Source organism: Cannabis sativa, chromosome 3 (genome assembly GCF_029168945.1).
Source record: "Cannabis sativa cultivar Pink pepper isolate KNU-18-1 chromosome 3, ASM2916894v1, whole genome shotgun sequence".
NCBI classification, from domain to species: domain Eukaryota; kingdom Viridiplantae; phylum Streptophyta; class Magnoliopsida; order Rosales; family Cannabaceae; genus Cannabis; species Cannabis sativa.
In genome coordinates, this window is record NC_083603.1 from 34,511,849 (window position 1) to 34,583,937 (window position 72,089).

General features: G+C 34.4%; 2 protein-coding genes across 2 annotated transcripts; one reads left to right on the forward strand and one right to left on the reverse strand.

Annotated features, from left to right (window-relative positions):
- Positions 1 to 9,661: 9,661 nt before the first annotated feature.
- Positions 9,662 to 28,966, reverse strand: LOC115708928 (zinc finger protein BRUTUS). Its single transcript, XM_030636955.2, has 14 exons — positions 28,444 to 28,966; positions 27,454 to 27,663; positions 25,557 to 25,751; positions 25,121 to 25,473; positions 24,393 to 24,621; positions 23,880 to 24,048; positions 22,532 to 23,767; positions 12,796 to 12,967; positions 12,476 to 12,700; positions 12,262 to 12,399; positions 10,781 to 11,015; positions 10,574 to 10,633; positions 10,383 to 10,454; positions 9,662 to 10,081 (listed from the first exon to the last, which is right to left on the reverse strand). Exons 1-14 carry the CDS (start codon positions 28,741 to 28,743, stop codon positions 9,941 to 9,943), a joined length of 3,735 nt encoding a protein of 1,244 aa, XP_030492815.2. The 5' UTR covers positions 28,744 to 28,966; the 3' UTR covers positions 9,662 to 9,940.
- A 35,749-nt stretch (positions 28,967 to 64,715) lies between these two features.
- On the forward strand, positions 64,716 to 66,931 carry LOC133036031 (uncharacterized). Its single transcript, XM_061112502.1, has 6 exons — positions 64,716 to 64,967; positions 65,232 to 65,415; positions 65,527 to 65,926; positions 66,023 to 66,113; positions 66,189 to 66,282; positions 66,540 to 66,931. Exons 1-6 carry the CDS (start codon positions 64,716 to 64,718, stop codon positions 66,929 to 66,931), a joined length of 1,413 nt encoding a protein of 470 aa, XP_060968485.1.
- Positions 66,932 to 72,089: the final 5,158 nt, after the last annotated feature.

Below are 72,089 nucleotides of genomic sequence, written 5' to 3' on the forward strand. Positions count from 1 at the left end.
TTTAGCTTGTAAGTGCTTGAACCGATTTCGTCCTCAATTTCATATGGTCCTTCCCAATTTGGCCCAAGTACCCCCACTCCGGGTTCTTGGGAGGCTGGGAAGACTCTTCTTAAGACCATATCCCCAATAGCAAATTTTCTGTTTTTAACTTTGGAGTTAAAATATTTGGTCACCTTCTTTTGATAAGCTGCCATCCATATTTGAGACTCGTCCCGGAGTTCTTCAACTTGATCCAGAGCTTCTTGAAGTAAAGCTTGATTCGTGGCTGGATCGTAAGTCGTTCTCCTGTGGGACGGGAATAACGTTTCTACCAGGACCATCGCTTCACAACCGTACGCCATTGAAAAAGGCGATTGGCCAGTCGTGGTTCTGGGGGTCGTCCGGTAGGCCCATAACACTCTTGGCAACTCTTCAAGCCAGTTGTTTTTGCAGGCCAACAGCTTTTTCTTTAGGGTGACCTTTAAGATTTTATTGACTACTTCTGCTTGTCCGTTTGTTTGCGGCCTTGCCACCGCGGAGAAGCTTTTTACTACTCCGTGTTGGTTGCAGAAGTCAGTAAACTCTTCGCAATCAAATTGCTTTCCATTGTTAGAGACTATTTTGTGAGGCAGGCCATATCGACACACTATGTTTTTGATAACAAAGTCTGGTGCTTTCTTAGCAGTTATAGTCTTCATAGACTCAGCCTCCGTCCATTTGGTGAAGTAGTCTACTGCTACTATTGCATACTTTACTCCTCCCTTTCCTGTTGGCAGGGACCCAATAAGATCTATTCCCCAAACCGCGAAGGGCAAGGGACTAGTCATCAGGGTAATATCATTGGGAGGAGCTCTCGGTATGTTCGCGAACTTTTGGCACGAATCACACTTTTGGACGTAGTCTATATAATCTTTTTTCATTGTTGGCCAGAAGTATCCCTGTCTCAATATTTTCTTTGAGAGATTGGGTCCTCCTGTATGATCTCCACAGAACCCTTCGTGGACCTCTAGCATGATTTGTCTAGCTTCAGGGTCCGATACACACCTTAAATAAGGCATGCTGAGTCCTCTTCGGTAGAGAATTTGATCCATCATTACATAACGATGAGCCTGATACTGAATCTTTCGAGACAGTGCCCTTTCTTGGGGCAACTCACCTTTTGTTATGTATTCTATGACGGGGACCATCCAGCTGGGTTCTTGCCCAACCGTTGTTATGGCCTCTTTTACTTTGATGCTTGGCTCTGACAAGCGTTCCACTAGTACTACCCCCAGCCCTTCGATTTCACTATCTGAAGCTAACTTAGCCAGACAGTCCGCGTGAGCGTTCTTTTCCCGGGGGATTCTTTCTACTTTGTAGTCCGTGAACTCGTGGAGCAGCTCCCGGACTATTGTTACATACGCGGCCATTCGCTCGCCGCGTGTTTGGTACTCTCCCGATATTTGATTTACCACTAACTGGGAGTCACTGTAGACTTCCACTCTTTTGGCCCCTACGGCTTTCGCTCGCCTCAGCCCTGCTATCAAGGCCTCGTATTCGGCCTCGTTGTTTGAAGCTGAGAAGTCGAACCGTAGAACTGCCTGGAGTCGCAGTCCGGTCGGGGATATCATTGCCACCCCCGCTCCGGATCCATTTTCATTGGAGGCTCCGTCCACAAATACTCTTCATGTGGGGACCGATGGTGTTGGCACATTTGCGGTTGCCTCGGCTTCATTCCATTCGGTAATGAAGTCTGCCAAGGCTTGGCCTTTTATGGAGATTCGGGGAACGTAGTGTAAGTTGAACTGACTTAACTCCATTGCCCACTTGAGGAGCCTACCGGATGCTTCTGGTTTTTGTAGGACTTGCCGGAGTGGGTGGTTGGTCAGTACCTTGATCGGATGTGCCTGGAAATATGGCCTTAATTTTCTTGAGGCCATCAGGAGGCAGAAAACCATCTTCTCAATGATGGGGTACCTTGTCTCCGCTCCTATCATGCGCTTGCTAACATAGTACACGGGATGTTGAGTTTTCTCTTCTTCCCGGACTAGGGCAGCACTGACCGCGTGCTCGGAGACGGCCAAATATAGGAATAGGTCCTCTCCGAGGATGGGTTTTGATAGGATAGGAGGCTTGGCCATATGTTCTTTCAACTTTTTGAATGCCTCCTTGCACTTGTCCGACCACTCAAACTTTTGACACTTCTTCAGTGTGTTGAAGAAGGGGATGCACTTGTCTATAGACCGGGAGATAAAACGGCTTAGGGCAGCAACCTTTCCGGTTAGACTCTGCACGTCTTTATGCTTTTTGGGGGATGGCATGCTCAGGAGAGCTTGGATTTTCTTCGGGTTTGCCTCAATCCCCCTCTTGCTGATGATGAAGCCTAGGAACTTCCCTGATTTGACCCCAAAGGTGCATTTTTTTTGGATTGAGCTTCATGTCGTATCTCCGGACTACCTCAAAACACTCTTCTGAGTCATCTGCATGGCTATTGCATACTTTAGACTTGATGAGCATGTCGTCCACGTATACCTCCATGTTTCGCCCCAAGAGGCCTTTGAACATCCGGTTGACCATTCTTTGGTAGGTTGCTCCAGCGTTCTTCAGTCCGAAAGGCATGACCAGGTAGCAGTATACCCCCTTATCGGTCCTGAAGCTAGTGCACTCTTGGTCCACCGTGTGCATCTTTATTTGTTTATACCCGGCGTAGGCGTCCATGAAGGATAGTAATTTGAATCTGGAAGTGGCATCTACCATCTGGTCGATCCTGGGCAGCGGGAAGCAGTCCTTCGGACAAGCTTTGTTTAGATCGGTGAAATCTATACAAACTCGCCAAGTTCTGTTCGGCTTGGGCACTAGGACCGGATTGGCTAGCCATTCTGGGTAGTATACGTCGCGGATCATGCTGTTCGTCAGAAGCTTGTCCACCTCTTTCTCTAGGGCCTCGGCCTTTACCGAGTCGAGAGGGCGTCGCTTTTGTTGGACTGGTGGCATGTCCGGGTTGACGTTGAGGACGTGGGTGATGACATGGGGACTTATGCCAGTCATGTCCTCTTGGCGCCATGCAAAAATGTCGATGGCGCCCTTCAGTGTTTTTATTATTTTTTCTTTTTCCTCCAGATCTAGGCTTTTTCCTAGCCGGAGTACCTTGGTGGAGTCGAGGTCTCACACTGATATTTCCTCGACATCCTCCATTGGTTCCACAATTTTTTTTGACCCCACTCGGGGATCCAACTCATCTTCTTCAGCCATTTCTGGCTCAATGGTTTCCCGAACCATCAGTAGGGGTAGGTGGGTTGCAACATTGTAACATTGCCTTGCCTCCCCCTGATTTCCTCTCACCGTCCCTATTCCAGCTTCCTGGGTAGGGAATTTTAAGCACAGGTGCCGAATGGATGTGACTGCGCCAAAGTCTACCAGGGCCGGTCGGCCGAGGATCGCGTTGTAAGCGATCGGGCAATCCACCACCACAAAAGTGCAGTACTTGAATGTGCTCTGGGGTGTGTCCGGCCACAAGGTGACTGGAAGTCTCACTTTTCCCATTGGGATAAGCGTCGTTCCATTAAACCCCGTGAGTTGGGAACCACTGGGTGAGAGGTCTCGGTCCGTTAGGCCTATTGCATTGAAGGCCTCCTTAAAGAGTAGATTCACGGAGCTTCCATTGTCAATCAAGACTCTGGCCACCACTTTATTAGCGATGGGGGTCTCGATGACCAACGGATCATGGTGAGGAAAGCGCACCGTCTTGGCGTCTTCTTCCGTGAACGTGATGGGTTGATCCATCGGTCGGGTCCTTTGAGCTGGGAGTTGAGTAACCTCCCAAACCTCATTGTGCTTTACGGCCCCCGCATACCGCTTTAGTTCTTTGCGGGTGGTTCCTCCAATATGGGGTCCTCCGGAGATCATGGCTACCCTCCCGTTAGGTCTGGGTGGCAGACCGGGGATGTGCTGGGCATCGCCCGCGGGAGCAACTGGAGCCAATACTCCTGATGCACCCCTCGGTATTCCCTGTGGCACAACCCCTGTCGCCTGGCCCGGATTGAGGTGAGGCAGCCGATTCTTGATCCACTCATAGAGGTGGCCCAATCGGATCAGGTTTTCAATCTCGTCTTTGAGATTCTTGCATTCGTTGGTGCTATGACCAATGTCGTTGTAGTACTTGCATCTTTTGTTTGGATCCCTCCGGGAGCTATCCTTGTATAAAGGAGGTGGTCTCCGGTAGTGCGTATTTTTCCTAGTAGCAAAGTACACACGCTCTTGGGAGTCCGTCAGTTCCGTGTACTGGGTGTACTGGGGAGTGTACCCCCTCTTTTGGCGTTTCTCCTCCGTCCGGGTGCTGCCTTTAGAGGATCGTTTACTCCTCGAGCCCTAGGAAGGGCCGACCAGGCTAGCGGTTGGAGCGAAGTGCGAGGGAGCTTGTCCATTTATCCCTGAGGGGTTTCCAAAATGGGAAGATGCGGGTGCTAAGGCCTGGCCCTGGCTATATCTGGGAGTAGCCGAGAACTGTATGCCGCTCATCGGTGGAGCCGCAGTCGGGACAGTACCCGAGGGTGGTGCTCCGGGCATGTACTCTGCTATCTCGGTGGGATAGTATCCTCCATAGGCCACTATTTGGGCCTCTTCAAGGTTGATATATTTTTGGACTCGCTTCTGGAAGTCCTGAAGGCTAGCAGCCCCCTCTTGTTGTAGTTCATTCCAGAAGGGGGTCCCTATACGGATGCCTGCCTAGAGAAGGGCAAGTTGTTGTCCGTCATCAACCTTCTTGGTCTTCGAGGCTTCCTCTCGGAACCTCTTCATGTAGTTTTTCAAGGTCTCGGTGGGCAGTTGCTTGATGTTAGTCAAGGCACTGACCTCCAGGTTGACCTTTCGTGTGGCGACAAATTTTCTCCGGAAGTTGGTCTGTAACTTGTTCCAACAGCCCACGGATCCTGGTTCTAGCTTCTTGAACCATTCCTCCGCGGACCCGCTTAGAGTAAGCGGGAAGCACAGACATTTCGCGTCATTGCTGACTCTCATGACCGTCATGACACGGTTAAACCGCGACAAGTGGTCGCTTGGATCGGAGTTCCCGGTATAAGCTGCCATTTCGGGCATCTTAAAATTCTTGGGGAGCTCTGGTTCCTTGCCGAGTCCAGCAGTCATTGCCTTGGGATGCACGTCGATGCCAGCCGCCTCCATGGCTTTCTGCATGGCCAGCATCGCCTCTTGCATTTTTTGGTTTTGTGCTTTTTGGGCTTCGATCTCAGCTTCATGATCGATAGGTTTTTGCCTTAGAAGCACCAACTCTGAGTAGCTACCTTCATCGTAGGCATACTCATCGAGGTTTCCCTCGTAGTCATCGTCAGGAATTCCTTCTTCTTCCTCAGAGCCCTCAGCTGCTCTTGAGGCTACGTCTTCCTCATTTGGATCTTGAGCATCCTCTAGAGGGCGAGGTTGACGATTACTTCTAGTCTCCACCATTTTTGTAACGTGAAGTGTATTTTTGTAGAAGCTTTCTTCAGCTCTCAATGAAAGCACCAAAATATTGACCGAGGTTTTCGGTAACCAATAAAATATTATAAGATTAGAGAGCTTTAAGAAAATTAGAGAAGGATTTTTACGTGGTTGGGGCGTTAATGAGCCTTAGTCCACGAGTCTATATTATTTATGGATGTATTTAATACAGAGAATATATTTGGTGAGTGTTTACTCTTATAAATACAGAGAATGTTCTTGGTGAGTATTTACTCTTCGTGCTCTTATGCAACCCAAGATTCTCGACCCCATTTAATGAGCTTTGAGGGGGTATTTATAGTGTTTTTGGTGGGGTGATCCCTAGAATTATTGTACATGTGTATCTGTAAGTATCCATAAAGTCGGGCATTCCCAATGAATATACCGTGAGTAATGCATGGTCAAATCCCTAAGTGTTGTAGGGCTTTTATGTGGAATGTCCTTATTGTCTTTTGACTGATGTGACTCTTCACAGTGTAGCCGTCAATAGACTTAAATGATCATTACTTCGTAGCTGCAGATTGGGGGTTGTGCCGTCAGGCTTTATTGCGTGTAGCAGTCCTAACACGTTTCCTCCCATGCGGCATTAAATGCGACTTGATTGCTCAGGGGAAGCCTGACACCTCGCGGAGATGCCTTAGTATTACTTGGGCTTCCAGGAGCGTATGGGGCTCCCTATGTCTTCTCCGGGAGGCATGTCCCGGATGCTGCCTTATTACATAAAGACTTAGCAAATAATTCAAATGTTAAGCTGTTTGATCCACATGTCCTTGTCCGGTTGGTCCACGTATATTGGGCAAAATCAGGAGCAACAATTTCATTTGACTCTTAGTAAAAATATTTTTCTTTTGCAAAAATTCTAGAATGAATAATTATTAACTTGATTTTACCAATTAGTTATAATTTTATTTATTTATTTTGAAGCATATAAAATTTATTTTATTATCTAATATAGCTATATATAATTTTAAAAAGTGGACTAATATTATTTTTAATAGTATATTTATATTATTATTTAGTAATTTATTAATTTTTAACATTTGTTTTGTCACGATTTTTAATATTTGTTCCAAAATAACAATTTTTTTTATATATTTTAAAACTAAAAAATATGTTTTCAATTATAATATTATTAGTTAGTTTATAATACACACATTCAAATATTATACTTCAGATTATATCACTCAAGGAGTACAAATATATATATAAAGATTACAAAAATTGGACAACACCGCGCTTCGCGCGGCTTAGTTCTCTAGTTTATATATATGATCTTAAAAATAAAAAAGAGTTAGTATACGTTCTTAATTAATTGTTTAACTTGATTATTTATGATTAAATAGTAGAGTTTGTTTTACTTATACTTATACGACGAAAGTATAATTTTTTAAAAAAAAAAAAATTATATGAAAAATATAGGGTATACTACTGAACTCAACCAATAAAAATTTCTTATTTTTTTATTATAATTTAGAGATTTTTTTTATTAGAAAATTTGATAAATATCTTTAAAAAAAAAATGATAAATAGGTTAGACTAATGACCAGAAATAAATACATAATAAAATTAGAAAATTCAATATTGTTAATGCTAATAAAAAAAAATAAAAAAACATGTTCTTTGGTTAACTTTTTGATTATATATAAAACATGCTTTTGATAAGCGTGAGTACATTTTTTTTTTCTGTACTCCCTAATCTCAAGACCATGTGAAGTAATGCAATATATATTTATATGAAATACGGGTATTACCTATTAATGGCTAATAAACAAGTTTAATTACATATTAAAATTAAATATTAATTTTAAAAATATTAAGGAATAATTACACAATGCACTATTTTTTGTAAAATACTTACATTTTAACGTTCAAAGAATATTTTTTTACATTTTTACAGTTTTCCAAGAAATAACACGAAAACAATATAAAATAAACAAGAAAACTACATAAAACTAACATTAAAATAACATCAAAATAACAACAAAAAATAACATACATATTAGGGGTGTTCGCGGTGCGGGTGGTGCAGTTTTTAACCATTTTTTCAAACCAAACCGCACCCGCACCGCGATACTAAAAAATCGCAAAAACTGCACCGCAAAAAATGATGCGGTGCGGTGCGGTTTTTGCGGTTTATGCGGTTTGAACTATCACAATTTCTTTTTTGAAATCATCATAAAATAATTAAACTATCATTAATATAATTATTCCATAAAACTTAAGAAAATACAACAAACTTGAGACTAATAAAAGTTATAACAACAATAAGTCAATAATTTTTTTTAAAGTTTCAACAACACACCTAAATCAAAATAACAAACTTAAAACTAATTAAATTCCAAGAACAATATAAATGTACAACTAACATACTTTCAGCAATAGATTAAAAATAAAACAAACACAAACTTCCAACTCCAAATTTCAATAAAGATGTATGGGCTTGGGTTTGTTGCTAAGAAGAGAGGGTTTGAGAAGAGTTATGGATTTTGTCCAAAGATTAATGGGCTTGGGTTGGGCTCATATGTATGGGCTTAATTAAATAAATATAAAAATTGAAATTTTAAAACATGCGGTGCGGTGCGGTTTGAATCACGGTTTAATAATTCAAAACCGCAAACCACGCCGCACCGCGCGGTTTGGAAAAAATTCAAACCGCAACCGCACCGCGAAGAATTTCAAACCGCATTTTTTTCGCGGTGCGGGCAATTTAAGCAGTTTGATGTACACCCCTAATACATATAACAAAAACTCAATAACAAATTAACAAGATTACAACATAAAAAGACCGTATTTTCTGTAAATAAAATCAAAAAAATCGTAAAAATGTTTAAAATTCCATGAACTTTATTTTTGTAATTTTTTTGTTGTTTTTATGTTTTTGTAAAATAATCCCAAATATTAAACCATTAAATTTTGGTCCGATAGCGACTAATAAAAGAGAAATTTAAATTTCTATGCTTAAGTTTAGCTACTTAATTAAAGAAAATATAAAAAAAATACCTCTTTTTACACTATATCAAAAATATATTTATATGAAAAAATATTTAAGTCGAATTCAATTTTTTTTATCACTTTTTTGTCGATTTTTTTTTTATTATTATTTTTTTTTTTTCAGTTGATGGACCAATCTCATCCCATATAATGTAAAAATGAAAAAAATTTATAATTAAATAAAAAAATTACTCATAAAAACTCAAAATTTTTTAATATTACCCATTTATGAATAATACTCACTAAGAACACACCCAAATATATATATATATATACTAGGTGATTGTTACGTGCCAAGCCACGTAGTGTTAGTTTTATTTAATATTTTAGTTTTTTATTTTAATTAATAATTAAAATAATATAATTATTTAAACGATTTATTTTATAAAAATAAAATATGTGTCAGTATATTTAGTAAGTAAAACATAGTTGTGTTATAATAATGTATGTTATTAATAGTAAAATGTACATTAATCTTCTAATTGAAAAAAGTTCTATTATCTCATTTCATATTTAATAATAGCTACACAACTATATATTTATAGACTTTCACATTCTTTGCAAATTACTAATAAGCACCAATAATATTTTCATATTCTAATATTTTTCAACCTTCTCCTCTTGGTGGTAAAATTAAAAATAAAACTAAAAATAAGCACAATCATATAAGGTAAATACTAATTACAGCCCATTTCATCTTTTTTTTTTTAAGCCCAAGCCCAAAAATCTCTAAGCCAACACAATCAATCTTCTTTTATATTATCTTTTCTAGATATTTTATCTATATTTTCTTTTTTAAAAAATAAATAAAAAAATTATTAATATTCTCCCAAGAGATAAGTTTGTTAGAGAGATATGTGGCTAAGATGATTTTTTTAATTTAAAAAGAGATTATTAATATTTAAAAGATTGTTTATTTAAAAGATTGTTTAATTTTTTGAGTTTAATTATTGGGTTTATTTTTTAACGGGAGATCAAACCTAATCGTTAAATTTAATAGAATATTCTTTTATTTTTAAGTATATTCTGTTAAACCAAGAATGTTAAACCAAGAAATGCCGTTAGATAGGCACTTTTAATATATAAAGATATATATACATACATAAATTATCACTAAAAAATAATACAACCGCACGCAAATAACAGTTTATTTTCTAGTTATCCTAATAAACAAATAAATAAACAATTGTGTGATGATAATCTCATTTAAGAGATCAGCTAATAAATAAAATTAAATTAAATTAAATTATGCACTATAAAAACTGGTAGTAGTATACTGTACATGACCGCATTTCAGTGATTTTTACTCTCTCCTGTATCATATTTCTAAATACTTGAGAACTATCAAGAACATCTATAAAATTTGATGTATCTGAGCTTTGCAAACATAGCAAATAAAAGACAAACTTCAGTGTCATTGACTGATTTCCTGGCAAAGAAAACTGAATGGCCTATACAAGTATCTACAAAATATTTTATCTTCATCTTTTTACGAAGTCTAATGTGACGAAGAGCAGTCAGGAATCGCTGAGTCAGTCTTGATCACTCGGGTGTTGTAAGAACCACAACTCCCACACTTGTGATATAGCCAGTGAAATCGTGTGCTGCCCTTTCGATCACAGTCGTTACACAGAATATCCTGATGAAATAATGCAGCATAAACTTAAACACTAGTTAGTAGTTACTAGACAAGTGAAGCAATGAATTTATCAATGTAGAGGAGAAAGTTTGTTCCATTGGAATTTATATAACATATATTTCAATCAAACCAATAAAATAAACAAATAACAAATCTTTATGCATGCCAAACACACCAGATAAAGCCAAGGCTGTAAGGCTTTATTATTATTATACAAACAAAATACATCGGTTATCATATATGCAAAGGACTATCAATTATCAGAAAGAACTATCGAAATCAAACAATTATCAGCATGTACCTGACAACGGTTCCTGTATTCCTCTGGAAGTTCCTCAGCAGCCAGCAAAGCATCAAGCATGCCAAAATACACCTGAAGACATGGGAAGAAAAATGAGAAATTGACTGCGTCGTCAACTTTCATGCAGCAGATAAAATAGTTATTAGGGTTGCTAACAGAAATTAAGAGATGAAGGGAGATAATTCTCTTACAGCCATATCTCCTAAAGATTTACTGCAAATTGGACAGGTATAGTGACTGCAAGTGTACGCCTGACAGATATTGAGAAAATATGAGATCAAAATCTCAATGTAAAAGAGGTTATAAAGAACACTGTATCTTTCTTTCATATATTTTCTTAAAAGTTTAGAAATTTAAAAAGGATGACAAAAAATAAACAGTACAAAAGTTGTATGAACCTGAAAGCAAGCAGAATGCATATAATGGCCACAAGGTAGAGCTCTAACTGCTGCACTTGATGTGAAAAGAAAATCACAACAGATGGGGCAGTTTGTTTCCAAACTTTTCTCAAGGCATTTGTGATTCACTAACTTAATGCCAAGGCAACAGTTGCATGTCATGCAATGAAAATAATCGATGCCAAGACCCTTCCCGACGCGGCATAGATTGCAATATGGGCAATGATAGACAGTCCTGAAGCAAACAAAAAAGAACAAACAACTTACTGAGTGCAAAATTGTAAGGCTGTAGAGAAGAAGTAAACCATACCATGCATCTTAGCTCTGTTTTCTACTAGAGCTATAATTACAAAGTAAAAGAGGTTCGATGTGCTAAGTCACAATAAATTTAATTTTCCTGTATTACATAAATAATAGTGTCACTCCCTGTTTGTCTTATTCATATATATTTTCAAGCCTACATTTATATTAATTTTGAGGCATGGAAACAAGTTATTTCGTTGGATGAGGAATAAGAGACCTGTGCGCATACTTGTTGGAAAGTTTAGGCAACAAAATTTAAACACAAAGGAAGTGTGCAACATGAAATTTGATGGACACACAAGAACAGCATTATGCAGTACCACAAATTGAAGCTGAAATTATGATTCTATACAGACATATTGTCCAAACAAACACAACAAACAGCACATACCTATTAAAAACAAAAGAAATAAAAAAAACGGTGACTAAAAGTAAGGTTTTCTTGTATCTTCATCACCCGATTACATCTTCGACTAAAAGTAAGGTTTTCTTATATCTTCATCACACGATTACATCTGTGACTAAAAGTAAGGTTTCCTTATATCTTCATTAAACGATTACATCTCTGCTCAGCTCTAGTGAAAAATAATAATAATAATCTATTTAAAACATAACCTTAGAATTTCCAGTGGAGTTTTTTATTTATTTATTTATTTTTTGTATGGCAGCAAAACTCTACCTAATCTCCTTCCTCCGACCTTACTTCAAACTCTTTACCTTACCTGCTTTTTCCAATACTTGATTAGGCATGAAATATACTAAACTTAGGGCGAGATTTTCACCAATTAAATTTTGACTTCTTGTAAAGAGTGGCAATACAATTCACAAAATGCAAGCATCCCACATAAGAACATAAAATGTCGTATTCAAGTTATCATATCTATAAGACTTCTTATCATCCTTTTTTCAAACATTAAATTGATCCTCAGTAGGTCCTACTCTTTAACCTTTAAGATAACCAATGTAGTTTCAAGCCAAGTAGGGTAGTTTCACAGGCCACAAATATAATTTTTTGAGTCAAGTAAAACAAGTTGTCACAACTTGCAAGATGGTAATAAGTAATTTATATATATACAATTATATATACACATAGTATTATATGTACACATAGTATTAGAATTAGCTGAACAACTAATTCTAATTATTGATAACTCCCAAATAAAAGTAGACTCCCCTACCTTTCATCATCAAAAAATTTGCAAATGGTACAGTAATATTTTGCCATAGAGAGCCCATTGCAAGAGGGTGTTGTACATGTAGGTCCAACCGGTTGAATCTTCAGGCAGCCCATGCACATCATTTCTGTCGTCAATTTCCTAAATTGTTTGAGAAAAAAAAAAAGTCAGAATATAATGGCTCACATAAAATGAAAGCACTTGTACTAAAAATTACCTATCCATAGAGTGATCGCTCACGTTGTCATGGCAAAATCTACAAGTGAATAACTTGCCACAGCAAGCAGAACGAAGCTTGCAGTTTCTTTTGTAGTGCTCACACCCAAACTCTTTTTTCTCTGGATCTCCTCGAAATGAGGGTGAGCGTCCAGCAACATCTTCACAACTTGAAGTTTCTCCTGCTACGGTTTTGGGTAACTTCTGCTGAGCTGCTATCCAGCGGCTAAACAAAAGCAGTAAGTATTGGTTTAGGAGTTGTGACTTGCAGATGAAACCATTGTCATATCAAAGCTTGAAAAATCTACCCTGTATACTAACCTAGTCATAAGATTCTGTACAAGATACGCTTTTCTCCTTGGATCAAGAGTCAAATCACGATAAACCTTCCTAATCTCTGCCTCGAGCTCATTTTGATTCATTCGGAAAATATCTTTCCAACCAGGCTTGAACATTTGATCACTCTGGTCCAAGCTTTCCTGATATTCCAAACCTAGCGAGAAAAGAGTGAATTTGGAATAAGCTCAAAATTGTTTCAAATATCATATCCACAAACAAATTACAAAAATCTTTACCACATGAAGAAGAATAATAATAAATTATCAAATCATAGTATGCTTGCATTTTGTATGGGAATTGCAGTACAATACAAAGGGTACTGTAGAAATAATAGATAGCACATGTTTTATTGTAAATACCTAAAGTGGGTTGTACAGCTACGTTTAGGTAGTAAAATTTTTTTTTGATCAAGAAGGAACAACTTCATTAATCAACAAGCAATTACAAACAATGCCCAGCTGAGGAGGAAAAAACCAGCTACAAACTCAACTATTTTTTACAAAATAAATGCTCTATGAAGTTCCTCTTATGTCTATTCAGGCTCCCTCTCTAAGCTATTGTTAATCTATAAAACATGATTTTTTTAATATCCTGTACAATGCTTGTGATTGTGCTCGAGTAACCATTGAAAACACAATTATTTCTGTTTAACCACAGCCTGTAAATCGTGGCTGCCATGACAGCAGTAAAAATTCTGGAATTCTTGCTTTTGCTGCTGATCACCAACCAGTTTTTCCAAGCCTGAAACTCCTTCGGCCAGCCCCCAACTCCCAGCCACTTTTACACCTGATCTGCCACCTAATGGGAGAGTTTACACTCAAAGAAAAGATGCTGATTTGATTCAGCAACTTCAGCACAAACCGGGCACTCTATGTTGTCCAGCAAGACCCGAAATTGAAGCATTTTATTCCTTGTTAACAGCTGATCATTTACAGCTTGCCACAAGATAAACCGATGCTTCGGGACATTAATCGAACTCCAAACACTCTTGCTGTAAATGAACGGAACCTGGGACAATTTACTGTTGTACAAAAGTTGTGGTTTGAACTTACCCGATGCCCCTGCAATTTGTATGTCCATGCTGTCAAAATTGTCTCTCACATGGCAAAGCTTCCGCCAATACCAACTCGAGTCAAGCTTTAAAACATAGGTCCATATAGAAGAGTTCTTTAGATATATATTGTTGATCCATTTCACCCAAAGAGAATCCCTTTTGTTTGAAATGGCCCAAATATATTTCGCAAGAACCGCTTGATTCCATTTGGCACCATCCTTGAACCCCAAACCACCCAAGTTCTTCGGAAGACAAACCTTTTCCCAACTAGCCACATGAAGCTTACTCCTATTTCCATCCCAACCCCAAAGAAAACCTCTGCAAAGTTTTTCAATCTCCTTAGTTATACTTTGAGGGAGAATAAAGATGCTCATCCAGTAGTTACGGAGTCTAAGTAAAACAGAATGAATACGTTGCGATCTTCCTGCAAAGGACAGATGTCTACTCGCCCAACTATGGAGTCTTTGCTTGATTTTCTTTAGGATCACATCACAGTCTTCCACTTTCCATTTTGTTGGTCTCAACGGGATTCCCAAGTATTTTAATGGAAATTTGCCTTCAAAAAGGTTTATCTCTCTCAGGATTTCATGTTTGGCCTTACTTTCAACCCCTCCCAAGTAAATTTGGGACTTGTTGGTGTTGATAGCTAGGCCTGATGTGGCATAAAATTCATTCATGATATCCTTGAGAATATGAATCGACTAAATATTACCCTTACTAAACAAGATCAAGTCATCAGCATAGCAGAGATTTACAATTTTGAGACTTTTGCATAAGGGGTGATACCTGAAACTGGTCTTACTGGCTGCCATGGAGAATCTCCTGGTTAGATACTCCATTATCAAAACAAAGAGGAGGGGAGAGAGGGGGTCCCCTTGCCTTAGACCCTTTTTGCCTTGGAAGTTGTCTTGCACTCTTCCATTCATAAGAATAGAATAAGAAGTGGCTCTCAAACAAGTCATTATCCAGCTTATGAATCTGGCTGGCATCCTAAATGCATTGAGTAAAGCCTCTAAAAGATCCCAATTCACTGCATCATAGGCTTTACTAATGTCAACTTTGATGATGCACCTTTGGGAGATGTTTTTCCTGTTGTAATTCTTCAAAAGGTCTTGAAGAATCATAATGTTGTGAGCTATTGATCTCCCTTGAATGAACGCTCCTTGATTTTCATTCACTATGGTTGGAAGGACTTGGGCTAATCTTGAACAAAGAAGCTTCGAAATACACTTATAGATTGTTGAACAACAAGCAATCGGCCTGTAGTCTATAGCTTTTGAGGGGGAGTCAACCTTCGGGATAAGCGTTAGCATTGTGGCATGAAGATCCCTTGGCATACTTCCTGTTTGGAAGAAGCTTTCCACTGCTTTAGTAAAATCTTCTCCCAATTCTGGCCACATTTTCTTGAAAAATCCTGCTCCAAAACCATCCGGGCCTGGCGATTTTGAATCAGGAATGCTGAAGAAAGCCTTCTTTATCTCCTTGCTTGTGAACAGCTTTATCATTCTTATTTGTTGCTCTATATTGAGACAATTCCCCTGATTCATACAGTCTAGCCTGAGAGTCATTGTTGGCCTTTCACTAGTCCCCATGTAGCTACGAAAGTGATTACAAAGTGGTTGACCACTTCAGGAAACTTGTCAATGACTTCCCCTTGCTCATTTGCATAAGCAACTATGCTGTTCTCCATTTTCCTTTTTTTCAAGAAGGCATGGAAAAAAGCATTGTTCTCATCCCCCTTACAAAGCCAATCAACCTTGCTTCTTTGCCTCAAAAAGCTATGATACATTTTCTCATGCTTATTGAAGTTGACAGCCGCCTCTTTCTCTTTCTTTTGCAACAACTAATCATGCGGGTTAACTTGGGTGTCCATTCTGGCTTCCATGTACCTATCTTTAGCTTCCTGACAAGTCTTTCCAATATCTCCTATGACCTCCTAATTGAACTTTTTTAGCTTGTGTTTCAGTCGCATGAGCTTCAAAAAAAGACCTTTCATACCAACTGCTTGAACTGGCCGAGTCCAATCTTCTATCACAACTTTCTTAAACTCTGGATGATCTGCCCAGAAATTAAAGAACTGGAAAGGTTTCCTACCTATATTCTCATCCACCCTCATCGATATAACACACACAATGATCATAAACTACTTCCCAGCGATAGTGAGCTTTTGTCATTAGAAAACTGTCTACCCAATCTTCATTTACAAAGGAATGATCAATCTTCGAGTAGATCCGCTTGTTCCCTTATTGATTATTCGTCCAAGTGAACCTAGAACCTGTTTTAATAAGAGGCACAAGATGACTTCTAGCAAGCCAGTTAGTAGCATCTTCAATATCTCCCAAAGTTACCAAATTACCTCCCTTCCTATCATCTAACTCGAAAAAAGCATTGAAGTCTCCTGTAACGAGCCAAGAATTAGCGGGAAGATGCACCCCCATAAGATCAGCCCATAAACTCTTCCTATCCTCTGCTGTATTATACCCATAGACAAAGCTTATACTCATAGCACTACTTTGGCCTGCCATTTTGACATAACAATAAACATATTGAGGATCTTCTTTAATGACAATAACTCGAGCATAGTTTTTCCTCCACATTATTAGAATACGATTCTCAATTGTAGGACTAGTAAAATATCCCCAATTAGAAAATTTCCTATCTATCATTTCCTTTATTCTGTCATCCTTTAACTTTGTTTCAAGCAAACCACAAACTCCTATTTTATTCAGTTGACAAAACTCATACGCAGCATCTTGTTTCTCTTTTTTATTGATGCCTCTCACATTCCAACAAGCTATGTTTGTATTATCCATGAGCAAACAAGGTCTGGTTTGAGTTACTTACCCCCACCTCTTCCATCTGCTCCTCTCTAGGGACTGCCAACTCCTCCTTTTGCTCATCCTCCAAGTCACATCCCTGCTCGTTTAAAATCGTAAATGAGTTGCTGGTGATTTCTACAGCCTCAGCCCCCTTATCTTCTTGCAAATTCAGAGATCTCATGGCAGCTTTTTTCATTGGGATAACCCAATTCTGTTGTTCGAACTTGCCTTGAACCTCCCCCACCGTTTTCTGGTCTTGCTGCTTTTTGTGCGCTTGCTGGTTTTTCCCATCTTTCCTTTCCTTTCTCAATTCATAGCTTGTGTGTCCAAACTTTAAGCAACTAGCACATTTTGCAGGCAGCCATTCATACTCAATGGATTGATCTTGTAATTGTCCAAACTCATCTATGTAAGGGGTGAATTTTGGAGGAGCATCCGTGATCTCCATTTCCACCAAAACTCGAGCAAATTGGATACGAGTTCGATCCTTTGTATGTTGGTCCACTATAATTGGTTTTCCAATTGTGCTAACAAGAGCACTCAAGCTTTTGTTCCCCTAATATTGAAGACCTAGATCATGTAATCTTATCCAAATAGGAACCGAATGAACAAGATTTAAAGATTTCAGATCAACAGACCAGGGTCGAATTATTACCGGTTTCCTGTCGAATTGGATCACTCCTGCCTCCACTGCTTGGTCTCGAGTTGCCTCATCGTTAAACCTCACCAAGATAAGTCCCATGTTCATCTTTGCCACTTGCTGGATGCCCAAATGGCCCCAAACTCTTTTAATGTAACCTTCAAAAACTGTTACCAGTGGATTAGCACCCAAAACTTTACATACAATTGCTGATTTCCAGTTCTCCTCCTGCTCTTGTACTTCCTCCAAATCCACTTGAGCTATCTTAATCCCATCTCTAATTTGAGGTTCTGTAAATAGCAGTTTTTGATCCCTAGTGATCTTCTAGTCCCGAATGAAAGATTCCCAATTCTTCTTAGCTGAATTTCGATATGTCTCCGCCAATTGTTCCTGCTTTGCTTCGACTTCCTCCCCCCAACTCTTGCCTTGTCTTCCAGTTGTGAAATCGTGTGTCTCTGCACTGTCTTCCCCTGTAACAATTGTCTCATGATCTACAATTAGGTCGTGCGCCACCATATCTGCTATGAGATTCAGACCTTCATTTTATTCCGATGCCTGAACTTCTTCATTTTCCTCGTCAACCTCCACTTCCTCAACCACCGGAGCCCTAATGACTGGCTTGCGCCCCACTTTTTTCCTCTTCGCCATGGGAGAGAGAAAGCAAGGGAACGAAGCTTCTCTTGGTGAGTAGGTATTTAATTAATACTATACATATTTAGGTTGTAAAATTTATTTCCTATTTCATTTTCAGTTTTCTAATCATTTGTATTCAGCATATATATATAGGTCGTTCTCTTCATCAATAAAATTAGATTAGAAGTATTGTTCACCAAAAAAAATAAAAAATTACATAAAGTTGTAGTAGTCTAAAAATTGGAAAATTTTCCAATTAATTTCTGCCCTTCTAAAAAAAATAGGATTTTGCACTCACTCAACCTTAGAAAATCATTTTTAAGGTGATCTTCTACTCTCACCTCCTACACAGGAAGCCTGCTACACCCCGTTCTCCGGCCAATCTCCCACGCATGTGGCGCGTGTACGCATGTGGCGCGTGTACGCACGTGCAACACCCCGACAACGAGTGAGATTTTTCAGTGATGTCCTCCTCGACACTCCCTACTTCATCTATGATTTTATTTTTTGAAAAAGAGAAAGGGACTTCTTGTCTTAGACAGGACCCTCACAATTATGTATTGAAAGTCCTCACTTGTGGCGGAGGAATACCTTAGTTACAAAAACGCTCAGAAACAAAAGTTAGCACTCAGCAATGCTTAAAAAAATTGCTAGTCAACCAAAATACTGGTAATACATTACTAATCTCCATTCTCTACAGAAATCTACATAGGAAAAATCCTAGAAAAGTTTGGTCTTAAAAACCCAAATAGCTGTCCAAAACTTAACTTTCTCCCACACAGCCGCTTCTAGCTTGCCACCCCATCAGGTGCAGAGGATGTGACAAGATATACCAACAAATCATCATCCTCCCCCTGACGCGTAGGAGTAGGTGAAAATGACAAATAAGGTATGTGTTCCACAAAGGTAACATTAATACAAACAAAATATTTGTTGAGATCACGACAATAACACCTATACCTTTTTTGAAGATGAGAATAACCAAGAAAGACACTTTAATATCTTAGGGTCTAATTTGGTGACATGTGGACAGACATCGCGACCAAAACAAACACTATTAAATACCCGAGGAGCAACTGAAAACAATAACTTACTAGGAAAAAGAATCTTAAATGGGGTCTCACCTTTAAGTACAGAGGATGACATGCGATTAATAAAAAAAACATGTTGTAGAAACTGCATCGACCCAAAAAGGTTTATGAACTTTCATTTGAAACAAGAGGGCACGTGCAGTTTCAAGATGTCTGTTTTTATGTTCTGCTACAACATTTTGAGGTGCAGTATCAACATAAGAAGTTTCATGAAGCATGCCATTAGAGGTCATGAAAGATTAAAATTGAACAGAGGTGTACTCTTTGGCATCATCACTTTGCAAAGTACGAACAGACAAATTAAATTGATTTTGAATCTCAGCACAAAATATTAAAACAACTCAGAACGATTTTTCATTAAATATAACCAAGTTACACAAAAATAATTATCTACAAAAGTAACAAAATACCTAAATCCAAGTTGAGACAAAATAGAAGAAGAACCCCAAACATCTAAATGAACAAACTCAAAAGGAACACTAGCATGTTTATTGACTCAAGGACTCAAACTAACACGATGATGTTTGGCAAAACTGACATGACTCACAATCTAATGAAGATATCTTACTATACTGGGGATAGAGTTTCTTAAGCAGAGAAAGGGATGGATGGCCCAAACAATAATGAGCCTCAAAAGCGAAAGCAACACTCAAACAAGCAATAGAGGCTAGTAGAAGTGGATCAAGAACATGCAGACCGCCAGATTCATGTCCTTTACCAATAATCTTCTTCGTCATAAGATCTTGAAACAAACAATGGTCGGGAAAGAATGAGATTGAAAAATTTAGATTACAAGTGAGTTGACTAACAAAAAGCAAATTAAAGGACAAATTAGGTAAATGTAAGATTAATGACAAAGTGAGCAAAGGTGTGGGGAGCAATAGTGCCAAATCCAAGATTAGAAGATAGTGATCCATCAGCTAAAGTAACAATAGAAGTGGGACTATGAGACTCAAAAGTTAAAAAAGAGACTTAAATTGCCTGTCATATGGAGAAGGCATGCATTATAATTACCTGAATTACCTATCGCAATATTAGAAGGAGATGAAGACTTAAGTGATTCTTGATACCTCAAGAACTTGGCAAATTCATCAGTAGAAATAAAGACCAATTCTTCAGATGCATCACTAGTGTTTACAATATTAGTTGAGTGTTTTTGTTGATTTTTGAACTGTAACTTCCTACACTCAAACTTGGTGTGACTTGGTTTCTTACAATAGTTGCACATGATGCTCCTAGAATCTGGTGTTCGATTATCAGGTCCTTGTGAATTACTTCCTTTGTATCCACTTGGAGTAGAGTTTTTTCCTAGAGCAAAATTGTTATGACTCATTAAGGTGCTATTAGAGGAGCTGAAGAGGTAGTTTCTGTGCAAAGAATACGAGTAAACACATCTTGTAAAGAGGAGACAGTAGAACTAGAGAGAACTTGTGACTTTGCAGAGTCAAATTCAGATGAGAGTCCTACAAGAAAACTCAAAATAGTCATCTGCTATCGTTGGCGCTGTTGAACCTTCACATCAGGACTAAATGGCAATAACATATTAAGCTCGTCATATGTTTTTTTATATGCCATAAAGTAACTCATAAGAGACTGATCTTGTTTCTCCACACGATAAAAGGTTTCACAAATATCATAAATGCGAGATATGTTGTCTTTGCCAGAATACAAAAACTCCAAGTAATCCACTAGTTCTTTAACCATTCATAATGATTAATCAAACTAATTACCACATTATCGATAGAATTTTGAATTTGAAGGAACAAGCGAGTATCCTCACGGAGCTATATTTCCCTTGAATCGTCTTTTCTTTAGGAGAATCGTCAATCAAGTGATCATCTTTGTCAATACTCCTTAGATACAGTCGAATCATCTTACTCCATTCCAAATGATTCGAACCAATAAATGTATGGTCCGTGATTTTAGACATCACGAGAACCACATCAAAAACAACCACTACTTTCGAATCTAATTTGATCTCTCCCATAATCTTAAAAGCAAAAACAATTAAAAGAGAAAAAGAAAAAAGCGAACACCAAAGAATAAACACCCAAACACAAAGAAGGCAAAAAAAAAATACCAAATTACAACTTAAGATAGATGCGAGTAGGCTTAGAAGAACCAAAAAAAGAACGTCGTCAAAGACACCGTCACACGTGCCTCCAGTGACGGATCCAGAATTTTTGATCTGTGGGGCCTTAATTGTTATAAAAATATTTATTATTTACTTTACATTAAAATTATAACTATTTTGTAGGGGCTTTTTACTATTTTGTTGTATAATTATTTAACTAAATAGAAGATATTTAATTTTTTTTTCACACTAACTTTTTTTTACTGAGGGCTATAGCCCCCACACTCTTATTACTGTGTCCATCTCTGCGTGCCTCCAAGTGTCGGTGCATGGGGATGTGCACAAAAACTTCAGGCGGCACGTGAGCCCCACGCGCAGAGATTCCAGTGACTAGTCTTTGGGGTTTTTGAGATCAGCGGCTGGGTAAAAGTGGGCAGTGAGAATTGAAAAGTACTCCGAAGGGGTTTTTCGAAAAATAACTCCTTAAGAAAAGAAAAACTCCAACTATAAATCCTAATTCTTGTTTTCGAATCTAAAGTGGCTCTGATTCCATGTAAACAATGGTGAAGAGAATTGTACATTTTATTCCATAGAATAATATATATTTATATACAAAGCTAGGAGACTAAATGGGAAACTACTAAATACAAGTTACCTTAATTTTTACAACTAATATACAGCTAATATTCTAACAAGAATAAATAGGAAAGGTCATAATTTTCTTTCTCTAACAATAATAGAATTTGAACTCGTGGACTGAATACAAGTATGATTAGCATGCACATTTATTTAGTAAACTATTATTTTCTATTTGATGCTTAAAATAATATGATGAAACAAATTAACATCGCAAACATAGGAGATACCAATAACAGAATTTAAACTCGTGGACTGAATACAAGTATAATTAGCATGAACATTTATGTAGTAAACTATTATTTTTTATTTGATGCTTAAAATAATATGATGAAACACAAATTAACATTGCAAACATCGGAGATACCATGGTGTGGTATTGCAAGACTGCAATACACTATAGAAAATCCTTCTGGTGATGGCAACAGAAAATATTTACAATTAACAAGACAAGGCCTTTTGCGTCTACTAGAATCATATTCTTTATCTCATAGTCAACTGTTATTGAGATCTAAGCCTATTCTTTCATGTACTAAAGCTGGATTTCTTTCTATTTTTAATTGATAAATGACGTGTAAAGAGGGACTTTTCAAATATCAAACCCAATACTCAATACCACATAAATTCAGAGAATGAACAAGGCCTACACCAAGTAAAAAGTAATGAAAAATCCCAAAACCAAGTCTTAAACATATCTCCTAAACCCATCTCCGGTTAAGAGCATGCAAAAAAATCTCTCCTACATGGAAAATTACTAAGCAATATACAGACCTTTCTGAGGAATGCTAACTTCTGATGAATCAGTGTGTGGAGGTGATTCTGGGCTTCCTTTCCAGCATTCATTGAGCCACTCACTGAACATTGTATTTTTAGTTGCCTGCTTCCAGGTGTCCATCATCTTATTCTGCTCATCTTGAGTAAGTGCGGAAGTGACCCAGGGTAACATTGACTGGAGCACTTCAGCACCTGTAGTCCCAATTATACGACCAACAAGTTTGTCTTGCTCATCCACAGAGAAGTGCTTACCAAATAATGGCCACAGCTCAAGTTCTTCCCTAAATATATGGTGATCCAGTGTCACCTTAATAGATTTGCACATCCCTTGCAACTTAGTAGATAGCTCATTATACTTTCTAGTATAGTCAAGTTTGTTGACTGCAGAATACTCGGTGCTACTTTCACTAGAATCCCCGTTTAATTTTTCCTTCTGCAAGTTTTCATGAAGTTGCGAAAGTTCAGAAAGAACACATGAAATATCTTCAAATAGCTTTTCTTCTTGCTTATGATCTAGTGTGTACGAATGACTGACGTTATGAAGGGCCTCTTTTGATTCCAATGCAGGAAACACTATATCATCCTCAGCATTGCTATGAGCTCTGTATAAACCCCAAAGTAGACGAAACCTCCCAATAAACTGACGTAGGAACGTATCATTACAATCATTAAGCTTTCCAGATTCAACATCCAAATACTCCAAATCTTTGCGTATGGCTTTATGAAACTTAAAAATAGTATCAATTGGTCGTTCACCACGGCCAAAATCAATAGAGCTATTATCAGTTTCCCATACAAAAAGACTGGAATCAAGAGATGGGGCAGAACAACTAAAAGACAAGGAACGCAAAGACTTAGCCACAAACAGAGAATTTAAACCCAGATTATTGCTATTTACTCCCAATCCTGGGACACGACAAGATTGATCGCTACAACACTGTTTATGGTCATTTACAGCCTCTGAAGTGTTTGTGGATTCACTATTTTTCCTTGATTTAGTTGCATTTCTTTTGACTGGCCTTTTATCGACATTTTGAGCAGAATTCAAGAAATCTTTAGCAGTCAATGTAGATGCACATGGGCAAACTGATGGAGTAAGATCCTCTTCAATATCACTTAGCCTTGTTACTGGACAACAACCAATGGCTCTTGAAGACAAGCATAGACCTTGGTTACGAGCCTTACAAGCCCAGCCAGAGAAAAGTGTTACCAAAGCAGAATCTGCAGCTGGAGCTGGAGCACAGAACCATATATTGTCACAAACAAAAAAAATAAATAAATGACAGAAAATTCCACAAATAGTAATAGTCTTTCAGCAAGTGACGAAATAAAGCATATAATATACCTGCCAATTGAATGTTCCTAAGAAAGTTTTGTATGTCCTCCTCAGTCAATGATTCTACCAGCCATGGCAATACGCGCTCAATTAATTTTAACGGCATCATGCATAGACTTTGATACAAAAGCTGGCGTTGCTTCTTCAAGCTGAAGTGCTTTCTTGCAAGTGGAAGAACCTAGATAAGCTAAACAGTTAGCAGATTCTTTTTCAGAAATAAAAATAAATAAACATTAGTTGTAGTAACTAAAAATAGAGATAGTGCAGCTTTAATATTAATTCAAGTAAAATGGTAAGATAATAATGTCATTTATATTAATTCAAGTAAAATGGTAAGATAATAATGTCATTTATAACTTCCACGTTACATGATATTCTTCTAATATTCCACCCACACACACACAGAAGAAAACAATAAGCTCTCTCTGCACAGCACTACATCTCTCCCCTCACCCTTAACTCTTTCTTTAAGTTCTCTGTCATGAATAGTATTATTGTAGAGAATGACTAATGAAAGGTCACCTGCACTTCTTCATTACTGAAATGTCTTTGTATGGTTTCCATTATTTGATCAGCATGTGAGCACAATTTTGCATAAAATTGAGCTTCCGAAGTAGAGACTGCCCCTGCATTTTGAATAGTTTCAATTAAACATCTGAACTCATTAAACTGACTTTCTTCTTCAGCATGCTCCTGGAAGAAAGAAAATTCTCCGTCTACTGCTGGAAATATGACCTTGTCCTCAGCTATACTGTGACCAGAAAAGAATAAATACTCGAATTAAGAAAAGAGATGGAAAAATAGTTATCTAATATTGATCTGAACAAAAATAAGATATTTTTATAATAGGGAATAAGATTAAATATTTTTCTGCAGTGACAAGACCTATTAGGGGAAACAGATAAGGGTTATGGAACCAAAAATAAAATAAACACTAAAGTTGGAGCCAAAACCCAATGCATTATTATTACTTTTTGAATGGACATGACATAATTCATGATATTGATTGTGTACAGAAGAATGAGCACAGACAACACCACCACGTAGTAGCTTGAAGACTGAATAAGGAAAAGCTAAAACAATTCCATATGTGGAGTGTATTCAGATGACACCAAATTCAAATAATCCACCCAACAAAAACATTAACATTGATTGAAAATAAATAAATAAATAAATAAACTAAGCTGTTAAGAGAAATGAATTTTGTATAAGAAATGGAAGTCTATCATGATGATTGCAATACAGGGTACCTGTGAAAGATGCAAACTTCGGCAATGAATTGCAGTCTATCATTGAAAGCTGATAAATTGGTAAAGTTTCCAGAACATTGTATCTTCCTTGCCTCCTTGGCTATCTCATTCAACTCCCTCTTAATAGCCTTATGCCAGAGCAATATTTCATTTATTGGATGCATCCCACTGGTATCAGAAACATCCATGCTTTTCCTTTTTCCAGTCCTGCACACACATGCACAGTCCACTTCATCTATTCTATCACCGAACTTTTTAGAACCAGAATCACTACAACATTGAATTTGAGAATCATCAAGATGTTTATTAATCATGCTATTGCTGGTTCGCCCTTCCATCCAGGTAAAAATGACCTTCATGAAGCAAGAAGTTCAGTTAGATATGTACTGGGAAAAACTTGTGCCGAAAGAGTTACAACAATTAGACCAAAACTAACCTGTTGCAGAAGCTTTTCCTCTGGTACTATCTCTTTTAAACATTTCTGCAGGTCCTCATATTCGTCAGGGGAAATAGATGATGAAAGCCAAGGAAGGAATTCAGCCATCATATTTACAGGAATACTGCACAAAAATTGCCAGACTAAAGATGCCTGCTCTTCCAGTGAAAACTTTTCAATAAGCAAAGGAAAGACCTGGATATTCAAAGAAATGAATTTAAGGTACCTTTGAAGAAAGTAATTTGCAAACTTAACAGGTCAGTGCTATGTGTAATATAATGAAATAGAACATACCCAAATAATTTAATCTAAACGTTCGAAATGTCTATCTATATTTAACACTAACAAACACTTCCTCCTCAATCCACACCTCCAACTAAAACCTCCATTTGCTTCCACACCAAAAGTAATTCTATTAAGAAAGCGGGCTACAGTAGCAATAGCAAAGAATAAATAAATCACACTAGGTAACATTACGGTTTAACTAAATCAAAAAATCAGCTAAGTAAAGCTGGACCAAAGAGCACATGAAGTAAAAAAAAACCCTATCACACATAAAACGTAAATGTGTAATATAGTCATTACATCATCTTTGGAATATTTTATTTAGCTGCAATTAAAAATAATATATTATAAGGTGCTTTTATAATGCACCTCCTTAAAAGGAATGCACCGATGCACTGTTATCTGTTTTGGTATTTGAAATAATTTTTTTTTCATGATCACATCCTTATAGTTATTTAAGATATTCAATAATTTTTTGATAAATTTAGAATAATTTACAATATAGAAAGCAGTGTTCGAACAATCTATTTCACATGCGTATAAAATAAAATAGTCATATGTGCAACACACTGTTTGAACTCCGTTTAAATTTTTGCAGGATGTCTTAAATAATTATAACGTACATAACTATAAAAAAAAAATTGACTAAAAAATTATTTCAGATACCAAAACAGATAGGAATGCATCAGTACATCCCTTTTAAGGGGGTGCATTGTTGAATTTTCCTATCTTATATATCTCTAAAGAAAATATAGGGGGTGCTTCTACAATGAACCCTTAAAAGGGTTCAGTAATGCACCCCCTATCTATTTCGGCATTCAGGAGAATTTTTTTCATAATCGTCTACGTAGTAGTTATTTAAAATATTTTGCAAAATTTTAAAAAATTCAGAAAAATTTAACATGCCGAAAACAGGGTCTAAAATTTCACGAGTGATTCTTTTATTTTATACAGGTGTGAAATAGACTATTTGAACCCTATTTTCAACGTATTAAACTTTTTCGAATTTCTCAAATTTTTACAGAATGTCGTAAATAACTATAACATAGACAATCATGAAAAACAGTTAGACTACAACATGCCGAAACAGAAAAGGGTGCATCGGTGCACTCCTTTTAGGGGTGCATTGTAGAATTTTTCAAAAAAATATATTATATATATATATATACACACATAAAAGAAAATTCTACAATGCACACTCGTAAAAGGGTACATTAATGCACCTCTATCTGTTTTATTCAGAAAATTTTTAGTCAATGTTTTTTATTGTTATATACATTACACTTATTTAAGCTATCCTGCAAAATTTTCAGAAATTCAAAATAATTTTGTGTACGTTAGACAATTTTTTAGTTGATATTTTTTTCATGGTTGTAAATTATTCAAAATTTTCTAAAATTTTGCTTGATGTCTTAAATAATTATAACATACACGAATATGAAAAGAAATAAACTAAAAAATTCTTCAGGAATATTGAAACAGATATAGATTTTAGTGAATTTAATAGTTCGTATTCTATATTTAACATAAAGTCCAATATGATTTATGAGTTTCTCAACAGGCCTTCTGAATAAGTAGATGAGAAGAAAAATATTTAGAGCTAAAGAAGCACCTGCTCCTCTTCCTTAGCCATGTGCTGGCTAACTGATGTTTGTAGGGCTCCTGTACAAGATGCTAACTCCCTTGGGAAATTTTCATCATTTTTCCTTGTTGAACTTAGAAGCTCAAATAGGTTATCAAAAAGATTTGTTTCACCCTTATGTTCAAGGGAGTATGTCTGTGCTACATTCTTCACACGATTATCGAGAGCCGGAAAAATTACCTGCAGTAGGAAACTTTATTCTGTTAGTGTCATTATCTCTGAAATGCCATAAAAATATGGACAACCAAAAGCATCACATCGAATAGCTACTATGAGGGAAGATTTACATGCAACATTGATAGATAAAGAGGGAAAGTAATGCGTGTTTTTCTGTTCTTTCTTCTGCTAAACCCTAAAATCGTAAGGAACTCTTTTTTGTCCAAAAGAGTTGCTGCTACAACAAAACTTCTTAGCATGGCACTTAGATTCACATCTAAATTCCATAGAACATTTCATAGTCATCCACAGACCAAGATCCTTGGAAAACCTCATCTTGGGGATTTCCTTCATGCTTTCACCTTATAAAAGAATTTCCTATTTCGATTGTAGCATGTAAGTGTTCGTGATATTTCGAAATTAATTCCACAAATAGACGCAATAAGAGGCAGAAATGAAAATGGCTAAATTTGGAAGATACTGAAATACAATGATCAACGTTTATTTCATTACATTCCCTATACTATCGATTTCATCTCAGCTCGGAGAATAGATAAACGAAATAAAATTTCCATAAAATCTCTCAAGAGACTAAAATGAGAGTATAATCTTATGCAACGAACGCGCACAGGCACAAACTTCCAATTCTTTGTTGCATTAACCAAAAATAAAAAGTTCAAAAGGCTAATTAAAATTCCTTTCGCCAAATTCTCAAGAAAACCAAACGCACCACAATATGGAAACTAACCAAAGTTTGAGAAAATATTCAAAAATATATGTAAGGATATATAAATATAATGAGACCTCATCTTCAGCATTGGAGTGGTGCTTGTAAATCGACCTAAGGAAATGGTAGCGCTCGAGCAAGGGACCAATATCAGTGCGGGTTCCGGTAGCAAAAGCCATGGCCAATCGGTGAAGCCCATCGAGCTCTTTACGAATTGCTTTGTGAAACAGCAAGAAAATCAAGAGGGGAGACTTGTGTTCCTCTGAGTTCTTTAAACAAGAATTAATGGAAGATTCAACCTTGCTTAGTGAATTTGAAAGCACCGCAACACCTCCTCCTCCATCCCTGTGCTGCAGCCCAGTTAACGGCGTAGCCATATTTCTATGTCTCTTTCCAGGACTTTCTTTAATTATCCCAGAAAATATCTCCGTAGCTCTATCTCTCTTCGCTGTTGTGTTGGCTTGGCTATATGTTTCTCTCTCTAAATCAAAAAAATTACATGTAAAGAAGAAAAAAAAAAAAATTGTATCTCTCTCTTCAGTTTGGGATTATTCAACGGAGAAGAAGGTGTGAGAGGTTTGGTAAATTACAGTGCGGTCGATAAGGATGCGGCAGAGAAGTACTATATACTTGCCCTCCTGCCACGTGGTAGATGTGCCATGCTGGATACTAACGTCATCAACGGCCAGTCACGTGAGAGGTAGAGGTAGGCACGTGGATCTGTTCCATTGTTGAAAATGAAAACAAATCCTTGCATGCACGACAAAAAAAAAATGGTAAAAACTATTTTCGACGTAAAAGTTACTAATTGAAATTTTTGTTTTGTTAAATGACAAAATAGATTCTATATTTTTTAAAATAGTACAAATAGGACCCTGAATTAATTTTCTATCAAAATAAAACTTAATATTAATCTGATTTAGAGATATTATGACAAAACTTGTAATATTTTCTGTATCTGTTCGTGTTGAAAATTATCTTCAAATTAGTTATATTAAAAAATAAAATTATCGAAAATTGAATTCAAGGTTATATTTTTACTATTTTAGAAAATATATGGTCCATTTTGTCATTTAACAAAATAGAGAGTCCAATTTGTAACTGTTGACCTCAGAATTTGGTCAACCTCGTATTTAATACTGATGCTTACCATGTGTTACGCAATAAGAATAATAAAGTAAATGAGACACAGGATTTTATAGAGGTTCGACCCCCTTGGTTAGCGGATAATGATCTACTCCTATTTTGGTTGTATTGATATCAGTGATAATACTACTGAGATCACAAGTGTTCTGGAATCTGTAGTAGCTCTCTTAAGATTACAATTTATGAATCAATAGGCAAATCTCTAATGAGAAAGAGAGAGCTTTGGAGGCATGTGAGAGTGAGGGAGAGAGCCCTTGGAGTGTGTAGAAGGGAGGAGAAGAGAGAGTTAGGGTTTTTAGACTTAGAGTTGAGAGTGTAGGGAGCTTAGAGGCTTAATGACTTAGGATTTTAGAGTTAGGCTAATATTTTGAATATAGTAGAGCTTACATACCTAATATCCTTAGAAATAGGTAAATAAAGTCATTATTCACATAATAAATTAACAAAATACAAATGACTAAATTGTCCCTTGAAAATAGATATTTTCCCTCTATTTTCGTGGGCTTTCAAGGCCCAAACCATTGCTTGACTTGCTATCCACGAATGAAGGATGCACATCAAAGGCCTGCCAGGCAAAAGCTGGTCGGCCATACACTTGCAAGATGCAGGCTAGCCAACCATATAATGTCTGCAGGTTGAGGTCTAGTCGGCCATACTCCTACCAAGATCTTACGGGTCATGTTCCTGCTAGCGATGGCAAGTGTTGTTGGGTTTTATGCCCTAAATAAAACTCAATTTCAATGTAATCCGTATTATTCAATATCAATAAAGAAACAGAAGTGTTTTTCATTTATTTGTGTATGTTTTGGTTCACCTTATCAATTATTTGTCTATTTGATTTATAAATTCATCCAAACCCTTTTCACATACTTGATCCTGTTTATTGTGTTGTCAGCACAGTGGAAAGTAAACTTTACTATGTGATTAAAGATTCCTAGATTTATCAGAACACTGGGGTTTTACTGATATGATAATCTACAACAGAGTTTACTTGCATTTGGAGAAATGCTATGTTCTTTCCAAAGCATTGGTTAAAGTAAAGCTTGGGTTGGATGCATGGACTATGCATCGGAATGGACTGATATTGAACTTTGACATAGATTTATTAAACTTACCGTAATATCTATTCAATTCAATATCACCTAGTTGATCCTAGATCAAATTATCTTAATCCTGATACGATTAGGTTCAATCTCAAGAGTGTTATTCGTGTTCTTTGATTTGTTAGTTAAGCCTACTTTTGGGTCAGGGTGATACGTACATTTTGGGAACACGGTAGTGCAATTGAGTGGGAGTGCTAACATAAATATGGAATCTATAGCTTCTATCTGGCAAATAGAAAGTAACGGATGATTTCCTTCGAGCTTAACCAAACGAAAATAAATGGTGGAGTACTCATTTCACTTAGCTGAAATATCATTTATACGGGGTTAAGTGTTTTAAGGATAAAATACATTGTAGGGTGTTACGGTAATTTAATCCCTAATATAGTGTTGGAAATTATTTTACCAGGATCTTAGATCTACTTACAAGTATGTTGATTAACACCCTAAATATGAACTTCTAAAACGATTATAAATAAACACATATAAAGTATGAGAAACCTTACATTGGGTGCAGCGGAATAATATGTCTCCTTCCACTCAAATCTCTAACCCTTGTATCCTTTCTGTCGCAGAGTATTATCAAGATCTGAGCCCGAATGTCCTTCTTGTTGAATGTCTTTCTTCACGATCTTCCTCACTATGATTGAGGTACTACTTGTTGTGTGTGGGCAATACTCTATCACTAATAGGGTTCAAAATATTCAATGAAGAAGAAGAAAGGAGAGTGGCGGCTAGGTTAGAGTGAAGGCTCAAGTTTTTCTCTAAAGGAAACAAGATGCAAAAGTCACTTTTTCCTGAAGCCATCACTATCTATTTATAGCATGCCACATAGGGTTAGGTTTGAATTATTTGGCATTAAAATAATGAAAATATTAAGTGATAAAACCTATAAAGGTGGCCGGCCATGGCTTAGTGGACTTGGGCCTCACTTTTGCAATTTTCTCAAAAACGCCAATTTTTAAATACAACCATTTAAATGTCAATTTCAACTATTTAATAACTATAAATAATTATTAAATAATATTGTCATTTATCATATTTATTAATTAGACCAAACAAAGTATCTTAATTAACAAATATGTCCCTAAAAACTCTTTCTTTACTATTTCGCCCTTGCTTAGTGAAAAATTCACAAATAGACATAGTCTAATTTGAGAATTATAATTGATTAATCAAAACCAATTAAATGAGTCTTACAAGTAATATTGTCTCAACTAGTGGGGGGACCATGGGTCTATATATCCGAGCTTCCAATAAGCAGATCAAGAATTTACATCCTAAATTCACTGACTTATTAATTCTTCATTGAATCCACGCATAGAACTTAGAATTGCACTCTCAGTATATAGAACGCTCTATATGTTCCACCATATAGACACGTCATTAGTTATTCATTGTTATCATCCCCATTTTATCAATGATCCTCTATATAGATGATCTACACTGTAAAGGGATTAGATTACCGTAACACCCTACAATGTATTTTATCCTTAAAACACTTCACCCAGTATAAATGATATTTCAGCTAAGTGAAATGAGTACTCCACCTTTTATTTTTGTTTGGTCAAGCTCGAAGGAAATCATCCTTTACTTTCTATTTGCCAGATAGAAGCTATAGATTCCGTATTTATGTTAGCGCTCCCACTCAATTGCACTACCGTGTTCCCAAAATGTACGTATCACCCTGACCCAAAAGTAGGCTTAACTAACAAATCAAAGAACACGAATAACACTCTTGAGATTGAACCTAATCATATCAGGATTAAGATCATTTGATCTAGGATCAACTAGGCGATATTGACTTGAATAGAAATTACGGTAAGTTTAATAAATCTATGTCAAAGTTCAATATCGGTCCCTTCCGATGCATACTCCATGCATCCAACCCAAGCTTACTTTAACCAATGCTCTGGAAAGAACATAGCATTTCTCCAAATGCAAGTAAACTCTATTGTAGATTGTCATATCAGTAAAACCCCAGTGTTCTGATAAATCTAGGAATCTTTATTCACATAGTAATGTTTACTTTCCAATGTGTTGACAACACAATAAACGGGATCAAGTATGTGAAAAGGGTTTGGATGAATTTATAAATCAAATAGACAAGCAATTGATAAGATGAACCAAAACATACAAATGAATGAAAAATACTTCTGTTTCTTTATTGATATTGAATAAAATGGATTACATTGAAATGGAGTTTTATTTATGGCATAAAACCCAACATGTAGATCATCTATATAGAGGATCATTGATCAAATTAGGATTATAACAATGGATAATTAATAGCGTGTCTATATGGTGGAACATATAGAGCGTTCTATATAGCTGAGAGCGCAATTCTAAGTTCTATGCATGGATTCAACGAAGAATTAATAAGTCAGTGAATTTAAGAGGTAAATTCTTGATCTGCTTATTTGAAGCTCGGATATATAGGCCCATGGTCCCCACACTAGTTGAGACAATACTACTTGTAAGACTCATTTAGTTAGTTTTAATTAATCAATTATAATTCTGAAGTTAGACTATGTCTATTTGTGAATTTATCACTTATTAAGGGCGAAACTGTAAAGAAAGGGTTTATAGGGTATATTTGTTAATTAAGAGACTTTGGTTAGTCTAATTAATAAATATAATAAATGACAATATTATTTAATAATTAATTATAGTTATTAAATAGTTGAAATTGATATTTAAATGGTTGAATTTGAAAATTGGCATTTTTTGAGAAAATGGGATGTAGAAATGATAAAATAGCAAAATTGCAAAAGTGAGGCCCATATCCACAAGCCATGGCCGGCCACATGCATAGGGTTTTATCATTTAATATTTTCATTATTTTAAAGCCAAGTAATTCAACCATAACCCTATGTGGTATTCTATAAATAGAAAGTAATGGTTTCAGGAAACAACACATTGCATCTCATTCCTTTCAGAGAAAAACCTGAGCCATCTCTCTAAACCTAGCCGCCACCTCTCTTTCTTCTTCTTCTTTGATTGTTTCGAAATCCCCAAGTGATAGAGTAGTGCCCACACACAGCAAGCAGTACCTCAATCATAGTGTGGAAGATTGTGAAGAATCCAGATTCAACAAAGAAGGACATTCGGGCTCAGATCTTGATAATACTCTGCTGCATAAAGGATACAAGGGTTAGAGATCTGAGTGGAAGGAGACATATTATTCCGCTGCACCCAATGTAAGGTTTCTCATACTTTATATGTGTTTACTTATAATCGTTTTAGAAGTTCATATTTAGGGTGTTAATCAACATACTTGTGAGTAGATCTAAGATCCTGGTAAAATAATTCCAACAACTCGCTTCAGAGCCATGGTAATTGATTTGCTTGCAAGAAATTTGGACTTAAAACGATTTGTTTGTGATTTGGATGGTATCATGTTGTTTTGTGTGTTATATTGATGATTGATTGATGTTTGTGAAATTCTGGGAAAAATAATTGAATTTTCGTTTCTGAAATTATTTTTATTGGATAGTTTGGAAAAAATTAAGCAATTTCCTTTTTTACAGAAATCAATTTCGATTTTATTTGAATTAGTTATGATTTTTTGAAGATTTGAAAAAAATTAGGGGTGGTGACACACCCTCACGCGCGCGGAATAGGCTGCTTGCAGCCTCCAGCGCCGAGGATGCTCGACCCATCCTCCCCTTGAGCGCGCGCGGATGGTATGTTGTGCATACCATCCGTACAGCTCGCAATTTTTTTTTTTTTCGTTTTCTTCGTTTTTCATGCTATTTCATGGAATTAACTTCTAATTTTTGTGTAGTTTTGTATTTTGATTTTTATTTTTCATATTTCAAATCTAATTATGAGAAATAAATTAATTTGAATTTTTAAAATTAATTTTAGATATTAGTGTAATTTGAATTTGAAAATAGGTAAAAATCTATTTTTTGCTTATTTTTTTTTATCTTATTTTTAAAATTTGATTATTTTATCTTAATTTTAAATCTAAGGTCACATATTAATTTTTTTTTTTATATAAAATATTCTATTTTAAGTAATTTGACCTTATTTAAATTTAAAATAAGATTACTATAATCATGGTATTTTAAATAGAAATAAGATATTTTTGCTAACTTTTAAATTTTGTTATTTTTTATTTAAATTAAATTATAAAATCAGAAAAGGATATTTATTAATCATTTTATTTTAGTGAATATTTAATTTATAAAATAACATAAATTTAAAAGATGGTTAGCAATTTTTTGAAATGATATTTAGGTTAGTTGAAACGTAATTTTTCAAAATTGTAGGTTTAATTTTTATTTTTTTTTAAATCGAAAATATTTTTTATTTAAATACTATTTTCGAATTTTTTATTAATTGATTTAAATTAACTAAATCCTACATCCAACTATCCAATCCAACTTGTTGCAGGAGTATGTGTTTTAGATTGTTTGTAAGTTTTTTTTCTAAAACCTATTATTACTTGATCTAAATTGCCATGGTTAACTTGTTGACAAATCCAATGATCTGATTTTAACCCATGGTTCAATTGTCAATAGGTCAAGTAAATAATTTGTAACAGGTAAATTTTACATTCTTCTTTCATCTGTGTATGACCGAGTAACATGATAGGATCCATCCAAATTTGTGTGCCTGTGTGAGCCTATATGTTTACTTTTGTTATAGATGCATATAGGTTGTTGTTGCTAAATAAAATGTCATATCCTGATAGATTTTATTTAGGCCCATTTAGTTTTTGGGCCTATTCAATTAATAACAGTTGTTCATTTTAAGGTTAAATTCATCTCTTTTGGGCCTTGTGTGAGAGTTGGGGGCATAGAAGTGGGTACGACATATTGAACCCAGCTCCCCCTCACATGAACTACCCCAATTGTGAAGGCCTATTTGCCTGATTTGAATAACTGTACTAGGTTAATTAAATTAGTTTAACCTAATAAAATTGATTAGCAACATAATTAATTTCATTTTTTTTAAAATTAATTTAAGACAACATAGTTTTATGAATAATATTCTAGATAAACTATATGTATTTTCTTGTATTTAATTAAATATAGAATTATAACCAACTAGATTCTTTCTAAAGCTTAATTTTATTATTTCATTAAATATTCCTATTTAAGTTTAAAATTTGTTATTTCTAACAAATCAACTTAAATTTGAATATCTTTTGAATTTCAAATTTCAAAATTAAGTTGAGGAATTTTAGGAATTGGTTATTAAGATTCTTTGGATATTTTAAGTTGATATTTTTTTTTTTAAATATGGATAAACTTAAAATGGAATATTTTTTAAATTAAGTGGTTACAACTTAATTTTTAATATTTAATTAAATTATATTTTGAAAAACATTTAAGTTCGATATTTTAGATTCCTCTAAACAACTTAAATAAGATATTTTTCAAATTTATTCCATTATATTTTAATTATTTATTTAATTTCAAATTTATTTTTTGAATTTAAATAGTTGAAATTTAATTAAAGTTGGATTTTTTTTAATTCAAATTTTTTATATAAAACCAACTTTAATTTGTAATTTTTCATTATTAAAATATGTAATAAAATAAATGATTAAATAAAATACATATTTTTTTTAAATAATGAGCTTTAATCAAGAGACATTCGATCTCCATTGTTGGTTTTACGTAGCTATTATTTTAGTGAGTAATCCTCCCTAATGGAGGAACGTTCATTAGCAAGTTAGCACCGTTTAATCTCAAAAGATAAGTATTTTTGTAAGTTTTTTATATTAGTATTGATCACCCTAATGGTGGCAACTATATAAGACTTACAAGAGTATGAAACAATGGTAGAAGCTCATAAGATAGAATAGCCTTGACTCTCGCCTAAACGGGATAACGCTGGATTCCAATCTTGATTGAATAAAAGGTTGCTAGAATGTTTATCATTTTAGATGAATTGACAACTCTATTCAATGGATGATGCTTTGACTCTCGCCTAAACGGGACACTATATCAGTTTGTTGGAAACCTTGGAAAATAAACTATGTTAGATTTAGTATTTTTATAACATATGTGATTATTTGTTATTTTCTGAACTTGTGTATGAATTTATTGAACCAAAACCTTACTTCTATTTTATTGATATGTTGTAGTGCCAATATGGATAACCCTCATCCCGATCCCCTCCTAGTCAATGTCTTAGCCAATGAACTCTATAATGTGAAAATGCATCCTGGTAGTTGCATTAACTCGCACCTATTATTGATGAATTTGAAGTTCCAAAAGGCAAATCTACTTGGAATTGAATTATCAAAGGAACAATGGGTACAATTCATTCTTAATAGTCTTCCTCCGGAGTATAATGGATTTGTTGTATCTTACATGATCAACAATTTTAATTCCTCCGACATGGACAAGCTCGAAGTAGAATTACGAGCTCATGAACGGAATTTGATTGCAATGGGACCTCCTGATTTTGCAAACTTTAATCAGAGGAAGAGGATTAAGCATGAAGGCTCTAACAAAGCTGCTTCTTCAAGTACAATTATCAGACATTATCTTCTATGTTCGAATTGTAATAAAAAGGGACATCAAGAAGAACGATGTCCCCGGCTTCTAAACAATTCAAACGAAGGTAATGCTTTTGTCTTTGAATCATGTGTTTTAGAGAATGACAAATGCACATGGATTGTTGATTCTGGGTCTACTAACCATGTTTGTTCTTCACTGCAGCTGCTTGAAACTTGGGAAAATCTGCACCCAGAAGAGTTAAAGCTAAAAGTTGGAAATGGCGAGTTAGTATTGGTCAAAGCTAGAGGAACGGCCCGTATCAAGTTTCATTCAAAAAGATTTTTACTTTTACACAATGTTTTATTTATTCCAAACTTTAGTAGAAACTTGATTAGTGTTTCATGTTTACAAACACAATTTTATATATTGAATTTTTCAAGTTCTAATTGTTCAATTTGTCGTAATGGATTTCAGATATGTGTTGCTAACATGGAACAAGGGCTTTATGTTTTAAGACATGATACGCAAATCTCACTAAATACTGAAATTTTCAATGTAGCTACACCTAGAAGCCTTAAAAGAAAAGAGATTGATAATGATGAATAGACTTATCTATGGCATTTACGTTTAGTGTTGGGTTTTATGCCCTAAATAAAACTCCATTTCAATGTAATCTATTTTATTCAACATCAATAAAGAAACAGAAGTATTTTTCATTCATTTGTGTATGTTTTGGTTCACCTTGTCAATTGCTTGTCTATTTGATTTATAAATTCATCTGAAACCCTTTTCACATACTTGATCCTGTTTATTATGTTGTCAACACTTTGGAAAGTAAACATGACTATGTGAATAAAGTTTCCTAGATTTATCAGACACAGGGTTTTACTGATATGATAATCTACAATAGAGTTTACTTGCATTTGGAGAAATGCTATGTTCTTTCCAGAGCATTGGTTAAAGTAAAGCTCAGGTTGGGTGCATGGAGTATGCATCGGAAGGGACCGATATTGAACTTTGACTTAGATTTACTAAACTTACCGTAATATGTATTCAAGTCAATATCGCCTAGTTGATCCTAGATCAAATGATCTTAATCCTGTTATGATTAGGCTCAATCTCAGGAGGCTATTCGTGTTCTTTGATTTGTTAGTTAAGCCTACTTTTAGGTCAGGGTGATACGTACATTTTGGGAACACAGTAGTGCAATTAAGTGGGAGCGCTAACATAAACATGGAATCTATAGCTTCTATCTGGCGAATAGTAAGTAAAGGATGATCTCCTCTGAGCTTGACCAAACGAAAATAAATGGTGGAGTACTCATTTCACATAAGCTGAAATATCATTTATACGAGGTTAAGTGTTTTAAGGATAAAATACATAGTAGGGTGTAACGGTAATCTAATCCCTTTACTGTGTAGATCATTCATATAGAGGATCATTGATCAAATTAGGATTATAACAATGGATAACTAATGATGTGTCTATATGGTGGAACATATAGAGCATTCTATATACTGAGAGTGCAATTCTAAGTTCTATGCGTGGATTCAACGAAGAATTAATAAGTCAGTGAATTTAAGAGGTAAATTCTTGATTTGCTTATTGGAAGCTCGGATATATAGGCCCATGGTCCCCACACTAGTTGAGACAATACTACTTGTAAGACTCATTTAATGTTTTAATTAATCAATTATAATTCTCAAGTTACACTATGTCTATTTGTGAATTTATCACTTATTAAGGGCGAAACTGTAAAGAAAGAGTTTATACATTGTATTTGTTAATTAAGAGACTTTGGTTAGTCTAATTAATAAATATAATAAATGACAATATTATTTAATAATTAATTATAGTTATTAAATAGTTGAAATTGTCATTTAAATGGTTGAATTTGAAAATTGGCATTTTTTGAGAAAATGAGATGTAGAAATGATAAAACAGCAAAATTGCAAAAGTGAGGCCCATATCCACAAGCCATGGCCGGCCACATGCATAGGGTTTTATCATTTAATATTTTCATTATTTTAATGCCAAGTAATTCAACTCTAACCCTATGTGGTATTCTATAAATAGAAAGTAATGGCTTCAGGAAACAACACATTGCATCTCATTCCTTTCAGAGAAAAACCCGAGCCATCTCTCTAAACCTAGCCGCCACCTCTCTTTCTTCTTCTTCTTTGCTTGTTTCAAAATCCCCAAGTGATAGAGTAGTACCCACACACAGCAAGTAGTACCTCAATCATAGTGTGGAAGATTGTGAAGAATCCAGATTCAACAAAGAAGGACATTCGGGCTCAAATCTTGATAATACTCTGCTACAGAAAGGATACAAGGGTTAGAGATCTGAGTGGAAGGAGACATATTATTCCGCTGCACCCAATGTAAGGTTTCTCATACTTTATATGTGTTTACTTATAATCGTTTTAGAAGTTCATATTTAGGGTGTTAATCAACATACTTGTGAGTAGATCTAAGATCCTGGTAAAATAATTCCAACAACTCGCTTCAGAGCCATGGTAATTGACATACTTGTGAGTAGATCTAAGATCCTGGTAAAATAATTCCAACAAGTGTTGGCTAGCCTTTGTAGGTGAAGGCCAACCTTTGTAGGTGGAGGCTGGCCTTTGTAGGTGGAGGCCAGTATTTATAGGTGGAAGTCAGTCTTTGTACACCGTTTCCTTGCAGAGGTCAGCCTTCCTTAGTCGAACGGACCCCCCTAAGTCTAAAAGCCACCTTTTGTCGGCCAGCTTGTGCTCAAACTCTGGCCGACCCTACAAGCTCATCCTGGCCGGCCTATGTACTCCCCTTGGCTGGCCAGACATGGTGGTACAACTCCTTAACAGTTAACTCCTTTCGCTTGCTGCTTGACGGTTTTGTCATGCCTTGCAAGGAGACTTTATCCTGCTATTAGCAAGGTTGTACTCCACGTGTCCTCTGTCTTGGCTTACGTAGACATGCCACGTAAGGTGGATAAAATTTGGGATAACATTTGCTCCCCAAGTCCCTGTTTGAACATCTAGTCGAATAGGGGACTTTCCAGCTCTTATCTTGCTTGTGGTAGCCTCTGTCGAGCCGCCTTATCTAGCCAAGTGTTGGCTTTCTTCATGGCATGTTTTTAGATTTTTGATCTTCTCTCTCCATACATGCCTCATCTTCTCTTCTTTGGCATCTCTTCTTTAAACCTGTCATTGATAAGTTTCAAGCTTTTGAAGCTTTTAAAAACTTTTTAATTCTCACGTTAGATTGTAATCTTTTTGGTATGTTGATCCACATGACAATTTTAGAATGTATAAAGTGTGATTTCCTGATGGAAAATATGCGATTTTGGCCTTCGTTGTGATTCTTGACTCTTTGAATCATGAGGAATACAAATAACACATTCAATTTTCTTTTTTTGAAAAAACACATTTTGATTCAAAACTAACCTTGGCTAGCCCTAAAGGTCTTGTTTAGGACCTGACCGGCCCTAGGATTTGATCATGGGAGGTGGCCAGCTTTAGGGTTTCCTCCTACAAAGCAAGCAAGTTCATACCTGCGTTTGGTGACCCTGGCCGGATCTTGGTTGAGTCGTGGGACCGTGACCGACCCTCTCAAAGCTTGGGAACCCTGGCCAGCTTAGGCCTTGGTTCCAAGCGGGTGGCCAATTTCTGTCCTCTTTTGACTTTGATAAGAATCCTATCATGGCCCTGTAGGCAATACAACCTTAGTCTCATACGTGGTTCCTTTAGAAACTCTGTATGAAACTTAATGGCGAGTCTATTATAGTCGAGTGCTCAACTTAAGACTCAATATTTGTCAAAGTTGTTAAACTTTAGATTTATACTTCGCTGATACCCAGTCTTGTACATGTTGGAAATTATTTTACCAGGATCTAGATTTACTAACAAGTATGTTGGATTAACAACCTAATATGAATTCTAAAACAATGAAAATAAACACATATAAAGTTAGAAAACCTTACAGTGGGTGCAGCGGAATAATATGACTCCTTCCGTTCAGATCTCTAGCCCTTGATTCCTTTCTGTAGCAGAGCATCACCAAGATCTGAACCTGGATCTTCTTTTCTCCTTTTTGATGCAGAAATTCCATAGTCTTCCATACTATGATTGAGATACCACTTGATGTGTGTGGGCACTACTCATCTCACAAGGATTTCGAAATTTCTCTCTATTTTTCTCTCTCAATTTCGTGGCTCATCATGCATACAAGAGAAGAGAGCAAGGTTCCTTTATATAGGGAAAAGGGAGAGCACAACTTTCCAAATAAAACAGTTTCCTTAATTACTGTGTAATCAATTAACTGCCTTATTTAGTGTGATCCACCACTTTCCTATTATAGCTAGGCTTTGATTAGCAATTACATGGCAATTAAAAAATAAAAATAATAATTGGGAAACACAAAGGGAGTGCTTCGGCCATAGAGGGAATATGGGCCTCACTTGAATTTTGCAGTTTCCTCAATTTTATTTCAATTTCTCCAAAAATGCCATTTTTCCAATTCTAATCATTTAAATGCCAAAACTAATTATTTAATAACTAAAATAGATTATTAAATAATATTGTCATTTAAAATAATTATTAATCAGACATACAAAGTCTCTCAATTAATAATTAAACCTAGAAACCCTTTTCTTTACGATTTCATCCTTAAACTGTGAGAATTCATAAAGTAGACATAGTCTAACTTTTAGAATTATAATTGATTAATTAAAATCAATTAACTGAATCTTACAAGCAGTATGGCCTCAACTAGTATGGGGACCATGGGTCTATATAACCGAGCTTCCAATAAGTCGAACCGAATTTACCAAGTAAATTCCCTAACTTATTAATTCCTCATTGAATCCACACTTAGAACTTGGAATTGCACTCTCAGTCATATAGAAACGCTCTATATGTTCCACGATATAGACACGTCATTAGTTATCCATTGTTATAACCCTAATGTGATCAATGATCCTCTATATAGATGATTTACACTGTAAAGGGATTAAATTACCGTAACACCCTACAATGTATTTTATCCTTAAAACACTTAACCCTGTATAAATGATATTTCACCTAAGTGAAATGAGATCTCCACCATTTATCTTCGTTTGGTTAAGCTCGAAGGAAATCATCCTTTACTTCTATTTGCCAAATAGAAGCTATAGATTCCATATTTATGTTAGCGCTCCCCCACTCAATTGCACTACCGTGTTCCCAAAATGTACGTATTGCCCAGACTAAAGATTAGGCTTAACTAACAAATCAAAGAACACGAGTAACACTCTTGAAATTGAGCCTAACCATATCAGGATTTCGATCATGTGATCTAGGATCAACATGTGATATTGAATTGAATAGATGTTTACGGTAAGTTTCAAAATCTAATTCAAAGTTCAATATCGGTCCATTCCAATGCATACTCCATGCATCCGATACTGGTAAACTTTGCCAATGTCCTGGAAAGGACATAACACTTTTCCAAGGTGTAAGAATACCTATCGCTGATTATACCATGTCAGTCTAAATCCAGTGTTCTGACAAATCAGGGAATCAACTTTTGAACATATAATAAAGATTATATTCCACTGTGCTGACAACACTATAATCTTTAACAAACTCATATGTTCTGGACTTAAAAAAAATTCATACATTATATTCATATAATCATGAAATAAATCATGTGAACCATGCAACATAAAATGTTATTTCTGATCTTTATTAATAAGTAAATCTGATTATATGAAATGAGTTTTATTTAGGGCATAAAACCCAACAGTACAATGACATTGCTTGGAAAGTACCCTTGAGTACGGTTGCCCAGAGTTTTGTCTATGGCTTAGAACCTGCAAGGAACTCTGCCTTTTGGCTTAGAACTTGCCAGGAACTCTGCCTTGCCTTAGCCTGATACGTGGTTTCTATAGGAACATTGGTCGATTCTTCTTTTCATGTACAGTTCTTGCAGGGCCTTGGCCTTATGCATTTGAACAGATTTTTTATTCATATTTGGCCTTGAAGCTTTCATGTTCTTGCTTTTGGCCTATATGCACTCTTTTTTCGAACACTACCATTGTTTAGCCTTAAAGCCTTTTACTATGGACATATGATCGTCTTGACTATCTCTTTATTGCCTTGACATGTAAGTATCTGAATTTACATTTTTTTAAGCTAAGCTTAAGTATGCCTGCACTTGACTTAGAGGCAGGTTTAGTAGCTTATTCTAAGCATTAAAATTTCTCTACATAAGTTCTCCGTGCTAGTTCAATGCATTGTACGGTGTAGGTTCCCCTCAAGTGAGCACACAAACTTACGGTGTCTTGGTCACTTGCAATTCACCAAGTTTCATAGATCTTTCTTGGGAGTTTTCTTGGGGGTGCTACCTGGTGTGCACATGTGGAACTAAAAAAAGAATAACTTTAAGAAGTTATCTATGTTAGCAAGTGGTTTAGACATAATCGGTCTTACGTGTAACAAAAGCTTACAACTTAGTGTTTGCTTTTGAAATCACATTTTGGCTATCACTGCCTGAGATGTTAGGCAGAGGCCATCATTGAAGAGCGATGGGAGGCCATACCGGAAAAGCAATGGGTACTATCTCTTTCATATTTGGCTACCTCTGCTGAGCTTACCATGCAAATGCCATCACTGAAGAGTGATGGGAGGCCATCGCTGAAGAGTGATGGGTGCTAGCTCTTTTGTGAATTCTTGCACGGTGAAATGTTAGAGGAACCACTATTACAAGTTGGCTAGTGAGAGCACTTACCAAGATGTTCTCTATTCCAGTATTTTGGTAAAAGAGCTAACTCCAAGTTCTCGTTATACTCGCTAGGCTTGTATGCACCTTTATTGTTATCTTGTAACTTGGTGCGCGCCTTTTTAGTTGGGTCCAAGCATGCTTGTTACAGGATCTTTGTTCCCAAAGAATATTCTTCCAGGAGTAAGTCTCTGTTGGGTTTTATGCCCTAAATAAAACTCATTTCAATATAATCAGATTTACTTATTAATATAGATCAGAAATAACATTTAATGTTGCATGGTTCACATGATTTATTTCATGATTATATGTACATAATGTATAAATTCATCTGAAACCCTTTTCACATACTTGATCCTGTTTATTGTATTGTCAACACATTGGAAAGTAAACATGACTATGTGAATAAAGTTTCCTAGATTTATCAGACACAGGGTTTTACTGATATGATAATCTACAACAAGAGTTTACTTGCATTTGGAGAAATGCTATGTTCTTTCAAGAACATTGGTTAAAGTAAAGCTCAGGTTGGATGCATGGAGTATGCATCGGAAGAGACCGATATTGAACTTTGACTTAGATTTATTAAACTTAGTGTAAAATCTATTGAAGTCAATATCGCCTAGTTGATCCTAGATCAAATGATCTTAATCCTGTTATGATTAGGCTCAATCTCAGGAGGGTATTCATGTTCTTTGATTTGTTAGTTAAGCCTACTTTTAGGTCAGGGTGATACGTACATTTTGGGAACACGGTAGTGCAATTGAGTGGGAGCGCTAACATAAACATGGAATCTATAGCTTCTATCTGGCGAATAGTAAGTAAAGGATGATCTCCTTCAAGCTTGAACAAACGAAAATAAATGGTGGAGTACTCATTTCACATAAGCTGAAATATCATTTATACGGGGTTAAGTGTTTTAAGGATTAAATACATTGTAGGGTGTAACGGTAATCTAATCCCTTTATAGTGTAGATTATTCATATAGAGGATCATTGATCAAATTAGAATTATAACAATGGATAACTAATGATGTGTCTATATGGTGGAACATATAGAGCATTCTATATACTGAGAGTGCAATTCTAAGTTCTATGCGTGGATTCAACGAATAATCAATAAGTCAGTGAGTTTAGGTTATAAATTCTTGATCTGCTTATTGGAAGCTCGGTTATATAGGCCCATGGTCCCCCCACTAGTTGAGATAATATTGCTAGTAAGACTCATATAATTGGTTTTGATTAATCAATTATAATTCTCAATTTAGACTATGTCTATTTGTGAATTTTTCACTAAGTAAGGACGAAATTGTAAAGAAAGAGTTTTAGGGGCATATTTGTTAATTATGATACTTTGTATGGTTCAATTAATAAATATGATAAATGACAATATTATTTAATAATTATTTATAGTTATTAAATAGTTAGAATTGGCATTCAAATGGTTGAATTAGAAAATTGGCATTTTTGAGAAAATCAGATGCAGAAAAGATAAAACTGTAAAATTGCAAAAATTGAAGCCCAAATCCATACTGTATTGGGCCGACCACTTTTGTAGGATTTTACCTCTGATATTTTCATTATTTTAATGCCAAATAATTCAAACCTAACCCTAGTGGAATGCTATATATAGATAGTGAAGGCTTCACGAAATTTTCACTTAACTTTCTACTTTTTCGTTCAGAGAAAAACCTGAGCCTTCTCTCTCTAAACTCTAGCCGCCACTTCTTCTCTTTCTTCTTCCTTAAGATTTCGAAATCACTTAGTGATTAGAGTAGTGCCCACACACAGCAAGTGATACCTCAATCATAGTGAGGAAGATCGTGAAGAAAGACTTTCAGCAAGAAGGAGTTTCAACACTAAAGAAGGAGAGAAAGAGATCCAGGTTCAGATCTTGATAATACTCTGCGACAGAAAGGATACAAGGGTTAGAGATCTGAACGGAAGGAGTCATATTATTCCGCTGCACCCAATGTAAGGTTTCTAATACTTTATATGTGTTTATTTCATAATCGTTTTAGAAGTTCATATTTAGGGTGTTAATCAACATACTTGTGAGTAGATCTAAGATCCTGGTAAAATAATTTCCAACAACTGGCCTTAGAGACATGGTAATTGATTTGCTTAGAAGAAATTTGGACTTAAAACGATTTGTTTGATGTTTTGGATGGTATCATGTTGTGTTGAGTGCTATATGATGATTGATTGATGTTTGTGAATTTTCGTAAAAAATAATGGAAATTCTGTTTCTGGAATTGTTTTTATTGGATAGTAAGGAAAAAGTTAAGCAATTTACTTTTTTACAGAACTCAATTTCGATTTAATTTGAATTAGTTATGATTTTTTGAAGTTTCAAAAATATCGGGGTGGTGTCACTGCACCACGCGCGCGCGGAAATCATGCAGCACCTTTGCTGCGCCGTGTTTCCTCGCCCAAGCACTCCCATTCGCGCCCATGGACAGTGTGCAATGCATACTGTCCGTACAGCTCGCAATTTTTTTGTTTTTCTTCGATTTTTCATGCTATTTCATGGATTTAACTTCCGATTTTTTGTGTAGTTTTATATTTAGACATTTACTATTCCTAATTCAATTCTAAATATCATAATTAAATTAATTAATTTTTTTTAAAATTAATTCATGATATTAGTGTAATTTGAATTTGAAAATAGTAAATATCTATCTTTTTGCTTAATTATTTATCTTATTTTTAAATTTGATTATATCTTATCTTATTTTTAAATTTAAGGTCAGATTTTAAATTTTTAAATTAATTATTTTTTTTAAATAATTTGACCTTATTTAAATTTAAAATAAGATAACTATAATCATGTAAATTTAAATAGAAGTAAGATATTTTGCTAATTTTTTAAATTTTGTTATTTTATTTATTTAAATTAAATCATAAAATCTGAAAAAAGATATTTATTTATCTTTTTTATTTTTATTGAATATTTAATTTATAAAATAACATTAACTTTTTAAAAGTAGTTAGCAAATTTTGAAATGATATTTAGGTTAGTTGAAACCTAATTTTTCAAAATTGTAGGTTTAATTTTAAATATGATTTTATTAATTTCGAATATATATATATATATATTTTATTATATTATTATTTTATTTTTCGAAAATAAATATTTTTTTTATTTAATTATTTTTCGAAATTTAATTATTTAAAATTAAATAAATCCTATATCCAACTATCCAGCTAACCTTGTTGCAGGAGTATGTATTTTAGCTTGTTTGTAAGTTTTTAAAACCTATTATTGCTTGATTTCAAATAGCCATGGTTAACTTGTTGACAGATCCAATGATCTGATTTTAACTCATGGCTCCCTTGGTTAAGTAAATAATTTGTAACAGGTAATTTTCACAATCTTCTTTCATCTGTGTATGACCTAGCAACATGATAGGATCCATCCAAATTGTGTGCCTGTGTGAGCCTATATGTTTAATTTTGTTATAGATGCATATAGGTTGTTGTTGCTAAATAAAATATCATAGTTTTTGATAGATTTTATTTAGGCCCATTTAGTTTTGGGCCTATTCAATTAATAACAGTTGTTCATTTTAAGGTTAAATTCCTCTCTTTTGGGCTTTGTGTGAGAGTTGGGAGCCATAGAAGTGGGTACGACATACTGAACCCACCACTCCCTCACATGAACTACCCCAATTGTGAAGGTCCATTTGCCTGATTTGAATAACTGTACTTGGTTAATTAAATTAGTTTAACCTAATAAAATTGATTAGCAACATAATTAATTTCATTTATTTGAAATTAATTTAAGAAAACCATAGTTTAAAGAATTTTATTCTAAGCTAAACTATATGTATTTTCTTGTATTTAATTAAATATAGAATTATAACCAACTAGATTCTTTCTGAAGTTTAATTTAAATTTTTCATTAAATATTCTTATTTAAGTTGAAAATTAGTTATCTCTAACTAATCAACTTAAATTTGAATATCTTTTGAATTTTAAATTTCAAAATTAAGTTGAGGTATTTTAGGAATTGGTTATTAAGATTTTTTAGATATTTTTTAAGTTGATATTTTTTCAAATATTAACTTAAAATGGAATATTTTCAAATTAAGTGGTTACAACTTAATTTTTGATATTTAGTTAAATTTAAATTTAAAAATATTTAAGTTCTAGATTTTTTCTAATACAACTTAAATTAGATATTTTTTCAAATTTTGTGGAAAAGATATTTAGTCAAATAAGATATTTTCTAGATAGTTATTTCTAGAACTACTTATTATTTCTAATATTAAATAGGAAAATATTATACATTGTGAAATTAAATATTTAAATAATTAATTTTGGTACAATTTATTTTAAGTATATTTTTTCCTAGTATTAAACTAGAGATTAATATTTAAGCCTTCTCTACACTTAATTATTTATTTCTTGAATTTAATACATTTAATTAAATTAAAAATTAAATATCTAAGTTGATTAGAGTAGTGCCCACACACAGCAAGTGATACCTCAATCATAGTGAGGAAGATCGTGAAGAAAGACTTTCAGCAAGAAGGAGTTTCAACACTAAAGAAGGAGAGAAAGAGATCCAGGTTCAGATCTTGATAATACTCTGCGACAGAAAGGATACAAGGGTTAGAGATCTGAACGGAAGGAGTCATATTATTCCGCTGCACCCAATGTAAGGTTTCTAATACTTTATATGTGTTTATTTCATAATCGTTTTAGAAGTTCATATTTAGGGTGTTAATCAACATACTTGTGAGTAAATCTAAGATCCTGGTAAAATAATTTCCAACAGTCTCTTACAAAGAATTTCTTTCCTCGATCTGTTTGTTGAAGGGCCTGGTAACTCTTTGTGGGCAGACATGCTGCTTTGAGTTGGCTTGGACTCTTCTTTTTCACTTTTGTAAAGGGATCTTGCTAGCAATGGCTCACTTCTTGGTCATAGTAGACCAAAAGTATGAGAGCAGACTGTGTTGGAATTATTTTACCAGGATCTTAGATCTACTCACAAGTATGTTGATTAACATCCTAAATATGAACTTCTAAAACGATTATAAATAAACACATATAAAGTATGAGGAACCTTACATTGGGTGCAACAGAATAATATGTCTCCTTCCCCTCAGATCTCTAACCCTTGTATCCTTTCTGTCGCAGAGTATTATCAAGATCTGAGCCCGAATGTCCTTCTTTGTTGAATCTGAATTCTTCACGATCTTCCACACTATGATTGAGGCACCACTTGCTGTGTGTGGGCACTACTTTATCACTAAGGGATTTCGAAATAATCAAAGAAGAAGGAAGAAGAAGAGGTGGCGGCTAGGTTTTTAAAGATAGCTCAGGATTTTCTCTGAAAGGAATAAGATGCATGTTACTTTCCTGAAGCCATCACTTTCTATTTATAGAATACCACATAGGGTTAGGGTTGAATTATATGGCATTAAAATAATGAAAATATTAAATGATAAAGCCTATGCAAGTGGCCGGCCATGGGTTGTGGATATGGGCCTTATTTTTGCAATTTTACTTTTTTATCATTTCTGCATCCCATTTTCTCAAAAACGCCAATTTTCAAATTCAACCATTTAAATGTAAATTTCAAGTATTTAATAACTATAATTAATTATTAAATAATATTGTCATTTATTATATTTATTAATTAGACTAACCGAAGTCTCTTAATTAACAAATATACCCTATAAACTCTTTCTTTACAGTTTCGCCCTTGCTTAGTGATAAATTCACAAATAGACATAGTCTAATTACAGAATTATAATTGATTAATCAAAACCAATTAAATGAGTCTTACAAGTAGTATTGTCTCAACTAGTGTGGGGACCATGGGCCTATATATCCGAGCTTCCAATAAGCAGATCAAGAATTTACCTCTTAAATTCACTGACTTATTAATTCTTCGTTGAATCCACGCATAGAACTTAGAATTGCACTCTCAGCTATATAGAACGCTCTATATGTTCCACCATATAGACACGCTATTAATTATCCATTGTTATAATCCTAATTTGATCAATGATCCTCTATATCGATGATCTACACTGTAAAGGGATCAAATTATCGTAACACCCTACAATGTGTTTTATCCTTAAAACACTTAACCCCGTATAAATGATATTTCAGCTAAGTGAAATGAGTACTCCACCATTTATTTTTGTTTGGTCAAGCTCGAAGGAAATCATCTTTTACTTTCTATTCGCCAGATAGAAGCTATAGATTCCATATTTATGTTAGCGCTCCCACTCAATTGTACTACCATGTTCCCAAAATGTACGTATGACCCTGACCCAAAAGTAGGCTTAACTAACAAATCAAAGAACACGAATATTACTCTTGAGATTGAACCTAATCATATCAGGATTAAGATCAATTGATCTAGGATCAGCTAGGTGATATTGAATTGAATAGATATTACGGTAAGTTTAATAAATCTATGTCAAAGTTCAATATCGGTCCCTTCCAATGCATACTCCATGCATACAACCCAAGCTTTACTTTAACCAATGCTCTGGAAAAAACATAGCATTTCTCCAAATGCAAGTAAACTCTGTTGTAGATTGTCATATCAGTAAAACCCCAGTGTTCTCATAAATCTAGGAATCTTTAATCATATAGTCATGTTTACTTTACACTGTGCTGACAACACAATAAACAGAAACAAGTATGTGAAAAGGGTTTGGATGAATTTATAAATCAAATAGACAAATAATTGATAAGGTGAACCAAAACATACACAAATGAATGAAAAATACTTCTTTTTCTTTATTGATATTGAATAATACGGATTACATTGAAAATGAGTTTTATTTAGGGTATAAAACCCAACAGACTGTTGGTGGATCGAGCCAGCCAGTGTACATACCAGGTGGCCACCCGTGTTGAGGGAGCATTACCTGACCAATTAGATGAGGCTATGGCTGGCTAGCGTTTGGAGGTAGTGGTCAGCCAGGTTGTTGATTCCATGGCCGACCAGCCTACTGAGGCCATGGTTGGCCAACCTTTGGAGGCCAGGTCGATGCTGCAGTTCGATCCCTTCTGCCCATAGTTGGCTTTACCCCCCGACATGATTGTCGTAGAGCCTTTATGCACTCATTTCAATAGTTATTCAGCTTCTTTCTTGGTAACACTTCTTAGAGGTGGTATTGGGATACCACATCTATGCGTTATGTTGTCTAGGATTGGACACCCAGCAAATATCTTCCTTAACCCTACTTTCTGGCAAGGTTTTTGTTTGGAGGTATGCTGCTAAAGGTGTATCCATATTAGTTGTTTAACATGTCTATTTCTTTTGAAATATGGATGCTTAGTTCTTTGAAGAATTGAGCGGGTACCAAGTTTGCCTTAGTTGTCAAGGAGCAGCTGGCTAGTCGAGCGAGTGCTTCCGCTATTGCGTTGTCTTTGGGGACTTTCCTTTTAGTACATCCTTTCACTACAACATTTTTGGTCATTAGCGGCGAACCCTATCCGCCGCTAATAATAGTGGTATTAGCGGTGGACCCCAATGTCCGTGGCTAATAATGGCCGTTTATTTTTTTTATAAAAATTATTAGCGGCGGGCTGTCCGCCGCTAATGCCCACTGCAATTGTTCAACCGCTAATGAATGGGCGGGATAAATCCCACCCATTCAGTTCGAATATTTATAGCGGCTGTTAAAAAATAAAAAATTTAATTAATGACTATTAGCGGCAGAATTCCGTCGCTAATAGTCCGCTGCTACACCCTCTATATATACTCCATCAGCCCCATTTCCCCCATTTTCTGCTTCTTCTCTTTAAATTTCAAATTCATTTTCCCCCCATTTCTCCACCACCCGACCCCCTTGGTTGCCCAACACCCCGGCCCCGTTGACGCACCACCACCTCGACCCCCACACTCGGAGCAGCCGACGGTCCACCACCGTCCACCTCTTGAGCAGCTGACCACCACCACCGGCCATTGTTCTCCATTTTTGGTACGTATTGATTTTTAATTTTACATTTGATATTATATAGTTTTAGGTTTTAAATTGGTATATACAATGTGTATATAAATATAAATCTATATATTTTAGGTTTTAAATAATTTTGTGTATAAATATATATAGATAATTTTAGGGTTTATAAATTTAGATATTTATATATAAAAATCTGTATATATATATCTGTGTGTATCTAAAATTGGGTATATGAGTTTTGAATTTTTTATTTGTTTTTATGTGTGTATATATACATATTAATCTGTGTGTATATATTTTTTTATGTGCGTATATATATATTAATATGTATATATAATATAAATATTATATATATTGTATTGTATTATTTTATAAAATATATATACTGTATATATAAACTATATAGTATCTGGTAATGTGTATATATAATATAGATTTTGTATATAGTTTTTGAAATTATCTATATTGTATTTTATTATTTTGTAAATTTTTTTTATTAATTTCTGTAATTTATAATATATTATTCTTGTTATTTTCAGATTGGAGTAAAAGATTTTTAGTAGTTTGGAGAAGGTCTACACAAAAAAATCTTTTTTGAAAGGTATGTTTTTAATAATATGTATTTGTTTAAGAAATATTAGATTTCATTTAAATTAAATAAGTTTGTTTGTTATGTTTAAATTGTAATATTATCATAAAAAAAGAGAATAATGAAAAAATTTAAAAAATAGAATTTATTATAAATTTATTTTATAAAGGTAAAATTTTAATTTCAAGAAATAAATAAAATTTTTATAGCTTTATACATAATTTTTTTTTAAATAATAATGTTTGTTTTAATAAAGTAATTAGTTTTTATTTATATAAATTTAAAAAATAATTTTAGTAATTTGTTATTTTTAAATAAATTAATAGATAACTTTAATATTATAAATTAAAAAGTTTAATAAGAAGAATTTATTTATTTTTTTAATTTAAATATAAATTGTAATTAAATGAATAAAATTTTTGTTTAAGTTTTTAATAAATAATTGTGTATGTAATTTTATGTTGGTATAAAAAATTAAGAATAATAAATAAATAAGAGAATGATAATTTTTATGAATTTTTTTGATGAAGATAAATTTGTAATTTTAGAAATTAAATATAAAATTATTTTAATTTTTAATAATTAATGATTAATATTAATTTATGAAATAGTAATAATTTGTTTAACAGAATAATTATTTTATAATTATTTAAATTTAGAAACTAAGTTTATTAATTTTGTTTATATAAATTAATGAATAACCTTAAAATTAAAAAGTAAAATTTAAAAAGTTGATAAAAGAGTAATTTGTTCATTATTTTAATTTAAGTATTAATTATAATTTAACGAATAATTTTTTTATTTAAATATGTGTTTAATTAATAAAATATTGATAAAATTTTATAATAATAGTTAATAATAAATATTTGAAAAGAGTATATCAATGCTTTGGTATACTTATAAATGTATACCATAGTTTTGCTATATTTAAAAATATATCATAGTTTTTGTGTAGTTGCAAATAAAGTCTAGAACAAAATTGTTCTGCACTTTTTTTACAATATACAGGAGCGATGGATACACATGGCAAAATTTGCAATAAAATTTCATAACACTTTACAAATCATTAAAATTTTTAATACTTCATTTGTCGCCTAAATTGTAGATGACGACAGTCTATAAGTCTTGGACCAAAATCAGAAATCATGGTTGTCATGAATTTTGGAATGGTCTACAAGCCTTTTTAGCACACGTATTTGATCGAGGTTTTATGAAAGAATATGAGAAGTGGACCTATCACGGGGAGCTAGAGGATGCTGTTGGTGATGTAGCAGTTGGCAATGTTGAATCAGAGGATGAAATGATTCATATTCTAGAAGACTTCTTTCCTCCGACAACAGAGGATGTACAAGGAGCAGATGAACAACAAACCACAAACCCACAATTTGATGACTTATTTGAGGAAATTGAAGCTGAATTGTATCCCGGTTGTGATTGGATTTCGTCTCTCAACTTTTTAGCACAGCTATTGCATTTAAAAGTTAGAGGAAAAATCCCTAACAACATCTTTGAAGAATTGTTGAAGCTGTTAAAGCTTTCATTTCCGAAGGAAAATAATATTCCAGTAACGTACTACGAGACAAAAAAGAGATTGAAGAAATTAGGCTTGGGTTATGACTCTATCCATGTCTGTTTGTATAATTGTTGCTTATTTTATAAGGAGAATGCAATCAAGGAGGCTTGTCCAGTTTGCGGAACTAGTCGTTGGGTTACTTCCGAGAACGGTAAAGGAAAAAAAGTTCCTTGCAAAGTCATGCAATACTTTCCGTTGACACCTCGACTGAAAAGATTATATAGTTCGAGGATTACAGCGAAGAGCATGATATGGCATCATACTGGTAAATCAAAAGATGATGGGGTGATGCGACACTCGGTCGATGGTCTCGCTTGGAAAGACTTTGATGCAAAACATCCTGAGTTTGCAAGGGACCCAAGAAATGTTCGACTGGGGTTAGCTGCTGATGGATTTAATCCATTTGGCAACATGAGTCTTGCATACAGTATGTGGCCAGTGGTGTTGGCTAATTATAATCTACCACCTTGGTTATGTATGAAAGATAATTATTTTTTGCTATCTGCCCTAATTCCTGGTGCAAAATCTCCAGGTAAAGATATGGATATATTTTTAAGACCGTTGGTGGATGAATTAAAGGAGTTGTGGAATAATGGGGTACCAACGAGAGATAGTTCGACCAACTCAATGTTCACCATGCGTGTTGCGCTTTTGTGGACAGTAAATGATTTTCCTGCTCGTAGTAGCTTGTCTGGGTGGAGTGGTCAACGTTATAAAGCTTGTCCTATTTGAAATGAAGACACAATGTGTTGGAAATTATTTTACCAGGATCTAGATTTACTAACAAGTATGTTGGATTAACAACCTAATATGAATTCTAAAACAATGAAAATAAACACATATAAAGTTAGAAAACCTTACAGTGGGTGCAGCGGAATAATATGACTCCTTCCGTTCAGATCTCTAGCCCTTGATTCCTTTCTGTAGCAGAGCATCACCAAGATCTGAACCTGGATCTTCTTTTCTCCTTCTTTGATGCAGAAATTCCATAGTCTTTCATACTATGATTGAGATACCACTTGATGTGTGTGGGCACTACTCATCTCACAAGGATTTCGAAATTTTTCTCTCTTTTTCTCTCTTAATTTCGTGGCTGATAGCATGCAAGAGAAGAGACACAAAGGTTGCTTTATATAGGGAGAAGGGAGAGCACAACTTTCCAAATAAAACAGTTCCCTCTTTTACTGTGTAATTGATTAACTGCCTTATTTAGTGTGATTCACCACTTTCCTATTATAGCTAGGCTTTGATTAGCAATTACATGACAATTAAAAAATAAAAATAATAATTGGGAAACACAAAGGGAGTGCTCGGCCATAGAGGGAATATGGGCCTCACTTGGATTTTGCAGTTTCCTCAATTTTATTTCAATTTCTCCAAAAATGCCATTTTTCCAATTCTAATCATTTAAATGCCAAAACTAATTATTTAATAACTAAAATAGATTATTAAATAATATTATCATTTAAAATAATTATTAATTAGACATACAAAGTCTCTTAATTAATAATTAAACCTAGAAACCCTTTTCTTTACGATTTCATCCTTAAACTGTGAGAATTCATAAAGTAGACATAGTCTAACTTTTAGAATTATAATTGATTAACTAAAATCAATTAACTGAGTCTTACAAGCAGTATGGCCTCAACTAGTATGGGGACCATGGGTCTATATAACCGAGCTTCCAATAAGTCGAACCGAATTTACCAAGTAAATTCCCTAACTTATTAATTCCTCATTGAATCCACACTTAGAACTTGGAATTGCACTCTCAGTCATATAGAAACGCTCTATATGTTCCACGATATAGACACGTCATCAGTTATCCATTGTTATAACCCTAATGTGATCAATGATCCTCTATATAGATGATTTACACTGTACAGGATTAAATTACCGTAACACCCTACAATGTATTTTATCCTTAAAACACTTAACCCTGTATAAATGATATTTCACCTAAGTGAAATGAGATCTCCACCATTTATCTTCGTTTGGTTAAGCTCGAAGGAAATCATCCTTTACTTCTATTTGCCAAATAGAAGCTATAGATTCCATATTTATGTTAGCGCTCCCACTCAATTGCATTACCGTGTTCCCAAAATGTACGTATTGCCCAGACTAAAGATTAGGCTTAACTAACAAATCAAAGAACACGAATAATACTCTTGAAATTGAGCCTAACCATATCAGGATTTCGATCATGTGATCTAGGATCAACTTATGATATTGAATTGAATAGATGTTTACGGTAAGTTTCAAAATCTAATTCAAAGTTCAATATCGGTCCATTCCAATGCATACTCCATGCATCCGATACTGGTAAACTTTGCCAATGTCCTGGAAAGGACATAACACTTTTCCAAGGTGTAAGAATACCTATCGCTGATTATACCATGTCAGTCTAAATCCAGTGTTCTGACAAATCAGGGAATCAACTTTTGAACATATTATAAAGATTATATTCCACTGTGCTAACAACACTATAATCTTTAACATACTCATATGTTCTGGACTTAAGAAGAATTTATACATTATATACACATATAATCATGAAATAAATCATGTGAACCATGCAACATAAAATGTTATTTCTGATCTTTATTAATAAGTAAATCTGATTATATGAAATGAGTTTTATTTAGGGCATAAAACCCAACAAACTCCCACTTGCACTAATATAAAACAAAAAGTGCATTTCAAATAATCATTATCACCTTGATATACCAATCAAGTGTAATAGTAGTATACTCCTCGTAATGGGATCTGACAGGTTGAATTAAACACAACCTCTTCTCCACCATTACTCTTCCTTAATCACAAAATCCTTGATAATGTGAAATTCCTCTCTATATGTCTACTCTTTTGGGATACTGGATTCTATACTTTTGGGCAACTACTCTTTCGTTATTCAGGAAGTAACCCTAGTAGTTAAGGCAAGTTGGAACACTGCCACAAATGTATAGAACTTTCCTTAGACTGAAAAAGTATCTTTCCTGCAACTTTTAACATTCAGTCTCTTTCTGGTAGACCAAGAGATTTCAGATAGGTTTTTACACTTCTCCAAAATCACTACTCCACCCCCAAAGTAATCACCATCTCATCAGTAGACTATCTAGCACAAAGGCAAGTCTTGAAATCTGATGTGGTGTAGTCTAAGAGTTTCAAAACCACCCTTATTGACTAACATATAGTTCCTCTTCTTAATCTTAAAATTTACTTGATTGTCTTCCAATGTTCCTCTCCTGGATTAATCTGATACCTACTCATTACTCCCACTCAACAGTAGGTGTCTGGTCTAAGGCATACTAAAGCATATCTGAGACCTCTCACTGTTGATTTAAGAAATTCTTTCATGGCTTTATCTTCTCTGGAATAGTTGAAAGTTTTCCTCAGATAAATATAATCTATATCTAAGAAGTTGTGAAGCTTCTATAGATTGCCATTGGAAAGAAAATGCTCCAGCATCTTACTAAAGTAAGTTGCTTGCATTAGAGTAAGTAATTACCAGGTATACCACAAGCCATAGGTTTAGATAAACTCAAACCTATAATACTAGGAACAGGAAGTTTTGTTAAGTCCATTGAATAGACTTATGAACGAAAATTTCCTTTCATGTCCTTGTAATAGAAAACTTTAGGTTACTCCATGTGAATGGATCAAACTATAGTTCTCTTGGCTTTCTTCTTAGTTTCTTATCTTGACAATCCATTACTTGCTTAAACTCACAATGGATTTTAATCACTAGTGTCTTCCAAGTTATAAGAAGGTGAGTTCCTAGAAACTCTCCCACTACAACAAGGTACCGTGAACTATGTCAAAGAAAACTAAATGGTATAGACCTCTTCAGTTGTGTTAAGACAACAGAGGCAGTGGGATCATCTTGTAAAATAAGATGATAGAACACTTTTGGAATCAAGAAAAAATATCTTCTTTATTTGCTACTTTATTTTCAGACTTAGTCATTTTCTTAGAAAAGTAGTATTTGTTTAAACAAACACTTTCTTATCTAATGACTACGGGATGCTCCACCCCTAATCACTTAGAATAGCTAACAAACATGGAAACCAGGGCTAGCAGTTCTAGCTTTTCTTGAGATTTCAATTAGGTCATCCATGAATCTAGTAATGATTTACATTAAGTATACAACCATTACATCATTCTGAAATTTTATTTCCATAGAAGGATTTAGGCAACGACTAGTAACTAATCATCAATATGCAACTCGAATTTCTGGGGAGGTAAGTTTGGATATTATTCAAAATCAAATTAATGATCTTTGAACTGCATATCTACTACCTTTTTCTCCACCCCTATCAGTTCGCAAGATCTTTAACCACTTACCTTCACCATTGCTAGAAATTCATGAAATTTTTCAAACATTTCAAATTTCTTTTGCATAAGGTAAAATCTAGAGTGATCGTTTTAAGAATACAACGAAAACTCATATCCACCCCTGAATGTACATCCATCTGCGAATGAGATGAAATTACTTTCAGTGGATATAGGCATATTAACTCTTTGCAGAGAATGATCTTGTCAAAACCACTATGAACAAGATACAAATGCCATAGATTTATAAAATATGTGGTTGAATCTTTTGATGACTTACTTTAGTTACATCAAAGAGTTCTTAGAATAGTGCAAGTGGATTCTGGTCACAGAATACTAAACTCATACAGTTTGAATCCATTGATAGAAAATGGTTATGAAACACTTGTGAAAGTGTAACTGTATAATTAGTAACTCTTTCTTGTACCACCACTACTAATCTAACTCTATGATTTGCCTATACAAGTAGGAGATATCTAAGATTGAGGATTTATATCATTTTGGGATAGAATTCCGGGAATATAATCATATGCGTCATCTAATTTCTTAAGAGAAATTAAGACTTTATATGATTTATAGACCATTCATCCAATGATATGTCTTTAAGCTAATTCGAAATGAATAAGCTAAGAGGAATTAGGATAATTTCGTTTTAAATAAGAATCCAACGATGCTCCGATTAGCGAGAGTCAAAGTAATCTTATTTATACAATCTTCTTGTTTCATATTGTAAAACACTAGTCTAAGATGTCATCAATTGCAATTGATGAACAGTTAGATGTTGCATATACAATATTTATCTTTCGAGATCTAACACTATTATGTTAGTCTAATGGTGAAAATCCATTAGGGATTTATCTCATTAGAAAAACAAATCAAGTTAGACCAACAATGAAGATTCGAAATTAAACTACAATTTAATAACAGAAAATAACATGGTTCAATACAAATTCATACACAATTCAGAAATTATGAAGCACATAGCAAGTATGAATGACAAGTGAAAATACTAAAACATACAATCCTAAATAATTTCCAAGGTTTTCAACAAAATGATATCAGTGTCCCGTTTAGGCGAGAGTCAAAGCTACCATCCATTGAATAGAGTTGTCAGCTCATCTAAAATGATCAACATTCTAGCAACCTTTTATTCGATCAAGATTGAAATCCGCGTTGTCCCGTTTAGGCGAGAGTCAAGGCTATTCTATTTTATGAGCTTCCACCATTATTTCATATTCTTGCAAGTCTTATACAGTCGCCACCATTAGGGTGGTCATAAACTATATAAAAAAAACTTACAAGATTACTTATCTTTCGAGATTAAACGGTGCTAACTTGCTAATGAACGTTCCTCCATTAGGGAGGATTACTCACTAAAACAATAGCTATGTAAAACCAACAATGGAGATCCAATATCCTTATAATAAAGCTCATTATTTAATGAAGGGTTTGTATTTTCTTCTAATATTTATTTTAATCCATTTATTTTAAATATATATTTATTTAATTAAAATTTCCAATTTAGAATGAAAAATTCCAAATATAAATTTTAATTTAATATTTATAAATTATACTTAGATAGATAAATAACGTGAATTATTTCCATCTTAGTAATAATTTCCATAAATATTTAGAAAATTATTCAATTTAAGTTGTTTCAAAATTAATTTAAATTAATTTACAACTCAAATTTAATTTTCTATAAATATATACTGCATGTTCGAAAATGCTTTAAAATAAAATAAAAATAAATCCTGGAAAATTACCTTAATTTTATGTTGGCCCAAAATTAATAAAAATTAATTTTCAACAAAAAATATAATTTTCCTATTTAATTAAATATCCAAGAAAAATTTCAAATATTTAAGTATCATGATTAAAAAAAATCAACTTAAATATTAATTTTCTATTTAATTAAATACACTAGAAAAATACTTCAAGCAAAACAGATAATATCTATCTAGACTTTCATTGACTAATTAATTCAAATTCTAATTATAATATATTTTAGTTCATTTATTTTAATTAATCATTAAATGAAAAAGTCACTGATTTAAGTTGGTCCAAAATTAAATAAATAATTTTCAACTTTAATCTATTTTTCAAATAAAATTCGAAATTTCTACATTAAAGAAATGTAATTTCGAAATTTTGGGAAATGATTAATAAAATAAAATAAAATATATTCTGAAAATTATTCAAACTTAAGTTATTCTGAAATAAGATTCCAAACTTAAAATAATTTTCAACTTTAATTAAATAACATGAAAATAACAATATTAAAGTATCTTGATGAAAATCAACTTAGATATTGAAATTTTCAATTTAATTAAATGTATTAAATTCAAGAATCAAATAATTAAGTAAAGAGGAAACTTAATTATTAATTCTAGTTTAATACCAGGAAAATATTCTAAACTTAGATTGTACCAAAACTAATTAGGAAACAATTAATTTCACAATCTATGATATTTTCCTATTTAATATTAGAAATAATAACTAGTACTAGAAATAGCTATCTAGAATATATCATTGACTAAGTGTTTTTCTAAAATTAACTTTAAAATATTACAATGAAAAATAAATTTCATATATTTTAAAAGTTAATTATGTTGCTAATTCAATTTTAATTAGGTTAGACTAATATAATTAACCTAATACAATTATTTAAATAAGGCAAATGGGCCTTCACAATTGGGGTAGTTCATGTGAGGGGGAGCTGGGTTCAGTATGTCGTACCCACTTCTATGGCCCCCAACTCTCACACAAGGCCCAAAAGAGAGGAATTTAACCTTAAAATAAATAATTGTTATTTCATTGAATAAGCTCAAATCTAATTGAGCCTAAATAAATTTCCTTATGTCAAAATTTATTTTAGCAACCTAGTCCATTTACTTAGTAAAAACTTAAATGGGCTCCCTATATGTATCTAAGCCCAAAAGCAAACATATAGGCTCACACAGGTCAAATGATTTGGATGGACCCTATCATGTTACTAGCTTTACACAGATGAAAGAAGTACAAAATTTACCTGTTACAAATTATTTATAAGATCTATCGTCAATTGGACTATGATTAAAATCAGATCATTGGATCATGATCTGTCAACAAGTTAATCATAGCAATTTAGATCAGATAAATAATAGGTTTGTTAAAAAGTTTGAATAAACAATATAAATAAACAAACATTGTCCATGTAACAGATGTGAATCAAGATATTAATATAATTAAATTATTATTCTTAAACTAACCAAATAAAGGAAACTAATTTTAAAATATCTAGGTTTATTTGAATTAAATATCTAATAAGATCAATGATTTAAAAGGAAAGAATCTTCAATATCACTTTCAGATCTTATAATTTAATAAAATAAACCAATTTTAAAATAGATTTGGTTAGATAATTATTATTTTAGGAATAAAATAATAAATGAATAATAATTACCATAATTATATGTCAAAATATCTCAAATTAAGCAATATTCAAATCTCTACAAAAATATCTATGTTATTTAAATATTTAAGATATGATTTATAAATTTCTAATAAGGAAAAAATGATATATATAGAAAAAATATCATTTTTAAACTTATAATTTATAAATAATTAAATATTTAACAAAATAACAAATTTTTGAATTTGAAAACATTATGGTAAGTATATCTATAAAAATATCTATGTTAATTTCAAATTTATTAATTATTTAATTTGTCATATAAGATAATTTTAATATAATATTTTAAATAAAAAGACAAAGTTATCTTTTAATTTAAAATATCTTAAATATCAAAATATCTAATCTTATAATTAAATAATAAATAAATATTAAAGAACTTAACAAATTTTTAAATCTGACCATAATAGGAAATATTTAAAAATTGGAAACAATCCAAAATAGAAATATTTAAAATTGGAAAAAATTCCAAATTGAAAATATTTAAAATTGGAAACATTTCAATTTAAAAATATTTAAAATTGGAAAAATAAATTTTGGGAAACAATCCCATGAAAAAATTGGATTTTTGGGGAAAAAACCCCAAAAATCGCAATTTTTGGGAAAACGGCCCGATGAGGTGCATGCAACGGCCCGGGGAGAGGCTGGCGCGACTGTCACGCGCGCGGATGGAGTGCTCACGCCGAGGAAGCTCGGCGCCTGCAGGTTGCCTGACCGAGAAAACTCGGTCAGCTGCAGGGTGCACGCCTAGGCTTACGCGCGCGGAGGGGGAGGCTGATCCGAGGGTCTGGTGCGCATGAGCACCACCCTTGACAGCCTTGAATCCCGATTTTCCAAAAATCATATCTTTCTCAATTTTTATCGGAATCGAGTTCCGTAAAAACGAAAATTGCTCAATTTTTCACAAGGAATCCAAATAAAATATTTTTAAAAATAGAAAAAATATTTTTCATGGAAAACGAAACTGTACAACATCAACATTCATCAAACAACACATAAACCAACATGAAGCCATCCAAATCAACACAGAAACATGCAATCATCGTTTTAATTCATATTACATGAAAGTAAATCATTACCATTGCTCTGATACCAGTTGTTGGAAATTATTTTACCAGGATCTAGATTTACTAACAAGTATGTTGGATTAACAACCTAATATGAATTCTAAAACAATGAAAATAAACACATATAAAGTTAGAAAACCTTACAGTGGGTGCAGCGGAATAATATGACTCCTTCCGTTCAGATCTCTAGCCCTTGATTCCTTTTACGCGCGAGCATCACCAAGATCTGAACCTGGATCTTCTTTTCTCCTTCTTTGATGCAGAAATTCCATAGTCTTCCATACTATGATTGAGATACCACTTGATGTGTGTGGGCACTACTCATCTCACAAGGATTTCAAAATTTTTCTCTCTTTTTCTCTCTCTTAATTTCGTGGCTGATAGCATGCAAGAGAAGAGACACAAATGTTGCTTTATATAGGGAGAAGGGAGAGCACAACTTTCCAAATAAAACAGTTTCCTCTTTTACTGTGTAATTGATTAACTGCCTTATTTAGTGTGATTCACCACTTTTCTATTATAGCTAGGCTTTGATTAGCAATTACATGACAATTAAAAAATAAAAATAATAATTGGGAAACACAAAGGGAGTGCTCGGCCATAGAGGGAATATGGGCCTCACTTGGATTTTGCAGTTTCCTCAATTTTATTTCAATTTCTCCAAAAATGCCATTTTTCCAATTCTAATCATTTAAATGCCAAAACTAATTATTTAATAACTAAAATAGATTATTAAATAATATTGTCATTTAAAATAATTATTAATTAGACATACAAAGTCTCTTAATTAATAATTAAACCTAGAAACCCTTTTCTTTACGATTTCATCCTTAAACTGTGAGAATTCATAAAGTAGACATAGTCTAACTTTTAGAATTATAATTGATTAACTAAAATCAATTAACTGAGTCTTGCAAGCAGTATGGCCTCAACTAGTATGGGGACCATGGGTCTATATAACCGAGCTTCCAATAAGTCGAACCGAATTTACCAAGTAAATTCCCTAACTTATTAATTCCTCATTGAATCCACACTTAGAACTTGGAATTGCACTCTCAGTCATATAGAAACGCTCTATATGTTCCACGATATAGACACGTCATCAGTTATCCATTGTTATAACCCTAATGTGATCAATGATCCTCTATATAGATGATTTACACTGTACAGGATTAAATTACCGTAACACCCTACAATGTATTTTATCCTTAAAACACTTAACCCTGTATAAATGATATTTCACCTAAGTGAAATGAGATCTCCACCATTTATCTTCGTTTGGCTAAGCTCGAAGGAAATCATCCTTTACTTCTATTTGCCAAATAGAAGCTATAGATTCCATATTTATGTTAGCGCTCCCACTCAATTGCAGTACCGTGTTCCCAAAATGTACGTATTGCCCAGACTAAAGATTAGGCTTAACATACAAATCAAAGAACACGAATAATACTCTTGAAATTGAGCCTAACCATATCAGGATTTCGATCATGTGATCTAGGATCAACTTATGATATTGAATTGAATAGATGTTTACGGTAAGTTTCAAAATCTAATTCAAAGTTCAATATCGGTCCATTCCAATGCATACTCCATGCATCCGATACTGGTAAACTTTGCCAATGTCCTGGAAAGGACATAACACTTTTCCAAGGTGTAAGAATACCTATCGCTGATTATACCATGTCAGTCTAAATCCAGTGTTCTGACAAATCAGGGAATCAACTTTTGAACATATTATAAAGATTATATTCCACTGTGCTGACAACACTATAATCTTTAACATACTCATATGTTCTGGACTTAAGAAGAATTTATACATTATATACACATATAATCATGAAATAAATCATGTGAACCATGCAACATAAAATGTTATTTCTGATCTTTATTAATAAGTAAATCTGATTATATGAAATGAGTTTTATTTAGGGCATAAAACCCAACACAATGTCCATTCGAGTGATTGGGAAGACATCATATGTTGGTCATAGAAGATTCTTGCCAAGTAATCATGCAATGAGAAGGGATATTCGATTTGATGGTAAAGTTGAAAGAAGACCTCCTCCAAGACGATTTACTTGTGAAGAGATATTATCACAAGTTAATGCTCTCGAACCTCAAAATCCCGGACATCATGAAGATTTTGGAGGCGTGAAATGTAGAAGAGTTGTAGAAACTTCTAATTGGAGGAAAAAAAAAGTATTTTCTACGAGTTGGAGTATTGGAGCACGAATATTTTAAAACACAACCTTGATGTCATGCATGTTGAGAAGAATGTGTGTGACAGTCTCCTAGGAACCATCTTAGATAATGATAAATCAAAGGATACAACCAATGCACGACATGATTTAAAGAAGATGGGTATTAGGGAATCGTTGTGGATTTATGAAGATGGGAATGGCAGGCTAATGAAACCGCATGCTCCTTATGTTGACTCGTGAAAAAAGACAACTATTTTGTCAGTTTGTTAAAGGAATCAAGTTTCCTGATGGATTTTGTTCAAATTTAAAGAGCAAAGTTTCTCCGGATGAGTCGAATATCATCGGGTTAAAATCCCATGATTGTCATGTCATTATGCAGCGAGTACTAGCGGTTGGTGTTCGTAAATTTCTACCTCGTGATACTGCAACCACTATTACTCAGCTATGTAATTTCTTTCGACAATTATGCTCGAGAACTTTAAATATAAAAGATATGGAGGATGCTCAAAATAATTTAATTCTGTTATTGTGCAAGATGAAATTGATTTTTCCTCCAGCTTTTTTTGACATAATGATACATTTGGTATTGCATTTGCCTGAAGAAGCTATACTGGGTGGCCTGATATTTATGAGGTGGATGTATCCTTTTGAAAGGTACATGAAAAAATTGAAGAATTATGTGGGAAACAAGGCACGTCCTGAAGGGTCAATTGCAGAAGGTTATGTTGCTGATGAGGCAGTAACCTTTTGTTCAATGTACTTTAAAGGGTGTAAAACAAGATTTAATCGTCTTGATCGAAATGAAGATGCGCCTTCTGTGTCTCGCTATCTCTCAGTTTTTAATTCTCAATCTCGTCCTTGGACTAGCGGAATTATCAAGCCTCTTGATCGTATTGGTCGTGAAAAAGCTGAGTGGTACATTCTTCAAAGTTCCCCTGAAATTCAAGCTTACTTAGAGTAAGTTTGTTACGTTCCTATAAATTATTTTATTAAGTTTTTAGTTTTTATTCTCTATTCTCCTCTATCATACCTTGACATTATCATACTTCAAAGTGAACATTTGGAGAAGATCAGGCATGAATATCCTAATGGTAACCACGTTGTTTTGCATAGGCAAACTTTCCGTCCGTGGTTTCATAAGAAGGTATGATGACAAAATTTTAAAGTTTTAATTCAACAATCTATATTCCTCTCATATTAATACATTTTATGTATTCAGATATATGAGTTGCACAAGCTTGGAACTTTACAAAATGGTGATGAGTTACTCGCTCTAGCTTCTGGCTCCGATTACTTAGCAACCTTTTATGAAGGTTGTGTAGTGAATGGTGTTCAGTTCATTGCGTCTAAAATACACCAAAAGCGAAAGACACAAAATAGTGGTGTTATTGTTGCTGGACCTGAAGGGTTTAATTACTACGACACTTGAAGATGTAATCACTATATCTTAACTGGTGCATATACAGTGACATTGTTTGAATGTAAATGGTATAACACTAATCCATTAAGAAAGAAGACAATCACTGAAAATAATATAACCAGTATAAATACAATGGATTTTGGTATCAAGATGAGCCGTACATCCTTGCTAACCAGGCCAAGCAAGTTTTCTATCTTGAAGATCCACTCAGAGGTCGCGATTGGAAGGTTGTTGAAGATATTAGCCATCGACAATTTTGGGACATTAATGACAATGAAGATGAGACAGATGTTGATGTTGTTAATGATTCTAACTCGTCAAATTTTGTGTTGACGGTTGATCTTGGAGAGTTGATTTGGTTATCGAATGAACCTCCAGTAATTGTTGAATCGTCCGATCAGTTAGTGGATTCTGAGATAGAGAATAATGAACTTGATGAAAATTATGCTGCCGAAGAAGTAGATGATTTACTAGTTGAACATGTGGAGGATGAAAATGAAAACTTGGTGAATGATGGAAATGATAGTGATTCTTCGGTGTAACTTTAATTTTACTATTGTTTGTTACAAAAACTCTATATAATTAAATGACTTTTTAATTTCTTTCGTATTAATATTTGTGTCAACTTTGAATTATGTGCTTCACATTTTGTGAATTTTTACATTTTCTTATTTTTCATCTTCAAAGTAAAGTACAATGTCAGCTAGTCTAGCGACATACCACGGTGGGGATGGTGATGGTAGGGATCCCCCTGATCCTTCTAGGTTACCCTCGTCCTGCGAATCAGGTTTTCATATTTTTTCAAATCTAACATTGTTCTTAATATAAATTGTGAATGTTCAATGTACTAATAAAATAATTTTTCTCTCGAATAAATAAAGTTCCACCTCCAGTCAGAAAGGGTCGTGGGCTTGCAACAAACACTAAACTTGAACAAAAAAGGAGAGATGCTGGTAAGCCCTCAGCGGTTGAGGTGGATCTTGAAACTGGCAAAGTTGTTGGCACTAAAGCAAGCGCTTATGTTCGATTTATGGGCCAGCAAGTAACCATGTTGTGCCCAGGTCATCATTACAATTTTTCTGATGTACCCTAACAATATAAGGATCATGTGCTCAATCGAATAAGAGTGAGTGATTTTTAATTATTCATGGTTGTAATTATTTTATATCCTTATTTGTAAATTAATATAATTTTTAAATCATTTTATTACATAGTACTATTTTGATATTGATGGGAATCCTCACCGAGACCTACTTATGGGGACTTTATATTCGGAGATGGCGGAGAGGTATAGTGAGCGAAAGACAATCAGACACAGGCATTTTAATTTAAACAACATTACACTAAACCAGAAGATTGGGAGAAGGTTCTAGGATTGCCTCCTGACCACTTGAATACCGAGACTTGGAAGCCGATTTCCGAATTGTTTGTTAGCGAAATTTTTTTGAATCGCTCAAGTAAAAATAAAGCGAATTGACAACAAATGAAATATCCAACAACGCAAGGCACAAAATCGTTGGCTTCCATACGCCACAGAATGGTATATATTAATTCTTTAATTGTTAAATATATTTTTTCTTTATAATAAACTAACTTAATTGTTTATGTTCGTATAGGGGGGTCCTCCCGGAGAACATGTAGTTGTAGCATGGAAGGAGGTTCATGAGAAAAAGCCGTCTGACACTTTCGTTAATGAAGCTGTTGCAAAAGATTATGTAAGTGAATAAAATGATTTATTATTAAATTTATATTTTATATTGATTATATATTCTAATAATTTTTATTTAAATAGGAGGAACTGTTGAAGGAGCTTGATAGGAAAAGACTTGAACGACAATCCCAGAGCGATACATCTGGTACTGAATCTGATACTGGTTATCAGTTTGATGTTTTGGAAACAGTTTTAGGCGAAATATCTGACCATCAAAGAGGCGTGGGTAAAAGGCTCAAGGGCAAAGGAAAGAAGTCATTCACTCAAAGTCAGTCGACGGTGCCTCCTCCACCAACTACTGAAATGATGAGCACTGTGGCAGAAATATTCTCAACTATGCGTGCCACTTGAGGGGGTAATTTGACGCCTGAACAACGTGCTCATTTATATAACCCACGATTTGAGAACTTTATTCAAACGTATAGTCAGTCGCAGTCACCTGGTGGTTCGTCTTCTCAGAGTTATGTCGCTCCTCCACAACAACAACAACAACCTCCTCAACCACAACAACCGTCGTCACAACAACAATTCCAAAATTTGTCACAGCAGCAATTCGAAATTTTTTTGCAGCAGCAACCCCAATCTTTTCCTCAGTAGCAACAACAGTCTGATCCGCCATTGGGAAATCAGCTCTTATATCGAACACCATCAGAGTCTCCTCCGCTCGGCTCAAATTTTGCTGATTTTGGATTATTTGGGAGTTCATCGCAGGAGAACCAATTTTATTCAACTCCCATTTTTAACCAAGCTGAGCTTGGTAATTTAACACTGGGTTTATCATCAGACCAAGCATATGTGCCTTCTCCGCCACGGGCTTCGGGGACTCGTAACGATAATAATCCAGATCAAGACTTTATGATTGGAGACCTTAATGAAGATGTTAATGAATAATTTATTTATGTTTTTTAATAATTTAGTTTAATTTTGAGACAATATTGTAATAGGATTAATGTTAAAGTTATTTACTTTGAGACATTTTTAAATTATTAATAAATTTTAGTGAATTATTATAATTATATTAATTAGAATTTTATTTATTATATATTTATATAAAAATAATTATTTATATATTTAAAATTATTATAATTTTTTTTTATTTTTGATAACTTGTAGCGGCGGAGCATTAGCGGCGGGACCCCGCCGCCAATGCTCTTTGTCAGTTTCATGTTTAGAGAGTGACAAACAGCATTGGCGGCGGGGTCCCGCTACTAATGATATTAATAGCGACAGACCCCATTTCGGCCGCTAATACTGTTAGTAGTAGCCACGCATTAGCGGCGGACCAATATCGGCCGAAATTCGCCGCTAATACCCTATAGCGACCGAATTAGTGGGTATTAGCGGCGGAGTGGTCCCCCGCTAATGATGTGAAATGTTGTAGTGTTTGAGCTGACTTACCAAGTCTTGAAATTAGTTCAAATAGGTCATCTCCTTTTTACATCAAATTGTATATTCACCTAGGACATGACCTACGACTAGTTGAGAGTAGGGTTGTACATAAAGTTTTGTAAATCGCCCAACCCGAATAACCTGCCCAAACCAAACCAAGATAACTCGACAAATAATACAACCCAAGAAACCCGACAAAAATATGACCTGCCCAATTAACCCAAATTAACCCGACTAACCCGATTAAGATGGTTTGTTTTTTATATATATTTTTTTGTTTTATTATATATATCATATAATTTATATGCCTATTTAAAAAATATAAAGCTAAAACTAATATGTTTTTTTTTTTTATTGTGGTTGGTTTGTGTTGACCTCAAAAAGTGATCAACCGACAGCAGGGTCGTGTAGATCTAATACTTGCCAGGTGTGTGCACAAATAAGAATGAAAAGTAATCGACAATAGGATTTTTTATAGAGATTCGACCCCCTTGTGATAGCGAATAATGACCTACTCCCCTTTTAGTAATATTATACCGAGAGAATTACTATCCAGATCACTATAGGTGGGATCTGCTGTAGTACCCTTAGGATTACAATGTATGAATCAATGCCTGGCATAACTCAAGTGTTGGAAAGCCTAGGGTGTTGGACAACCTAAGGTATGTGTGTGTGAGAGAATGAGGAAGAGAGAGGCAACTTAGGCAACTTAGGTTTTTCAGTCAGAGGTGAAGGCCTTTATATAGGAAGCCTTAAACCCTAAGTTTACAATTCAAATCCCTTAACAATTGTATAGTTAGTTAGATATTTACAAAAGACCAAAATACCCTTGATTCTAGATAATATTTAGCCATTCTGTTGGGCTTTTGGGGCCCAATTCCCAGCACATTACTCCTGGCCACGTGTAGGAGTGTCTAGTAAGGCCTACAGAGCACTCCTAGCCCGGCCAAGCCCTTGTGGTGTCCAGGCTGGCCAGCCAACTCTTGAGAGGAAGCTGGTTTGCCACTTGATTCCCATTTGAGTGTCAAGGTCTTTGTTTGATCGGGTGCTCACTTGACCTTCCTTTTAATGATTTTACTGCCATGTGGCACAGGTTCTATCGACGTAAGCATGCCATGTCATGAGGAAAAAAATTGAGATAATATTTGCCCCCAAGTCCCTGTGCAGACGTCTGTACGGATAGGGACTTTACCAGCTATATTGATGTTGTCGGGATTGTTGTTACCTTTGTTGAATAAAAAGTGATGCATTTATTGAAGCACTTTGTCTTAACTATCTGATCTCATTGCAGTTGAAAAATAATTGTTTTAAGTGCCTTTATGATGTGATGGTGAAGTAAATGAGAAAAAGAGGGCCCACATGTACTACATAAATGAGTTTTAGGGGGAAACCCTTTTTTTCATTTTCACTTTTCACTTTTACTTTCTCTCACTAGAAATTTGCTCTTGGAAAAGCTCCTCCTTCTCTCTAGTCGGTCGAAACCACAAGCTTCATTTTCCTTGGGATTTCTACGTTATCTCAACGATCCAAGCTTCCCACCTTCATCTTCGTCGGAATCTTGTAGCGGGTAAGCTTATTCCCGCTCTTTCACTTAATCTGATTGATTTTTCCATGAATTCGTGAACATTATTTCTTGTTTTGAATAGGGCTATACATCGGTCGATTTGGGCGGTTTATCCTATATATTTTCTAACCCAATCTAAAGTTCGGGTTGCTAAAATTTAAGTGCAACCCGCCCAATTTAAAAAAAAAAAAACTGTAAACTGACCAATGGTTTGGGCAGTTTGGTCGGGTTAACCCGCCCAAACCGGCCAAACTTTTTTTTTTGTTTTTTGGTTTCAAAGTCAATAAAAATTAAAAAGATAAATTAAAAATATCAAATTCCACTAAAGCACAACACAATATATATGACTTTGAAACTAACAATTAAGTATATAATTTTATATTATTATATATTTAATCATTTATGTTATATATAATAAAAACTAAAAAGTAAAAAAAAATAAAATAAAAGGCAAAATCGGGTTGGTCGGGTTATTCAGTTTAATTGGGCGAGTTGGACCTATTTTCGACCCGCCCAATTAACAAATTGGGCGGGTTGTAATTTTTTCGAGTTATTTCGATTTGTAATTTTTATCGGTTTTTTCGGTTCGGTTTGGGCGGGTTATTCGGTTTGGAAGGTTTACAAGTTTTGTTGTACAACCCTAGTTTTGAACATGCTTTGATTCTTACGTTAGATTGTAGTTCATTCAGTATTTTGATCCGCATGGTAGCCTTAGGATAGACAATGTGTGATTTCTAGACGAAAAAGAACGGAATCTTACCTTCGTTGTGATTCTTAGTTCTTTGAGTCACAAAGAACACGATGAACACAAAGAACATGTTTGAGTTCTTGACAAATCACTTGTTTTGATCCATGCACATGCTGACCGGCCATGGAGGCTTTGTTTGAAGCCTGGCCGGTGATGGGTGGCTTTTATGGGGTCTGACCGGCCATGGGAACTGTGTCCCTAGGCTGGCCAGCCTATGCCTGGAACTAGGGTTCCTGGCCGGCCACTAGGCTGGGTCTTGGGGTCTGCCTAGCCACTAGGACCTAGAAC

Excerpts from the sequence above, each read along its gene's own strand:
- LOC133036031 (XM_061112502.1), top strand. The coding sequence starts at position 64,716 with ATGTCCATTCGAGTGATTGGGAAGACATCATATGTTGGTCATAGAAGA. Across the intron at positions 66,114-66,188 it reads GTCCGTGGTTTCATAAGAAG|ATATATGAGTTGCACAAGCT; the intron begins GTATGATGACAA and ends TTATGTATTCAG. Across the intron at positions 66,283-66,539 it reads CTTAGCAACCTTTTATGAAG|ATGAGCCGTACATCCTTGCT; the intron begins GTTGTGTAGTGA and ends TTTGGTATCAAG.
- LOC115708928 (XM_030636955.2), bottom strand. The coding sequence starts at position 28,743 with ATGGCTACGCCGTTAACTGGGCTGCAGCACAGGGATGGAGGAGGAGGT. Across the intron at positions 27,664-28,443 it reads ACTCCAATGCTGAAGATGAG|GTAATTTTTCCGGCTCTCGA; the intron begins GTCTCATTATAT and ends TTCCTACTGCAG. Across the intron at positions 23,768-23,879 it reads TAGGAACATTCAATTGGCAG|CTCCAGCTGCAGATTCTGCT; the intron begins GTATATTATATG and ends TCTGTGCTCCAG.